At 32.9% G+C, this 72089-nt stretch overlaps 4 protein-coding genes, 1 long non-coding RNA gene and 1 other non-coding gene across 8 annotated transcripts in view; 2 read left to right on the top strand and 4 right to left on the bottom strand.

Annotated features, from left to right (window-relative positions):
- The window catches only part of LOC110663696 (uncharacterized), an 8404-nt gene extending 5580 nt beyond the window's left edge, over positions 1 to 2824 (bottom strand). The window contains exons 1-8 of one of the 3 annotated variants that reach the window (XM_021823090.2): positions 2567 to 2824; positions 2121 to 2310; positions 1930 to 2004; positions 1178 to 1281; positions 1019 to 1079; positions 593 to 652; positions 425 to 499; positions 1 to 142 (exon numbers count right to left, since the gene is read on the bottom strand). The exon at positions 1 to 142 is cut by the window's left edge and continues 11 nt beyond it. In XM_021823090.2, coding sequence (XP_021678782.2) covers positions 1 to 142; positions 425 to 499; positions 593 to 652; positions 1019 to 1079; positions 1178 to 1281; positions 1930 to 2004; positions 2121 to 2310; positions 2567 to 2598 — 739 coding nt within the window. In that variant the 5' untranslated portion in view covers positions 2599 to 2824. Of the gene's footprint in view, positions 143 to 424; positions 500 to 592; positions 653 to 1018; positions 1080 to 1177; positions 1282 to 1929; positions 2005 to 2120; positions 2311 to 2456 lie in introns of all 3 variants that reach the window. The other 2 variants (XM_021823089.2, XM_021823092.2) reach the window with 2 other exon arrangements.
- A 7154-nt stretch (positions 2825 to 9978) lies between these two features.
- Positions 9979 to 10085, top strand: LOC131178020 (small nucleolar RNA R71). Its single transcript, XR_009147151.1, has one exon. It is a non-coding gene; the product is annotated as a small nucleolar RNA R71 (small nucleolar RNA).
- A 12009-nt stretch (positions 10086 to 22094) lies between these two features.
- On the bottom strand, positions 22095 to 22749 carry LOC110663697 (uncharacterized). Its single transcript, XM_021823095.2, has one exon. The coding sequence runs from the start codon at positions 22642 to 22644 to the stop codon at positions 22303 to 22305; it is 342 nt and encodes a 113-aa protein (XP_021678787.2). The 5' UTR covers positions 22645 to 22749; the 3' UTR covers positions 22095 to 22302.
- Positions 22750 to 31660: 8911 nt separating this feature from the next.
- Positions 31661 to 32167, top strand: LOC131170514 (uncharacterized). Its single transcript, XR_009141271.1, has 2 exons — positions 31661 to 31849; positions 31967 to 32167. It is a non-coding gene; the product is annotated as an uncharacterized LOC131170514 (long non-coding RNA).
- Positions 32168 to 33192: 1025 nt separating this feature from the next.
- On the bottom strand, positions 33193 to 35046 carry LOC110663698 (protein PHLOEM PROTEIN 2-LIKE A10). The gene has a single exon (XM_021823096.2). The coding sequence runs from the start codon at positions 34719 to 34721 to the stop codon at positions 33459 to 33461; it is 1263 nt and encodes a 420-aa protein (XP_021678788.2). The 5' UTR covers positions 34722 to 35046; the 3' UTR covers positions 33193 to 33458.
- An 18643-nt stretch (positions 35047 to 53689) lies between these two features.
- On the bottom strand, positions 53690 to 55498 carry LOC110662205 (uncharacterized). The gene is made up of 2 exons (XM_058143059.1): positions 55261 to 55498; positions 53690 to 55146 (listed from the first exon to the last, which is right to left on the bottom strand). The coding sequence occupies exons 1-2, from the start codon at positions 55496 to 55498 to the stop codon at positions 53690 to 53692; spliced, it is 1695 nt and encodes a 564-aa protein (XP_057999042.1).
- Between the last annotated feature and the right edge of the window lie 16591 nt (positions 55499 to 72089).

The raw sequence follows: 72089 nt of genomic DNA, 5'->3' as shown, positions 1-72089 counted from the left end.
TCATCTTCCCAGAATTAGTATCAACTTCTAGAGGGGAATTAGTACTGGAAGTGTTATCAGGTGACTCATTTTCACTAGGAAATGCCGCACCATCATGTGCATTGAGAAGTACACAATAGCAATGATCTGTTTCTGTCAAGACCTGCATGGCAGATGAAATAGAGTGAGTTGGGTTGTATCGCAAAAAGTAAGAAACACAGAAAAGGGAAAGAGAGAAAATTTTAGGCACATTATTTTCTATATTCAATTATGGTATTATAGTTTAACAAAGAAAAGTAGCAAAAAATAGTTTGGACAAATAAGCAATTAATGCCATTCTCTAACAGCAGTGAAATTATAGCTAGCTACTTTAGAATACTTACGTACATGGTAGAACCTGGAAGGTTAAATATTAAAAGACAACCGTGAACAAGTTAGCACATACCACTGCATCAAAAGTTGAGTCAAAATCATCCACTGCAAAACAGATGTCTGGATAGGCAGGAGTTGTCTCCACTTCCTAGATATATATTAGCAACAATGTCAGCTAATTGTTGAAGATAAAGAACCAATGAAAAAGACAACGTTTTTTTTTCACAATGAATAAGCCTACCTTTTTTGAGTCCAAATGAAAATCTACACGACTTGGTGATGCATAAACAGTCTTTACTACCTGAAAAGAGACTACATACCACATTAATATTACCAGACCATATTAACATTACCATCCTTGGAAAGATATAACCAAAAAGTTGCAACTTTTCAAGAGACTCTGCTAGACCCTTAACTCAATTTATTTTTTCAGATGCAAGGTTTAGCTGTGGCAGTGTCATGATTTTCATTGGAAGAATCATAAAATCATAGGAGATGTAAACCAAACACCATACCTAGCTTCACCTGAGACCCCAACCAGCACAGAATAAATTATAAAAGGAAAAACATGCACTGCACTTTTACAAGATAAGGCATAAAAGAGATACGTAACTTCATTTAAAGTATCCCCAGTGAAATAACTGTACTAATCCAAAGCTGCAGGTACCTTGTATATGGGAGATAATGGTGTATCTTGCCCAGCTTGATGATTGCGAAGGACGTGATGACTGGAAAAAGAAAAAAATATGCATTCAAGTTGAAAGCAAGGAATTTTATGAATTTTGAAGAATAAAGACATGATGCTAAAAAGGGAGAAATTTTTTACCTGCAAATTGCTACTGTTACTGTGAACGAAGTGTGTGCAATTAAATTCAAGTAAAATGAGCGCCTCCAATCTACCTCTGAATTTTCACTGACCAAATTATCCAACTGGTAGGCAGAAGTAAAGATCTTATGTAAGCACCATAGCAATTTATTTTTCCAACTAAAAATAAGTTACAGCTTGCACATGTTTAAGCAAAAAAGAAAGTAACAAACAATTTTATTGCTGATAAATCAAAAACAAGTATAAACAAGCAATATTTTCTTATCATATTCTTACACCACCATTTTCAGTGCCTTACAAAATACTAGAACTATTCCAGAACTTTGTCACAAAGTACAAACCTCCATGTGAATTCACTATATTTTAAAAGGCAACAAAGAAAATCTCCTGATGGTAAGCATTCGTTCCAACATATTACAAAGGCTCCTCTAGACCAAAATGTTTCAATTTCAATTTAAGGGGTGAAAAAAATTCCAATAAATGGGATGCTCAGGACATTGGTATTTGAATGAGCACTGTAAAGACATTTTAATTTTAAGGAAACTGTTATTTGCACAAAGCTAACATGATGATAGTTAAGCAGCATATTGTTGGGACAAGCATTAAATACTGTATGCTTTTACCAAGTCAAATTTATAGAACTACAGAAAATGGAGCAAGTAAATATTACAAAATAAAGCGAAGAAAATATTCAACCCGATTTGGGCACAAATTGATCAAGCTAAATAAGCTTGATATCATACTACTTTTACCTTAGCTGCCCACCTGCGCACAAAGTAAGGAGGGAGGCCCTGCACATTATCATTGAAACCATATCCTTCTGTGCCCTACAACAATATGACAAATTTAGCACATATCCAATATCAAAATGAAAACCAGTTAATACAAAAAATTAATGAAATAAAAAATATCACTTATTCATTTATGTAAAAGAATGCCACACCATTTTTCTGACGAAAAATACGAGATCATCATCCTGCCGTCCTCTTGACTCCTTGCCACGGATAAAGTACAAATCTAACATATCATACCAAAATCGGCCATCCATTTCAACATCTGAAGGATCTCGTTCATGGACGGTACCTTTACCCAGCAAGGTGGAGTGCTTCTTCACCATACTCAACAATTCATGCCTACCAAAATAAAACAAGCATTCGTACTCAAAATAATGAAATTTAACATCCATAACACATCAACCAAACTTAAATAGATACATGCATCTCTAGAAGAATGTTGTAGTTATAAATTCAAACTCAGTTCAATTGCTACTAAACTTCACCTTTGCCTCTCCAAGAAAATGCAAATTCCAATTCAAATTCAAACAGTCGAGAGGACAAATGCATTGAAGAGACGATTTATCAAAACCTAATTAGGGGCCAGGATCTGTACCTGGAAGGGATCTCTTCTTTATGACCTAGCATTTCGGTTTGCCAAATTTGAACGAGAAAACACTCAACCAAAGCTTCTGATAATCTTGATGTCAGTTCGAGGTTAATGCGTCGACAAATAACACAAGGAAATTAAGTTTCTCAATATATATATATATAACGTTTCGATGAAAAAACCGGCGCGAGCGTTTGTTGATCTGATTCTTTGCTTTGAGGTCCCTGACACAGGACAAGGAGTACGCCAAATCAACGAATCGTAGTTAGAGGAATTATCGGGTGGTTTGAGCCGCATGAGAAAAATTGTGAACTTGCCTTTAGATGGAGGACGGAAATAGATGTAAGGGCGTTTTGGTCATTCAGAAAGGAAAGTTCACGGGCTTTCCTAATGGGTGAGCTTGACTTATTTGTAGTTCAATAGCAGAGTCAATTTCTCACTTTAGCCACGTGGATTTCAGAGTGCCTTGGGAAGGACAGGTGGAATTATAGGCCACGTGGCTTTAAAAAGCATCTTCACAGAGGGTTTGGGTGAATGACTCGGCGTAGAGTCACTGACTTTAATCCAATGGGCGCCTCGTATGAAAAACAAAAATGTGTATTCTTCCTGGCCACCGTTTTTATCAAGACGATGGACCGTTTAGCTATAGCAAATTGTATTGGTACCCTTAAAAAAATGTTCTTAAGTTTTAATTTCATCGATCTTCTTTCAATTTTGAAGATTATTTTATTATTATTTCTAAATTTTAATTTGTATTATAAAAATATTTAAATTTTAATTTAATATCACTTAAAATCTCTCTAACTAGATTATATGGTTAAATTTTATCTATCATTCTTCGTTTTTTTAGAATATTTTAATCTTATTTCTCAATTTAAATTTGTATTATAAAAATTATTTAACTTTAATTTTATATCACCTAAGTTATTTTGATTGGATTCTATTGAGAACTTTGGCACTTGGACATGCCATGTTGACTTTAACATAATAATTTTTTTTCTTACTTGTGGCTTTAACACTCTTTCTTCGTCTCCTATAATCTCCTTCATCTCTCTCTCTCTCTCTCTCTCTCTCTCTCTCTATGTCCTTTTTATGTCCTGCCCTCCTCTCTTCTCTCTCTGTCTCTCTTGCACAACTTACCATTCATTGATGCAACACCCCAAAACCAATTCCCTTTAACCATAGATCCGCAAGCCCAATACTACAAACCTTTGTCCACTTTCCTCTACCACAAACCCACAATCCAATGCATTAAGAGATAGATAAAACTTCCTCCCTTCCTCTGCTTTCTCTAGTTGTTCTATCTCATAACCCAACACCATTTGAGTTTGCAAGAACAAAGATCCAGTAAAAATCCAATGCCATTTACTCCTTAATTTTTAGAAATGGATGGAGCAACAAAGGCACCAGAGGATGATTCTTTAACAACAACATGAGGAAGTTGAGGAGATGCAGCATGGTCCTTTCCTTGTTTAGAAGCTCCAGGAGATCAAAATCTCAAAAAGATTTTAGCTTTCAATCCATTGTCAGCCACCTCGCCTTTCGTTTATTTTATCATATTGATTATATGGACAATTTGAGATGTATGGTGTAATGGGTCCTTTACATTTTTCTATATTTTACTTAAAAAGGTTTTTGTAAAACTAGTTTTAATTATCTTTTTTCACACTTCGTTGGGAATTGAAATGGGTTCATTACCTTCAATTCTCGAAAATAGATACCTATATTTCTATAGTTGAATGGGGTTTCAAATCTTTCTTTAATTTTAGCTAAAGAGTTCATTTTTTTAATTGATTGGTTTAGAAATATCCCACTGTTAATTGAAGCAGCTCCTTCTTACTGCTCTCTCCAAATAGATTATCAATTCATACAATTCATAATATTTTTTAGATGTGGGTTTCACGACCTTTTCCAATGATGTGCAAGTGGGCTCTTTCAATCTTTAAGTTTCTTTTTTTATTTTTATTTTTTATGAATCTTGGTATTACGAATGAATCTGGGTTCTCTCTTTCTCTCATGCAATCATCTAGGTATTGTGATGAATCTGGGTTTGATTAAAATACAAACATTATTGTTATTGTATCTGTAATAGTCATGCTTCTACCACTAGAGGAATTATCCGCTTTGGCTGTAAGCCTCACTGTTTTGTCCCATATGTGGAGTGGAGAACTTCCCAGGAGGTCACCCATCCTATGATTTCTCTTAAGCGAGCACGCTTAACCCTGGAATTCTTTCAACTCTCCAAGCCATTTCACCAAAAAGCACCTCTAGTAATTAGTTCCCCCATTTTATATTGATTGTTGCTGATTCCATAAAAAATAAACTGAAATTATCAGTAATAAAATATTTTCTGAATGAATGCAATAAGTGTTAATCCAGGTCGAACCCTAGAGAATGAGTTACTAAATTTCGTGCGCGTGTGTAACAGAAAAAAAAAAAGGGAGAAAAAATGGGGAGGGGGGGGGGGGAGGAGTTGTAACACTAAATCAGAAGAAATCAAGTTCAGAAATTAAAGAACTAAATTTAGGTATAAAATTCTCAATTTAAACAAACTTCAGTCTAAAGTAATTCGCATTCCAATGCATGACTCAATCATAGACAAAACAAATATAATTATCTCTTATTGAATACTTAACGTAGATTTACCAAACAGTGAGGTAAAACCCCTAACTTCCCTATACTCGTCAATTCGAGCTCAACACTCTTATTGACTCTAATTATTAACTGAATTGGTATTAAGCAGTCATCATCAATTTAATGACTGCTTTAAGAACAGGAAATAGTTAAGCTTGAACAACAATTTATAAAGTATAAATTATTTAATTCACCCTATTATTTCCTTAGGTTATTATCGAAAACTTGGATCATAATCAATAATACCTAATGGCTACTCACATTCAATCTTACACAACAATTACGGGTTACGAAGATGAACTAGCAATTAATCACATCAAACAATTAACTAACAGGCCTTTTTAGCAAATCATTTAATAGATAAAAAAAACAATGAAATCGAGAAACAATAGATATTCAAAAAGGCATAATTTAAATTAAGAACCTGGTCTTACAAATCATGCATAAGAACTAGAATCCCTTGAATTGAATTTAGAAACTTAGCCGCTAATGTTCATGGCTTACAAAAAAAAAAAGTAAAATAATGAAGAAATCTAAAACTATGAACGTGAATGGAGAATGTCGGTCTTGAAGGTGTGTCTCTCCGCTGCTTCCAAAGATGATCTTTATACTCAAAAACCTAATCCAAAGATAAGAAGTAAACTTGGAAAATTTTTGAAATTCAAAAAGAGAGATTCTCTACTTTGCAATCACGTTAATTTTTCAGCCACTTTCTTTTCGATTCTGTCTCTGACTTCTTCAGAAAAGTTGTAGCCCTACTTCTTACCTTTCCAACGAGTTTTTATTTGCCCAAATCGAAGGTCTACAGCCAGAGTTATGGGCTAAAAACCGAAACTGGTTTTGACAAACGATCCAGCCCATAAATTTGACTTCATTGCCGTTTTTAACCACCAAAACGACGTAGTCTTGTCTTCAGCCATTTATAGAAATTGTAGAGGTGGTTCTTAAGGTTCAATTGGGTTTGGCTTTGCTTCATTTGGACATTTGGTGCTCCATATATAAAATAAATATCAAAACTGGTCATGACACATCAAGTGTGGGCTTTTATAATAGATTCATAGCTAATTTTGACAACCTTGGAGAGTGATTTGGGCTTTGGTCACTCTTTGTCATTTGTAGTGTTCTGACTTAGCTTTTCAATAAATTAAACAATATTAAATTTGGAGACCCACAACTTTAGAAATACCTAAAAAATACAGCAAATGTCAAATTAATGCAAATACTGAAAATTTCTCAATTTAACACAATTATTCCAATAACTCTCTAAAAATATGCCTAATTAATAATTATACTTTAATTAACTGAATTAGGCATAAAAATACACTAGAAGCACTAAATATGATGGGAGTAAAAATATTAACTATGCACTTATCAAAATTCCCCCACACTTAGATTTTTACACGTCCTCGAGCAATACCAAGCTGAACCAATCTAAAAATTCCAATGAAACACAGAATTTATACACTATAAAACAAATGATAAGAAATCAAAAAGCATAACATATCATGAATCGAAAGTATCTTAACAAACTCAAGCTGAAATTAACAAAAATTTATCTTTCAAAAAGTGGCTCACTAAAAATGGTGGACACTCACATGGCACTCAAATCACTCAAGTGTTTAAGAGGGTTTAAAACATGCACTCAAATTCAATTCATAGAATGAAACTACCATATGCTTGCTTATTCATCCAATCTCCATCACTTATTTTATATGCATAACATAAATCAAAAGGTCTTTAAATATGGTTGTAATGGGGCTAAGGTAAAGGTATGGAAATAAGGATAAATGAAGCTAAAGAAAGAACTAATAGAATATTTAAATAATCTTTATTTCTTCTATTCTTTCCCTTCACATATATGTCAATAAAGTCCAAAGAATCCCAAAACTTTTTTTTTTAACCATGTAGCATTAGCACCTATGCCAATTATTTCTTTTCAACTTCTTCTTCTTCTTCTTCTTCTTCTTCTTCTTCTTCTTCTTCTTTAGCAAAAAAAAAAAAAATCAACAACAACTCACATATTACACCCCATACAATATTGTTAAAACCCAATTTATTACATTTCAAATACTCTATTAGTTCTCAGGTAATAAAGAAGATAGAAAGAATAAGGTTTAGGTTCATATTCCAAGTTTTAACAAAGAAAAAGTATAATTTAAGCTCAAAGGGGCTAACTAATACATAAGGTTGGTTTTTTAACGTAAAAATGGTTAAATCCTAAATTGCCTTTATCATTTGTAAATGTGCATATAATCATGTGACCTCAATTGGATTAAAAGCAAGTTCTAGAGTAATAAATCATGAATGAATAACACTCACAAAAAAATTAAGATTGACATATAAGAAGTCAATTTAAATCAAGGCTCAAAAAACTCACACAAGAAATATTTAATCGTCCACCAATTTTAGCTTATCAACTAATCAAAATCAAAACTCAAGTTAATTACAAGCCTGAATATGCAAGTTCATTGATTCAGTCATGTTATGCATCTCTCAAACTTCATCAATTTTATTTATAGCATAAGAACTCTGTAAACCATTGAAAATATGAAAACCTTTCCCCCACACTTAAAACTTACATAATCCCCAATGTAAAGCCCAAATGCAAAAAAAAAATATAAATAAATAAAAATAAAAATAAAAATAAAAAAAAAATCCTAGAAAATAAAATAAGATAAGGGAAAGAAAATAAATCTGATTGTGGCTAACAAGCCACCCATGGGTTGCCTCCCAAGTAGCATCTTTGTTTAACGTCGTTAGCTCGACATGGCAAAGCTCCTTAATCCAAATAAATTGAGTTACTCAATTTTAGCTCCTCCAATGAATGCTCCTGAGACTCCTCATAAAATGGCTTGAGTTTATGACCGTTGACTTTGAACACCTTGTTAGTTCCTAAACTTTGAATTTCAACTGTACTATAAGGAAACACATTAGTAACAATAAAGGGGCCAATCCAATGAGAACGCAACTTTTCAGGCATCAGCTTCAATCTGGAATTATATAACAAAACTTTTTGCCAATCACAAACTACTTCTTTAGAATTAGTTTATCATGGAATGCCTTAGTCTTTTCTTTATAGATCCTAGAATTCTCATAAGCCTCAAGTCGAATTTCCTCTAATTCTCATAAGCCTCAAGTCGAATTTCCTCTAATTCATGCAATTGTAATTTTCTTTCTAACTCATCCTCCATGCTTAACTGAAAACATCCTACACAAATGTATCAACAACATCAATAGAAAAGACAGAATGATCATCAGTAGGATACTTCATGGCATCAAAGATATTAAATTTGACAGTCTTTTCATCAAACTCCATAGTTAAGGTACCATCATCCACATCAATTTTTGTCTTGGTAGTTTTTAGGAAAGGTCTTTCGAATAAAATCAAAGCTGAGTTTGATGAGGGAGCACTATCCTCCATATCCAAAATGTAGAAATCTGTAGGAAAAATCAACTCTCCAACCTGCACCAAAACATCATCAACTACTCCCAATGGGTAAGTATTAGAATGATCAGCTAACTGAATAATGACACTGGTTTCTTTCAATGGACCCAAATTTAAAGTTTGAAAAACTGAATATGACATAACATTGATAGATGCTCCTAAATTTGCCATTGCACGTTCAAATCTAGAATCACTTATTTTGTAGGGAATAGAAAATGAACCTGAATCCTTATACTTAGGGGGTAATTTCCGCTAAATTAATGCCGACACATTTTTCCCAACACTGATCTTCTCATCATTCCTCAACTTGCGGCTTGTAATGCATAATTCCTTAAGGAATTTAGCGTACTTGGGGACTTATTTCATCGTATCAAGTAAAGGTATATTAACCTCTACCTTTCTGAAAGTCTCTAAAATCTCTTTCTCTTATTCTTCTCTCTTAGTCTTGGCCAACCTGCTAGGGAATGGAGGGAGAACAGAATTATTAGCCTTATTCAGTTCAAGTTCAATATTTACCTCAACTTCAGACTCTTTTGCTCCGTGCTTCTTCTTTTTCATTAACTCATGTGGAGTCTGATTATCAACTTCTTTCCCACTACGCAATACTATAGCACTTGTATTTTCTCTGGGATTCATAACTGTTTGTGATGGAAGCTTTCCAGAACCTTGAGCTTCAAGCTTACTCCCAGATGAAGCTAACTGACCAATCTGCTTCTCTATGTTTTGAATGCTATTTCTGGTCTCCTATTGAAGCTGTTGTGTATTGCTAGCCAAAGCCTTAACAATTTCATCGAGTGACATACCTTGATTTGAGGGAGACGGAGGTGGTTGATTCACTTGTGGTCTTTGCTGCTGATATGGGTTTTGTACTGGTTGATTCCCATAACTCAAAGTGGGATGATCTCGCCATCCCAAATTATAAGTATTAGAAAAGGGGTCATACCTGCATTGTGGTTGTCCATAATTTCTTACTACATTAGGATGTTGCATTGATTCATCCTCTTGTAATGTAGAACACATGTCAGTAGCAAGACCCGAACCCGAATAAATTTCACATACCTTAACTGTTTGTATGTTCCCTACAGCCAATTGCCTCACCCAAGAAGTTAAATCAGAAATATGTTTTTCAAGGTTAGATGTACTTACCTCATTAACCTTCTTAGGTGTGTGATCCATTCTCATTCCAAACTGCTGAGAGTTTGCTGCCATGTTAGCAATCAGTCTCCTTGCATCTTCTGGTGTCTTGTCAACCAAAGCTCCTTCACTAGCAGCATTTATCATACTACGGTCCATTAGTAGAAGTCCCTCATAGAAATATTGAATCAAAAGCTATTCACTTATTTGATGATGGGGACAACTTGCACACAGCTTCTTAAATCGCTCCCAATACTCATACAAACTCTCTCCATTGTACTGCTGGATGCCATAAATTTCTTTTCTTATATTAGCAGCATGGGAAGCAGGAAAATACTTCTCCAAAAATATCTGCTTCATTTCATTCCATGAATCGACAGATATAGAAGGAAGGTAATACAACCAATCCTTAGCTGTGCCTTCCAGTGAGAAAAGGAAAGCTCAAAGCTTAATCTAGTGCTCTGAAACGCCTTGAGGTTTCATGCTGGAACACACAACATGAAATTCCTTTAAATGCTTATGTGGATCCTCACCTGAAAGACCATGAAACTTAGGCAACAAATGGATTAGTCCAGACTTTAACTCAAAATTAACATTTAAAGTAGGGAATTGAATACACAAAAGCTGTTGATTTAAATTAGGAGCATCAAACTCTTTCAAAGTCCTAACAGTCATGGCTTCATTTTCGAAATCTGAATCCAAATCCGAACTTAATTCTCTTGGAGATTGGACTCCTTCAGATGTACTCGGGATTTGCTTAGCTTGCTTAGCCAATTTTCTCAACTGTTTACCTATTGTTTCTACTTTTGGATCAAAGAACAACTCAGCAGATTAAGAAGTTCTTATTATAAACAAAAAAAATCAAACTAAAAGACAGAAAAATACCTCAAAACCCTAGAAAACGATGAAATTTGGCTTCAAAAGGGTGGGGCCAATAAATCCTATGGATCAAATTGGTTATTTTCAGAATGTCGTTTCCTTCAAAAGAAGTATAGAACCCCCTCCTAATTCAACCAAAATTCTGCCAATGAATATTAACACCGTAATTTTTGCAAAAAACCTAAAAATAGCAACACTTCACAAACAGAGGTAATAACAAAATATCCTAACACTAAAAATACGAAATCCAATAAACTTTTAGTCCTCGGCAACGGCACAAAAATTTTGATGGTTGTCGATTCCACAAAAAATTAACTAAGATTACCAGTAATAAAATATTTTCTGAATGAATGCAATAAGTGGTAATCCAGGTCGAACCCTAAAGATTGAGTTACTAAATTTCGTGCACGTGTGTAACAAAAAAAAAAAAAAAAAAAAGAAGAAAAGGTAGGGGGGAGTTGTAACACTAAATCAGAAGAAATCAAATTTAGAAATTAAAGAACTAAATTTAGGTATAAAATTCTCAATTTAAACAAACTTCACTCTAAGGTAATTCGCATTCCAATGCATGACTCAATCATAGACAAAAGAAATATAATAATCTCTTATTGAATACTTAACGTAGATTTACCAAACAGTGAGGTAAAACCCCTAACTTCCCTATACTCGTTAATTCAATCCCAGCACTCTTGTTGACTCTAATTATTAACTGAATTGGTATTAAGCAATCCTCATTAATTTATAACTGCTTTAAGAACAAGAAGTAATTAAGCTTGAACAATGATTTATAAAGCATAAATCATTTAATTCACTCTATTGTTTCCTTAGGTTATTATTGAAAACTTGGATCATAATCAATAATACCTAATGGCTACTCACATTCAATCTTACACAACAATTATGGGTTATGAAGATGAACTAGCAATTAATCACATTAAACAATTAATTAACAGGCCTTTTTAGCAAATCATTCAATAGATCAAAAACAATGAAATTGAGAAATAATAGATATTCAAAAAGGCATAATTTAAATTAAGAACCTGATATTACAAATCATGCATAAGAACTAGAATCCCTTAAACTGAATTTAGAAACTTAGCCACTCATGTTCATGGCTTACAAAAAAAGTAAAATAATGAAGAAATCTAAAACTATGAACATGAATGGAGAATGTCGGTCTTGAAGTTGTGTCTCTCCACTGCTGCCAAAAATGATCTTTATACTAAAAAATCTAATCCAAAGATAAGAACCAAACTTGAAAAATTTTTGAAATTCAAAAAGAGAGATTTTGCGCTCTGCAATCACGGCCAATTTTCAGCCACTTTCCTTTCGATTCTGTCTCTGACTTCTTCAGAAAAGTTGTAGCTCTACTTCTTAGCTTTCCAACAAGTCCTCATTTGCCCAAATCGGAGGTCTACAGCCTAAGTTATGGGCTAAAAACTGAAATTGGTTCTGACAGACGATCCAACCCATAAATTTGACTTCATTGCCATTTTTAAATGCCAAAACGACGTAGTCTTGTCTTCAGCCCTTCATAGAAATTGTAGAGGTGGTTCTTAAGGTTCAATTGGGCCTGGTTTTGCTTCATTTGGACATCTAGAGCTCCAGATATAAAATAAATATCAAAACTGGTCGTGAAACATCAAGTGTGGGCTTTTGTAATAGAATTATAGTTGATTTGGGTAACCTTGGAGACTGATTTGGGCTTTGGTTCCTCTTTGTAATTTGTAGTGTTCTAACTTAGCTTTTCATTGAATTAAACAGCATTGGATTTAGAGACTCACAACCTTAGAAACACCTGAAAAATACAACAAATGTCAAATTAATGCAAATGCTGAAAATTTATCAATTTAACACAATTATTCTAACAACTCTCTAAAAATAAGCCTAATTGATAATTATACTTTATTCAACTGAATTAGGCATAAAAATACACTAGACGCACTAAATGTGATGGGAGTAAAAATATTAATTATGCACTTATCATATATATCATTACTTTCCACTTGCATTCTGATGTGGGACGTGTTTCCCATCTTTCAGGGAGCTTTTTGCTGCGTCCAACAAAATTACTGGGGCACTGCCGTAGGGCCTTGTGGCCCACCAGCTTCCGCCACAAAGTGTCCTCACTTGTCGCACCGTACTGAGGGAGGTTTCGGCTCTGATACCAATTGTAACGGTCAGGCTCCAACCACTACAGGAATTGTCCGCTTTAACTGTAAGCCTCACGGTTTTGTCTTCTTCAGAAAAGTTGTAGCTCTACTTCTTAGCTTTCCAACAAGTCCTCATTTGCCCAAATCGGAGGTCTACAGCCTAAGTTATGGGCTAAAAACTGAAATTGGTTCTGACAGACGATCCAACCCATAAATTTGACTTCATTGCCATTTTTAAATGCCAAAACGACGTAGTCTTGTCTTCAGCCCTTCATAGAAATTGTAGAGGTGGTTCTTAAGGTTCAATTGGGCTTGGGTTTGCTTCATTTGGACATCTAGAGCTCCAGATATAAAATAAATATCAAAACTGGTCGTGAAACATCAAGTGTGGGCTTTTGTAATAGAATTATAGTTGATTTGGGCAACCTTGGAGACTGATTTGGGCTTTGGTTCCTCTTTGTAATTTGTAGTGTTCTAACTTAGCTTTTCATTGAATTAAACAGCATTGGATTTAGATACTCACAACCTTAGAAACACCTGAAAAATACAACAAATGTCAAATTAATGCAAATGCTGAAAATTTATCAATTTAACACAATTATTCTAACAACTCTCTAAAAATAAGCCTAATTGATAATTATACTTTATTCAACTGAATTAGGCATAAAAATACACTAGACGCACTAAATGTGATGGAAGTAAAAATATTAATTATGCACTTATCATATATATCATTACTTTCCACTTGCATTCTGATGTGGGACGTGTTTCCCATCTTTCAGGGAGCTTTTTGCTGCGTCCAACGAAATTACTGGGGCACTACCGTAGGGCCTTGTGGCCCACCAGCTTCCACCACAAAGTGTCCTCACTTGTCGCACCGTACTGAGGGAGGTTTCGGCTCTGATACCAATTGTAACGGTCAGGCTCCAACCACTACAGGAATTGTCCGCTTTAACTGTAAGCCTCACGGTTTTGTCCCGTAGGTGGAGTGGAGAACTTCTCAGGAGGTCACCCATCCTAGAATTTCTCTTAAGCAAGCACGCTTAACCCTGGAGTTCTTCCAACTCTCCAGGCCATTCTACCAAAAGGTGCCTTTAGTGATTAGTTCCCCCATTTTATATATCATTACTTTCCACTTCCATTCCAATGTGGGACGTGTTTCCCATCTTTCAGAGAGCTTTTCGCCGTGTCCAATGGAATCACTGGGGCACTGCTTTAGGGCCTTGTGGACTATATCTAAACTAGAGTGAGGAGTCATAAATAACCCTAATGATGACAAGAAAAATTTAGGAAAAATTTAAGTAATGAAATGCACTAAGGTTAAATGAGCCGTAGCTCCGGTGATGGGTGACCTAACGGGAAGCAACTGTAAAGATAGTTAGCAACCCTAGACCCGTGAAAAATCCTGTAAAATAATTTTTGAAACTCCAGTGAAGAGTTATTGAGCCTTAGATGACAATAGAATGCCAAGAAAATGCTAAGAAAATTTTTCCAATCGGTACAAACAATTTTAGCTCATTAACCACAACGAATGGCATTTTGGTCATTTCACCTTCAAAGATAATTTTTGACTAACTTTTCCATTTAAGTAAGTGAGGTATATGAAATAAAATATGAATAAATATTGATGAAAATTTAATTAAAAATGGATAAAAAGAAAGAAGAAAAGAAATAAAATGAAAAGAAATTAAATAAGGATTATTACATAGGCATGATGTAAATATGATGATATTAAAAACTTTTATCCAATCAAAATTTGACAAATATGACTAAGGAATATAAAAGAAAGTAAAATAGATGAAATTTTAATTACCTTCTTCTTCCTCTAGCTAGTGGCCGAACCTCTCTCAAGAAAATCCTCCATTGATACTCCTTTGATCCTTCAATTTCCCTCTAATCTCTCTATATTTTCCCTCCCTTCAAACATAAAAATTTAATCTTGGACCTTGCTAAAGTGTTTGGCAGCCAAGAAAAGCAAAGAAAGTGAAGATTTAATAAGTTATAATTGGCTCACATTAAGGTTAGTGCCAATTCTTTTCTCTCTCTTCTTATATTCTATGTTAGGAGCATGAATTAGGTGAGAAATTATAGAAATTGAAACGAATTGTGCATGCTAGGCTTACCTTAAATATTCGACAGCCATGGATGTGCTAGGGTTTTGATGATTTTAATTGAATTAAAATGGTGTAGAGATATCTTTTGATGTGTATAGGTGAATTGGAATCCTAAATTGTATGTGTAGTGCAAGATTGAAGGAATTGGGATTTAGAGTTTGAGCAAAATTAGGGTTTTATCAATTTGATGGTGAATTGAGGTTCTAATGGTCAATTAGTGACCATTTGGCATGGTTTGACTATAAAATGAAGTTTGTTGTGGCATTGGATTATGAATTGGTGTGCTGCCCTTTTATGCCAGAAATTCTGAACTTGAGTCCAGTGTGTTTGGGTAGCAATAAGTTGACTTGTGTAGCTTTAATTGGTGTAAGGCCAACTGAAGGTGAAAACCACATTTTTTATGAAGAGACCTTGCCAAGAAAATCAACTTAAAGTCACCTAAAATTTGCCTAAATCCGAGTATCCCAATTCTGGACCTGGAAAATGACTAAATGAACAGTGTTTGTTCATATGGCCATAACTTTGTGTAGAGAGGTCCAAATAACCTGATTTTTAAACCCATGGAAAGCTTAAACAATGTAGAACAACTTTCATGAAGAACAAAAATCCAAATTCTAACCATAACCTATTCAAATTGCTAGCCAAAGTTCAGACATCAAAACTGCCAGAACTAAATCTGCCTAGAAAATTTGGGAATGGACTAATCCGGCCAATTATGTTAAAAATGCTATAACTTGAGTTACAAACTCCAAATAGAGTGATTCAAAAGGGAATTAAAGAAGACACATTAAGGAACAACTTTGATGAAGAAAGTTTAGCCAAATTTCTACTGTAGATTGGTCCAATGGAATAGTAAACCTAAGTGACCAAATCTAAATTTTTGGAATTACTTCCAATAAGCTTTGAATTGAAATTGGCAACTAATGCCAATAAATGTATAATCCAAAATGTGTTATTTTGGTGGAATTAGAATTTGCATACCTATTAATTATGAAAAAGTCAACATTTTTGCATGAATAGTTAGGTGAATAGTAACCACCAAACATCAAATGCAAATAATTAAACAATTAAATTTGTTAACATACCCTAGTATGCCTAGAATGATTGGTTTGGATAGGTTGGCATGTCAATAGGGTTCTGATAGCAGTATTGCATATGGCTTCATGTCATTCCGTGATTTATGGCATATAGTGCCATTTTGGGATATTATTGGCCATTTTGATGCTCTTGATATACTTGGCCTTGTGCCCGATGATTATTAGGGCTTGTTAGTCATTCTGTTGCACACCTGGAGACACTATGTGACCGATAGTATGACAGCCCGAGTTAGTTGGTACCAATGCTAGTTTACTCGTTTATCCAGTCTAGTCAATTGGTATAGGTTAATTGGGCAACCAAAATAAGTTTTAATAATTTATTATCAAATAATGAATATAAAAAGTACTAAATTAATAATATTACTAATAATTATCAAATTTCAGTCTGCATGAAATAAAAACATTATTTCTATATATTTATTTATTTAGTTTATTTTTTATTTTATATTGGCACCACTAAGCTGTATTGTTTAGCGCATCACTTTTTGCCACGTGTAGGTACTGGAGGTATAGATAGAAAGCCCAACAGACCTCAGACTGGATGAGAGTCCAGATCTGCGTTGAGTCCGGTGTCACCTCCACTACAGTGCATTTTGGGTAGGACCCATTAGGCTTGTTAGTAGTTTTGCATTTTGTAGTTATGCATTCACATTGTTATGTAAATTATGGACTTATGTAATTACTTGTAAATTATGTAAATAAATGAAATGGAGTCTTTTATTTATGAACGTGAGTGCCATTTTAATTGTGTATTAAATGTATGAATGAAAATTTGAGTTTGAAAAATTGAGATGAAGCTTGAAATTGTAGAAAATTTATGTTATTGAAATTATTATTGAAATTTTTAACAGGTGAGAAAACGTCAAATATTATTAAATTTAAGGGAAACTCCATCAGTTTTCCCGGTTAATAAATTGATCCCAAATTAAAAAAATTAAATGTGATTATTAAAAATGAAATAAGATAAGTTATGGCGCTCCGGCACCGAGTGTGACATGCCTCGCTCGATTACACTATAGACGGATAAGGGGTGTTACAATCTCTGGGTATTGTGATGAATGATTATTTATATCTCATCTATTTTTTTTTTCTTCTAAATGTTGATTTTCATTTTGTGTGCATTGGGTTTGATTGAAACATATGTGGTTTTGTTTCGTTATTGATTTTGCTTTATCAGATGGAATGGAGAGAGAGAGAGAGAGAGAGAGAGAGAGAACTTGGAGAGAGAGAATTTTCTTTTATTGTTAAAATGAGAGTTTTTTTTTTTAATTGTGGCAAAGCTAATATGGCATGTCCAAGTTACCTTTTGGTTGGAGTTCCCAATGAAATCCAATCAAAAGGACTTTAGGTAATATAAAATTAAAGTTAAATGACTTTTTTGATATAAATTGAAGTTGAAGAATAGTATTAAAAGAACCCTCAAAATTGAGAAACAATGGGTGAACTTTAGCTAGATTCCATTGGTTATGCTGACCAGAAACTAATATGTATATTTGTAGATAGACTAGATACAATAAAAAATAATTCAAAGTTTGATTTGTCCAAAGATAAAAAAAAAAAAAAAATCAAATGAAAAAGTTATCAATAATATTTCAACCGTAATAAGAGATATTAGTTCTCTCTGTGTCTACAAGAGAAATATTTTTTATCATGTTTAATCCACGAGACATGTAGAGATAAGTTTCTAGCGGGATTACTTAACATAATTTAACTAGAGGGACTTGGAATGGTGTTGATTTGAAGTTTAAGTATTTTGTTATATAAATTGAAATTTGAGAGACGGTAATAAAACAATCTCAAAGTTGAGGAGCCCTAAATGAAATTAAGTCAAAGTCCAAAGTTCTACTCAAATAGTTAAATTAAAAATTTTACAGTAAAAGCAAAAAAGATATTTTTATGTGAAGTTAAACATGAGTAAGGCACAGGGGGAATGGAGTTTCATGCAAAGGATTTTTAGAATTTTTTTCAAGTAAATCATGTATAAGAAAAAAAAAATTGAATTGCATTCTCATGTAATCATATAACTTTTAACCTTACTTCTATTTTTTTAAATGATTTTTTCAAAGTGAATTCTTTTTTTAAGTTAAAAGAATTCTTTCACTTATTATATTTCCAAACATAAGAAATAACAAAAAAAAAAATTCAATTGAATTCTTATAGAATTTCTAATTTTGAAGCACGTTGTTAAGAAAATGAAGAGAGGGTGATCCTCTTTCACCCTATTTGTTCTTAACGTGCGTAGAAGGTTTCTTTATTTTAGTAATGAGGACAATTTAATTGAAGAATCTCATGGCATTGAAGTGTACAGAAATGATCCTGAGATCTCACACCTCTTTTTTGCTGAAGATAGTCTTCTTGTTAGCAGCTGCTGTTGCAAGGGGAAGGGCAATGGTGGATGTGTTGGCAAAATATGAAAGGGTCTCGGGTTATACTTAATTTATAACTATAAATTGCTAAGGAAATTTAAAAGAGTAAGAGATAGTATTAAAAGCTATATCACCCATTTATAATCAATATTTCATAATATTAAGTATTTTATCATGATATATTAATTAGAACCTCCAAATCACTAAAAAAAATGTACATTTAGCGATGCATTGCTAATCATATGGCTTATTGATGGATTAACAATTGATCTATTACTCGCCGCTAATATCTTTTAGGGACAAGAGTTTATGCAAGGAATTAAATCTATTGCCAATCCTTAAGAAGATGCATTAGCAACAAATTAGCAATAGATTAATAATAGATTTGTTGCTAAGTCATATTATTAGTGACGGACCGTATTCGTCATTAATGATATCATTTTTTAATAATGAATATTGATAAAGTTTTAATATCAGTTTTGCTTTGGCTCTTTGCTTCAATACAATTTAGTATGGTTCCGATTTGATAATTGAGAAAAAGGCAAAATTATATCAAACCAGTAAAACAAAAGTTTGATTCAGTGCCGTTTGATTTGAACAAAAGTTTGATTCAGTATGGTTTGATTTAATTTCTATGATCAATTTTTTTTATTATTATCATTTTCGATTCAAAAGAATTAAACATTATTATCAATTCAAAAGAATTAAAAATTATGTATACATCAAATATTGTAATATTCAACTGAAAGAACTCAAACCTAATTGAATTTATGTAAAAGTACACTTTTATTTCTATTTATTGATATTTAATTAAAAAATTTTAATAAACTTTAACGCCAACTCAATTGAAATTGTTTTATTAAATCGAGTTAAATTTAAATATTTTGATAATGTCATTAAATCAAATTTGAGTTTTGAAAAATTAACATTAATTAAATTTTAGCCAAACTTTAAATTTTAAATTCGAATTCACAGTAATTTTTAGGAGAAATTAAAAAAAAAATTATGTGGTTTCACCCATTTTTCATTTCAAGGTATGTGTTTTACTTTGTAATAAAGTGGTATTCTGATGTTCGCACCGTTAGCAAAAGATAATTTTCCATTTTCTCTTCTGTTAAAAGATGTTGATGTAGAAGAGAAATCTGTTAACGTGAAATAAAAAAAAAAGTAAAAATTACAAAAAAGTACTATTTGGTTCCATTTATTTCTACTTTAGGGTTTGTCGTTTATTTTGTGACAAAATGGTATATTGAGGTTTGCATCATTAGTAAATCAAGTGAATTATTTAACTTTTGAAAATAACCGGAATCTGAGATATTCACTTTTGAAATATCATGAAAATGTTTATATATATATTTTCTTTCAAAAGTTTAATTTTCGAGTTCTAGTATTCTATGATGCCTAAGCTTCTAGGCCAGAATAATTTAACACGGTGTTTAGAAGTGCTATGCAGTTCAAGGAGCTGCTTTAGTTATGAACTCTTCAAGGCAGTGTTGATGAAAGTTATGCCCAAAGTGAAGAAAGATATTGGTTACCTTATAAAAGGGAGAAACAAGTGGTTAGCCAATCAAAAGTATCGATTCAATCTAGTCACTTCAATGACAAAACTATTGTTACTATCCAAATTCTCAATAATATTAATCCAATAGCTCACTCGGGAGTTTGTTACAAAAATCATCATTGATAATAATTCTGAAATGTGAAGGTGCAAAATTCAGGTTCAAAAATCTATTGATAGTGATTTCGAAAGTCAGGGTTTTCATGCAAAACTCTACATCATAATACCTCAGTTACGGAATTACCATGCCTAAAGTGAATAAAATCTCTTTCTTGTATCTTAGCAGTGTGTGAATTTTTTTTATTAAAAATAATTAAAAGTACTATTATAATGCCACATCAGTGAAAATTGATAGAGCGTTAGACAAAATATTGTATTTGCTAATAAAACGTTGCCACAGGGTATCACTTTATTACAAAGTAAACCTTGAACTATGAAGTGAAAATGAGTGAAATTACAAGGTATTTTTTTTGTAATTTTCACTTTTTTTAATTTCATGCCAGCAAAATTCTTTTCCACATCAGCACCTTCTATTTCACGTTAATATCTTTTAATAGAGAATGACAGAAAGTCATCCTTTGCTAATTGAGCGAGCATTAGAGTACTATTTTATTACAAAGTAAATAACAACTTTGGAGTGAAAAATAAATAAAACTATATAATATTTTTTTATAATTTCTTCTAATTTTTATTTATACTCGAATGGATATATTCATTTAATCAATAAATATCATTTTAATTAAAATCATATAAATTAATTTCAATAATTTAAGTCAAACCTCGGCTATAATTTCAGTCTCACGATTACGAGATTCCTCGACTTGACATGGGTATGGGCATGCATCACGCCATGTGTGATGCTTGCATCAGTACATAGACATGATCATTATTGTTAGTGTTAGCGAGGACCCAGTGTTGAGCAAAACGACAACTTTCTTGTCCAATTTTGTTTCTCAAACGGTAGATTTTGATTTATTTTTTAAAACTCCCATCCAATGCCTTGTAAATGAATTCTTACTTGATAAAATAGATGCGTATAGGGATTTTATTGAAATAGTTAATTATGATAAAATTTTGTAAAATTTATTATAATTAATTATTATAATAAAATTATTATATATATTAATTTTATTATATAATTTTTTTTAGAAATATTTTATTTTTATTTATTTTAATTTTCCCATGTACATATCTTCACTATTATGCAAACTAAAAACATCAATCTTTGGATCCCTTGTAAGGTTAGAAGAAAAGAGAAAACAAAAGTAAAAGAAAGTTGGCAAAAAACAACACTATGATATAAAAAATAGGAACATCAATCAAAATTCATGGACGAAAATCTCTTTTTGAATATCTAAAGCAACTTTAATTAGTTGGGTCTTACTTTTATCTTTGTTTTTGTAAGATAAAATATGAGAATATATCATTATCATGGGCGCGTTCTCTATTTAAAAAGCAAAACAAAGCTGAAATGAAGATAATCATTAAACCCATACACTTTATATACAACAGATAAGCATTTACCTTATTAAATAAGCATTTAAGCACCTAATTTTCAGATTAGAAAACTGTTTGCCCTTTTGCTAGATCATCAATGTTGCTTATTTTAGTTGGACATATCCTCAAAGTTTAATTACAGTCCTGTATTTATTTTATTGGAAAAGTTTTATTCAATTTAATTTAAAATTTTCAATTTAAATTGAATTTAATAAAAAAATAAAAAAAATAATAAATTAAACTTCTTGATTAAATTTAAATTAAGAACTTTAACCTCAAAATTAAGAAATTTAATTTTTTGATTTTTGATTTAAATCATAAAAATAATAAATTTAGCTTACAAATTTTAATTTTTAAACTAAATTAAGGTTAAATTAAAAAATTTAAACTAATTTAAATAAAAAATTAAAAATAAATTAAATTAAACACGAATAAATACAAGGAATAAATTAAACATTTTACCTATCATGTGAAATATAGAATTAATCTTTAATCTTCAAATCCTAGCAGTCTTTAGCCTGATTGGCATTGGGCTAAAAAGCTTTTTAGATACCCATAAACCAAACTAGCTTCCAAAAGCTAAAATGTAAAGATTATAGACCTAAATTTTACCAATTCAAAAACCCAAAAGCCTGCAAATAAAGATTATAGACCTAATTTGAGTAATTTATGAAAATATTTATTAAATTGATTCAATTCATTTGATCATATGCATAAGAGATTCAAACCCATCAAACATGTAACTCCCTTTTTGTTTAATTACCACTTGCAACCTCTTCCAAAATATTAAAGACCAATTCTCACACCATCCCAAAACCCCATAATTAACTTACCAAAACAACTTTGGCTTGGCCAACCAAATTAGCTAGTACTCATCAAATGCTCCAGTGCTCTGTTTCTTGCCTTTCCCTGTCCTTCTCCTGCTGCTGGTGGTGCCACCGTCATGCCTCAAGTTTCCATCGTTCATAATCAAGGGTGCGTCGTTAGCCTCATCGCCGTCGTCTTCGGTGGCGATACGGATGCAAGAACATCTCTCTAAGGATGCAAAAAATGCACTTGCCACACCATTGATGAACCACATAGCCACCCCGTCAAGCTTTCCACACCCAGGTGAGCCATGGGTCGATGAAGGCCGGACCCTGCCTTCGTCGGAATTTGAACGGAAATTGAAAAAGCCTGTGCAACTCGTGGAGGTAGCGGCAGCCATGAACTGGAAGATCAGGTTGTAGCAGCTGCAGCAGCAGAGAGAGAGAGAGAGAGAGAGAGAGAGAGAGAGAGAGGGCTTCGGCTTTGTTTTTAAGGTGTCAAGGAAGATGCAATAGGCTTGCTAATTATTGCACCATGGAAATTATGAGATGTGCACTAGTGACTTGTGAAAAACATATACTACCCATCAGATACATATGCAATTCAATTAATGTAATTTATGTCTCTATTGGGTGATTAGGGGCAATACAGTCAATATATATAAATGCTAATTTAATAATATTTAAATTATTTTCAAAATTATAAAATTTTGAGTTAAAATTTAAATTAAATTAGAAAAAGATAAATTAATATAATATAATAATTTTCGTACACTACGTTAAAAGAGTATTTGGCATTGGAGAGCTCAATATAAGTGATATGGGTTAAAATTGCCAATCTATAGGAGAATGACACGTGTAACCATATGGTAATCTTTAAGGATACTTAAATCCTTGATTTGAGAGTATGTAAGATCAACCTGCCCCAATTGATCTAGATAAAGATTTAGAAATTGAAAGATGAATTCAAGGAGAACATATCAAAACAATGGATTCGAAACTTAGAGAATAGATGTTCGATTCCGTTCAACTTTAACAAAGTAAATGATTAGTGGAACGTTAATGGAGAATTTAACATTTAGCGTTAGAATATGACCTCAAAAAGATTATAGAATATTTTTAATATATGTATAAATAATATTTTTTCTTTTACAAAAAAATAAATTATCGTTATAATATGAAAAATAGATTTCATGTAATTATAAGATATTATACATATGCGTATCAATAATAAATGAAGTATGCCTAACGCATATAAGGAAAGACACCGTTATCTTCTTTTTGCTAAATATCCATTTTGATTCATAGAAACCCTAACTTTCTCACAAGTTACTAATATAAGTGTTAGAGATTTTCAGTAAAAATTCATCTTTGTTTACATAACCTTCATTTTTTTTATTGAAGTCTATGTATTAAGTATCTAGGATTTACGAATTTCTAACTTGTATCAATAAGATGGTAAAATTTTCTAAGGTAATATATACATTTGAAGGCAGAATATATCATTTCACATCTGAATCTTATCAAAAACATATTTGTGACACTCTAAACATTTAAAATGTCCCATTATACATCTCAACTCTAATAAATATTCCATAATACTCTTAATTAAGATATCTTTCGAATCCTAATTAGCAGACTGAAATATATCTTGATTTCACTTTCTAAGAGTTGAAGTGTATCACAGGATATTTATAGAAATTGAGATGTATTATTAGACATTTTAAAGGTTCAGAATCTCACAAAATTTTTTAAATAAAATTCAAAGGTAAACTTATATATTCTATCTATTTTTTAATATAGGTATAACTCATTTATCTTTGATCTAATTAGATCTAATTAGCGAGATGAGTGAAAATTAGTTTATAATATTATTTTATTATAATTAAAACAAAAAAAAATTATTACATGAATTCATGTATTCAAAAATTCATAACAGTCGTTAGATTAATATATTTTATCTGATGATGCAGGAATTCAGAGAGTAAGACAAATCAATCTGAAGATTAACATAAATTTGTGTAAATAAAATAATTTTAATTGAATTAGAGAAATGCACTTACCATAATGCATGAAATTGACTCATTAATAATTATATCACTTCAATATAATTAAAATTAAGAAAAAAAAAAGTTAACAACTTTAATGCCAAAACTGATTGGCATTAAAATTGAAAGGTTAAATTTTTTTTTAAATATTATTTAATTTGTGTTGAAAAAAACAGTTTAAAAAATTTATTTTAATATTTTAATACTCTTATAATTAAAATTTATCAAAATTAATTTTAAATTATTGTTAATGCTTTTTATTAATATATTTAAAAAAGTATTGGCATTAAGAATGAAGCCAACATTACAAGCTGAAACTAGTATAACCTAACCTACTGAAAGGTCTATACAATGAACTTACCAACCTTGCCTAGCTCTTCTAAACAACTTTAGGTTACCATTTCATCTCTAAAGTCTAGAGCTTACCCACATTAATATCTTTTGATCCAAAAAAAGAAAAGGTTGTATATAGCAAGTGAAGTATTCCTTGTAAGCATATATTTCTTTCTTATCATCAGCATTATTAGGATGTGATTCTCTAAGTAATTCCATTAACAAGCTAGTATTGAGTCTAGTAATTAAACCCATAAAAGTAAGTAGGTTAATTAGATAGAAAAAGCTAAATATTTTTTGTTAATTAATAATTATATCTAAACGTTTCAATTTTGAATCACATAGATCGAGGGAAATTGTAATTAAATTTTAAAAATTTATAACAACAAAATGCGGATTTTAAAGTATTAATTGTTATTTGAGTTCATTTTGTTATTCACAATAAAATATATTAATTATAAATTTTTTTACTTCTTTTATTAATAAAATTTTGATTTTGAGATTTGATTACAACTATTCCCGAGCTTAAAAATAGTAATATATAATTCAAAATTGGAATGTTTGGAGATAAATGAAATATTTAATCTTTTTTTCTAATAAGTAAAAAAAGACGCAATTCGGCAATATTAGCTATTTTAGTGTTTATTTGGCATTGATTTTCGAAGATTAAAACTATTTTTCTGAATAAAAATATCATTTTAGGTGCAGTTAAAAAAACAGTTTGAAAAAAGTTATTTTGTTATTTTAGTATTTTTATGATTAAAACTTATCAAATTTAATGTTAAATTATTTTTTAATACTCTCTAACTAGTGTATTTTTTAAAAAAGTAATTTTTTCAACAGCAGTTCCAACAATAATACCAAACAGACCAAACAGACCTTTAGTAGTTGTTAGTTATTTTAATAGTTATTACATTTTTACTAGCTGCTAGTTGTTAATAATTAGTTATTTATATAACAATTTAAAGCAGAGATGTTTGATAAAATTAACTATTAAATATAAAAATAATAATATCATCTTATTAATTCTAATCAAAATACTCTTTTAACTTCTAAAAGTTAAAGGAGTAATTTTTTATAAACTATTCATTCGATCTTTAAACATTATTATAAATACTATATTATCAACTAGTATATATAAAAGAGTATCAAAATGTTAAACGTTATCTTAAAAATTATTTCAAAATAAGACCCGAGTATCATCTAACAAATTGTAGTGATGATCCAATTAGAACAAGAAGAACGAATTTTAATTATCAAAATATTTATATGTATGTAGGAAAAACAGTAGTGGACCAAGTGGCTTGCAAACTGATCATTGATTATTACAATTTTTCGTTTTTTTTTTTTTTAAAAATGATTACATATTATGGTAACTAATTGATCTATTTTTAGTTAGGCTTCAAGAATAAGTATAGCATAGTAGCAAATAAACAAATAAAATCAATTACTACAAATACTTATATGTGGACCTTACATTATAATTATTAAATTCTGTTTATGAATAGAATACAAATGGCAAATGTACCATCCAATTAATTAATTGTGTTGTGACATGAAATTGGGGTAGCGTGGAGAGCCATAAAGTATAATTGTCCCATATCTAGGACCTAATGATTAATGAAAACATATAATAAAAAATAATAAAGATGAAATTTAAAATAATGGAAATATAGGGGAAAGAAGGAGGTATAAGACTGCAAATATAATAAAAGAAGAAAAAAAATGATACATAATGATGAGAAGAAAAAAATAATAGTAAGGAGAAAGGGCATGTGCGTACCATCATTTGTTGCCCGCTTGGCCGTTGGGTGACCCATCCTTCCCTCATCCATCTAATAAAACCTAGCTACCCTAATAATAATAATAATTTTTTAGAAAAAAAAAATCGACACCAGCAAAATGTTTCCTTTGTCAAATCAATGCATCAAAATTATGAATTTGTGCGCCTGCACCAAAAGTCATTTTATTATTATTATTATTATTATTATAAAATAAATTATAATTTAATCCAAACTTTTTTTTTTTTTTTTTACATTTTAATCCAATCCCTCAGCGGCAGAGAAAGAGGGCTGAGAGTAGCTTTTCTGTTTAACATTTTTAATAGGTACATTAAAATTTAATTTTTATTGATTAATTAATCTCTTGAATTTTTCTGTTAATTTATCTAAATATTTATATATACATTAAAAAAAAAAGAAAAGAAGAAACAGGCTCGGTGCTGGAAAGGAGGAAAAGTCTTCATAATCTTCTGAAGAGAATTGAGAAAACATTATACAAAGAGAAACAAGAGGAAGCACCAGAGGGGAAGTTCGCAAATTCTCTTCTTTTTCTTTTCTTAAAATTTTGAAAGCTAATTCATAAATTAATAAAGGTTTCCTTTTAAAAATTCTTCATGAACGCCTGCCCAGGGATCTAAATCAGGAGAGGAATCCCTTTTAGGAGTATAACTTTTACATGGAGAAAATTGTCTTTTCCTTTTTTTTTTTTTTTGTTATTCTTCCTCTAGAACCTCTTAGAAAAGAGACATCATCATCAGCACACCTATATTCTTCATCACACATGCCAAAATCAAAGACATCCCTAATACTATTATTGGATTTTTCCTACGGGCATGGATCTACAAGATAAGAGAAAATATTGAGTGGGTTAGTTTGGGCAAACTCTCCGATGCTTAAGTTAGTATGGATACTGAGTAGAGTATAAAATTAATTAGAGTAAATAGTATATCTAACTGTTAAGGCTTAAGCTTCTTATATAAGCATCAGGTAGACTTAGATTTGTATTAAGATTGTGATAAAAGATTTCTATCTTGAAAAAAGTCCAATTATAATAGGATTCAGAATCCCTAATAAGGTGGGATACTTATCCTCGGTGTATAATGTTTGTATTAAGTTATGATTTTATTATTTGAGTATTTTTGCATAGTCTTCCATCGAGTATAAATCTTTAGATTCAATGTCAAATTATGTATTAAATGACAAAGCTCTGACCATATGATAGAGCCTTTTGAGATTTTTTGGCAAACAATTGCCTTAAAATTTTAAGCAAACTATCACTTTAAATATTTATTTTTAGAAATTTAAAGTAAGCACTTGAAATGCTTAAATAGAATAATCTTGAATAAAACTGAGATCTAAAACTTTTTCAGGTGGCTAAATGAATGAGCATCATGACACAATTAATTGTAATTTACAATAATGTCATGGACTTTTCATGTAATGGCAAGATTGTGAATTTGACAAAGAGGAGAACCATTAAGAAAATGATAGCAATTTTTTAATTAAAAATAGAACCAACCAATGTAGCAAGTGGTTTGGTGGGTGGCATGTTTCATAGTAAATGCCATGCAATTTATCACAATGGCACACTTGCAGTATTCAATAAAATTAAGGCAACTCTATATATGAGGAAACAATAGTGTTATTGTAAATAACTTACAAGGCTAAGGCCAAACTTATCCAGGGCTTATTCGTTCTCAAGCTAGCCCAATTTCCATTCTAATATAGTTTTGCAGGTAGATAAGCCCAACGACCAGCACATGAACAGTAAGCACAATGAGTGTGAGTTGTGAGACTTGTTAAACATCATGACCCTCACAAGCACCTTTTTCATCTGACTAAAAGGACATGCAGGAACCATCCCGTTCACGTGATGATTATGTTCACAAATCATGAGCTGATCGAGCTTGTCAAGCATGGCCACCATTATAGGCTGTGACTCATCTAGCCAGTAGTTTACAATAACCATGAAGAGACAGCTTCATGAGTTATTTCCCATAGATTTTTCTTGTGGATATAGACCTGTAAGATAAGAGAAAATATTAGGTGGATAGCTCGTGCAACTTCTCTAATACTTAAGTCAATATGAATACTAAGTAGAATATAGAATTAAATAAAGGAAACAACAGATCTGATTGTACAGGCTTGAGCTCTCTATATAGGTATTAGGTAGACTTAGATTATCATTAAGATTGCGATGGAAGATTCCTATCTTGAAGGAAGTCTAATTAGAGTATGATTCAGAATCTCTGATAAGGTAGGATATTTATCCTCAAAGGATAGTGTTTATACTAGATTAGGATTCTATTATTCGGATAGTTTTGGAGTTGCATTGTATCATATGAAATGCCCATTTATCCTTCTTATATAGATAGGAATTCCATCTAAATGGATGCTATAGGAATATTTTCACATTTTTCTTAAATAACAGAAATCATATAAGAATGAAAAATGACAGTAGTCATTAAAGAACTTGAAGAACTTTCAAGACTTTTAAGCATTATCTTAACAATCCCATCAATCTACTTATGAGAAGCTTGAACTGGATGAGAATTATTGTGAAGTTTCGCATAATTAGTAAGCTATTCTATAGGAATTAGCTTTACTATGTCATACAATTAAGTTGGACTTGAACCTTCAATGTTGTAGTAAGATTTGGATCTTGTAAAGCCATGTTGTAGTTTGGAAAGAAGGTGAGAACCACGCTTCTAGCATGGAGAGTGATTATGCAAGTCCTAATAATAGCAAGTTCATAATGAAGAAATTTCGTGTCTAATAGGGGAAGTTTGACAGTTACTAAGAAGCTTTATCTACCATGGAGACTTAAGACTATTCGTATTGCTCTAAAATGCAGGTGAGAATACCTTTGTGTTTTTCACTGTGGAATAAAAGGGATTGAAATCTCAAGAGTCAAATACTGTTCTACTATTGTAGATCTAAAAGTGCATTGATCCAAATGAGAGTTTGGATGTATTCTTTTATTACAAATCTTCTAGAAGAGTTGAGGAAATGAATAGTCCGTGTAAACGATCCAAATCGATTGTAAATATTAATTTCAAGATGCAACTACTTTTATGTGAGTACTTGATATATTAATTTTTAGCGTACTAGGTACATTCTATAATTTACCCAAAAATTAATTTTTACGGGGGAAAACCTCGAAAATCTTGGTTTAAAAAAAATTTATACGGCCTAAGTTAAAATCAAGATTTTTTAAACATTAAAAAAAAATCCCATTACTATCTAAAGGAGGCAAAGAAGTTCTTTTGAAGTCAATAGTATCCGCCATCCCAGTATATACCATGTCATGTTTTAGATTGCCATCTTTTTGCAAGGAGATTAATTCTTTGATGGCCAACTTTAAGTGGGGTCAATAAGCAAATGAAAGCAAAATGCATTAGGTTTCTTAGTCTAAACTCTGTGATCCTAAATTATTTGGAGTATTGGGTTTTCGGAAATTAGAAGAGTTTAATAAAGCTCTTCTAGCTCGTCAAAGATGGAGGATCATAAAAAATCTAAACTTTCTTTTATCGAAAGTGTTCAAAGGGAAATATTTTCCAGCTTCATCCTTCTTGCAAGCAAAAAATGGCAATTCCTCATCTTGGTGTTGGCAAAGTGTCCTTTAGGACAGAGAATTATTATGAGCTGGAATTCGTTGGCAAGTAGGATGGGGAGAGGATATTTTTTGCAAAACAGAAAAATGATTTCAACATCCTTTCCTACAAATCCAACCTCAAAAGAGATCATGATCCTCATATTAATTTGGTATCACAGCTTATTGACCAATCTACTCATTCATGAAAGGTGCAAACAATTAATGATAATTTTGAGGAGGAGGAAGTCAAAAACATTTTGTCTATTCCACTCTCTCTTTTCAAGCTAGATGACAGGTTAGTCTGGCACTTCAATAGGCAAGGCAACTACACTGTGAAATTCGAGTATTTTTTGACAAGAATTTTATAGAGCCGAAGTCAGTATTCCCATGCAACTCCAGGTCCTAGTTTTAATGCAAATATGGAAGCCTTTTGGAGAAGAATTTGGCACATCTTCTTGCCACCCAAATTATCTATTTTCCTTTGGTCTACTTTAAATGATTGTTTGCCATCTAATGCTACAATTCAGCAAAGATTGCAGCATGTTGATCCTTCTTGTTGCTTTTGCAGTGATGTGGAGTCAATTTCTCACATTCTATTTTTATGCCCACGAGCAGCTGTAGTGTGGTTTAATTCCCCCCTTTGCTTTCGATCAATGGCATGGCAGTCCTCCAATACTAAAGATTGTTAGATTAATTTAATTGCACCTTTGAAACATCACGTCGATGGGAAAATTTTTTATTTAGCTGACTGTTTTCTTGATGTGGCAGATTTGGAGAAGCAAAAATAGTCTAGTATTTCAACATTTTCAACAAGGGATAAAAGAGATTATTTTGACAGCCATTAATTATCTAAAGGAGTTCAAGGCAATTTTGATGATCCCTTTTGCTATGCAATACCAAGAACAAACCTTCTCCCCTTCATAGACTGGCCCCACCACACCAACCAACCCCACCCAACCCGCCGCCGCCCCCCCCCAACAAACAAAACCAAACTGGATAAAGATTGATTTTGATGTAGCTTGATAGGCATCAAGTGAAGGGTATTGTTGTTGTCATTGTTAGAGATTCTGTGGGGAAGCCACTTGTTTGGAATTGCAACTTGTATAATGCTATTTCTGATCCCCTTGTGCTTGAATGTTTGGCTTGTAGGGATGCCATTCTCCTGGCTGTTAACAAGAGTTTTAATTCAGTTTTGATATTCCTTGATGGATACAAGTTTTGAATGGTCATGCTATTCCCTTAGATATTCAAGGGTTGATCAAGGATATAAAACTTCTATCTCTGAATTTTTCTGCAATCTCTTTTGTTCATGTAAAAAGGTCTGAGAACAAAGTAGCACACTATTTAGCTGCAAAATCCATGAGGAAGCCAAGCTTATTTTGTAACTCATAGCTCAATCTAGCTTTGTACTAGACTCAATGTTTGATTAATATTCAATGAAATTGCAACCTTTAGACAAAAAATAAAACAAAGGCTGAGTGGTACGATCCACTTGATACATCAGCTAAAAAAAAAAAACTTGCCATTCTTTTTCTCCACCATCAAATCAAGGAGATCAAAAGCGAACTCTTTCCCATCACCATATGAATTATTGCACTGCTTGAGCTTTTTTTTGTCGTCACTCTTGCCTGGATTGTCCACCTACCCTGACATGGGTTAAGTGTCGAAATTGACATTAACCTACATGGAGCTTCATTCTTACCCACTGGCTCTCCATTAGAGTACATTGGAGATGGAGGATGTGTTGTGTGGATGAGGGGTCGAAATGACGACTGTTGGCGGACTAAGAGGAAGAAGACGACCATCATCACTGCTTCAGAGTCATAGCACCGGTCTTTAAGGCATGACTGTAAGTCGATCCACGATAAGACTTCTCTCTTCTCGCAGGACTTTCTTACTGATCATAATCAGCCTTGTCCTCATTGCTCTCTTTCTCCATTTTCACCTTTCCCTTGTTTATTTACAGATTCAATTAAGGAAGTGCAGTTGGCTAAATAATCCTCCTCTTGCTTGTGCTAATGGTGATTACTGAACTAATGCCTTCCCCAACACAGCGAGCAATCTCTTCTATTTTATTTTGGGTTTTTTTTTCCCCTTAATATGAATCAAACATTTGATTTTTAATGTTTTCTTTTCTATTTCACAAATGGCTACATAACGTTTGGCTCTTCGTTCTTGGGCATGTTGAATTGAGATTGATGAATGCCTTCTGCCATAGCAAACCAACCAGGCCAATGATATGTAAATGAGAAACAGCATAGTCAATAAAATTTTTTCCAAATTGCCAAGATTTAGAAAACTTTTTAGGAGTCCATTCAACAAGTGCACTATTGTGAAAATACGAGGCATTTTTTACTAAGAAACTCGAGCAACAAGAGTACAAATATAAGCTTTATATTCAACAGAAGCAAAAGTGCCTTTGTGAAATTATATCAGGCCTCCTCTACATGCCATGGACAACTCTAGCTTTCTAGCAAGCATGCATGCCAATCAAACTTGGCTTCAAAAGCTCTTAAAAAAGAATGTGCAGTTATCACATGTAACTGAAGTGTCATGCATGTTTTGCTACAACATTAGACCTGGCTAATCAGACAAAAAATTCTTGAAACCTCTATAAGAATGTTCTCTACTATGAACAATAGTGCACTTCACATCATAGACTGAGTAAACAAATCAAAAGGAAAACCAGTTGTTTATCTGAGCATTTATCACCTTCCCAATTCGCAAGTGTAGTGTAATCAGCAGCAACACTTTCAAATCTCAGGATTTGTTCAGCTCTAATCCTTAAAAATGATTCCTAAGTACTCTCCCATTGATAACACAAGTTGAAGAACTGCCTTGCTTCAAATTGTGAAATGCTCTGGTGCCCTTTCCTTTTGTGTTTGTTTGTGCGCAGTGACTTGTTTAAACAACAGATCTCTACAATGACCATTCCACCAAATTCCTTAGTATGATTAATCTACATGACATTAACTTCTAACCAACCAATACGAGAGTAAAGAGAGAACTAGAACCAAGTACGCAAAACAGTTTATGTTAATTCATCATTACAAATAATAATACTGAGTATAGTCCCATCACGCAAATAATCGTGGAACAGAAAATTTAATCATTTTTTATGATCAAGAGAAAATTATTTAAAAAAAAATACATTTGTACAAAGATTTCTAACAAAATATAAGAAACAGATAATTTTCTGAAGCTAAAGCCAACCATCAAAAGGAGAATGTGAGCTAAGATTACATTGAACTTTGAACTGAGGTTACAAAGACACACACACAAAGCATCTTTTATGTGGATAACCAGAAGTGCTTCGTTGGGAAGGGACAGGGATTTGATATGTATTCTCTCGTTGTTTTCTTATTGAGCAAAATAAATCAGACACCTCATAGAGTTCAATTCCGTTCTCAACCCATGACCAATATGAGCTCGGAGTTTCTTTTGTAATTCCTGTCATTTTAAGCAGGTAAGAGAACCCTAGTGCCTCCCATAACATGTAAATACAGGGCAAGACATATGGTAACAATAACAGATGTCTTTGCCCCAAAGTATCTAATAACCTCTAGTCCCCTATCTACAACCTCTTCATGAACTACATTAAGGCTTCTCTTCAAGCAATCTGATATTTTCCACAACAAGAACTCCACAATAGACCTTATTGTTCCAAAAGTCACTTTCCCAGTCACATCGAGCACAAACTTCCTATTGCTTGGCACAGCCAAAGTAGATGACACCTTTCCGATCCATCCACCATTCTGAAACCCTTCAAGTGAGCATCCGTCTTTCAAACATACTTCTTGCTTGAGACAATCATTTCTGGTTGCACTTGGTCCTTCGCTCTGCTCAACAATCGTACACGTAGAACCAGAGTTGGCACCTGAATTCAGGTGCATATTGGAATTTGTCAACACTTGATGAGATGTTTTAACAAGCGTTTCTACAGCACTATTACAGACCGAAACCAGAATGTCTCTCACATTGCTTTGATGATTCGGATTGGTCATGCCAGAGAACAATTCATCAAAAGTGTTGACGTTCATTGTCTTGTCAAGATAAACAGCAGTTGCTGTGCTCACAAACTTCTGTATGCATTCAGCTATAAGTTCCTTGCACCGATCATTACAAACCACACTAACCCATCTAGGTATATCAGATATGCTCGAGCCACTTTGATCCACACCAGCTCCAACATTAGAATGAAACCCCAAAACCAAATTCTTGGCAAAACTACCAACAACAACGGAAACAAACCCAGTCCCAGCATTAGAGAACAACCTATCCATTGCCTTATCAGTGAAACGCGAATTCATTGAACCTGACACTAATCCATCATCATTTGCCGACTCCGATTTATAGCCTCTCAGAACCCCAATCGTCAACGCCTGAGAAAACCTAGTCAACGACTGGGATAACTCATCCGATTTAACAATCTTAGAAATTTGCTTGATGCTATTAGGAATTTCGTCCGAATCGGACTGCAGAAACTCCTTCAAGTCCCTGGAAACAATGTCAATCGTCTCAGCAGAATTGGACATCATTTCAGCAATTGAAATTAGGGTTTTAATAAGTTTGATCAATCTCCTCCTTTTCTTGACCACGGAGGGCAAATTATACACCTTGTAAAGTCCATAACCAGAGACACCAGAAACGGCCAGTAAAATCAGCCATTTCGTCTTTCTCTGGGAGAAATTGAACCCCTTCTTGGTCAATTGAAAATCCATTCCCTAGGGCTTGGAATTTGGAAATTGGGGTGGGTTCCTCCGTGTGGATGGAAGGCTAAGGGATATATAAAGAGGAGAATATATAGAGAATCGAGAAATCTAGGGCTTCGTATCTTCTCCTTTGGGTTGTTGTCGGCATGAAGCTTTGGGCGTTTATAGAGGTGGTGAGGGACGGCAGATGGTGGCAGTTAAGAGCTGTAATTAACGATCAATTAATGATAGTACTCTGGTAGATGAGATTGTGAAGAAGCTATTAATAACAGTTAATACAAAAATTAAATGCCACATGATTTTAGGTGACGAGAGCTGCAGAAGGCAGATGAGCAGGACAGGGGTAAATAATAGTAAAGGAGAGTAAGTAATTATTTGATCTCATTTAAAAGAAATGTATTAATAAAAAGTAAAGATAAGTTTTATTTATTTTTTTAATTTTAATTTTTTTTATATTTAATTTGAAGGTGAAAAGAAAAATAAAAGTTAGGAATATTTTTATTTATATATTTTTTAATTTTATTTTTTTTTTATTTTTTTTTTAAATATAAAAATTATATATTAATTCTCTTTATTTTTTTATTAATTCAGTTATTTTTAAACATTTATTATAATACCGTTACTTTTCTTCCTCTTATCTTTTCTTATCTTTCCATTACTTACACTTTTCTCACTTCATATAAATATATCCTTAAGAGTAAAAGTCCCTCATAACTGCTCGTTGTCACAAGTGGATAATTATTATATGAATCAAGGGTACTAAAAAATAATATATTTTTAAAAATAAAATATTAATTTTTTTATAAATTTTTAAAAAATTAAAATTTTTATATTTAAATAGAGAATATATGTATATCGAATATATTTAATAATCTCTCATTTTAAATTTAATTATTCTTTTAAATGTGTATTATCACATGAGAATATGTTAAATAAAAAAATATTTTACATTAAAATTAGCTCAAAATCAATTAAAATGTATGAAATAACCGTAGGAAATTAAATATAAATATTTAATTTAATTATTATTAACTTTATTTTCATATGAACTTGAATATTTTGTAGTCATACTCATTTTTTCAACTTTTTTAATGAGTGTAAATATATGCTTTTAAAGTTTATTTAATATATTTTATTTATATGAGAAATTGCGATTTGTAATTTATTAAATATAATTTACATCTCTTTAGCATAGTTTTTCATATAAATTTTTATTAAATTGTAATTCCCTATTCAAATTATATACATTAAATAAATTTTAATAAGTGCATCTTTACATCCCTTAAAAAATAGTTTTTTAAATAAACTGACATTAAATTTCATTTTTAGTCTATTTAATAAATAAATTAAATTTAAATTTACTATTTTGTTTATTTAATTTAGCAATTGAAAGTATATTATTTATATTCGAATTTTTATTTTCCTAACCTCTCTCTACTGAAAAAAAAAATCAATTTATAAATAAATTAACTATTAATTTGTATATTAATATGTTAATTTTATTTTATATATAATTATAAATAATATAATTATAAAATTAAAATATGTAATTATATAAAATATATAATTTATAGTTATTATAATTTAATTAATAGTATAATTATAATTATTAATTAACTATTATAAGCTTTAAGCATAATTTAAATGAGTTTAGATGATAATTATTTTTTTTATAATTTAAGTAACTAAATATACTGAGTCGAGTTCGAGTAACCCGTTAAAAAAATAGAAGGCTCTGATTGTATATCCAGTACCAAATCAAAAGAAAACCGGAACGCAACATTGACGTTGACTACTGACTTGTGAAAATTTCCAGAAAATGAAACTTCCTGATCCCGTCCAAGTATCAAGAAAAGGACAAATTTTCCTAAGAAGGTTTGCTTTCGGAATGTTTTCTTTTGATTTCCTTTTATAAATTTATTTTTGTTCTACGTTTCAAAGGTATATTGGATCTCATCTCCTGATTTATCAAAGCTATAATGGTCAAGTTTACACCTCTAACAACCAACTTTGTTAGTCTTTAATCTACCCAACTATACATAGCCCCTGACGTATTAATTAGAGTATCTAATTTAAAGCCAGTCTATATAATTGTAATTTATTAGAGGGGCACAGAGCCAGAAAATTTTTTAGGGGCCAATAATAAGTAAAAATAATATAAAATATTAAATTATAAAAATTATAATAAAATTGTTATAACAAATATAAATATTATAATGATATAATTTAATTTGATTGATATATAATTTCATAATATAAATTATAAACTCAAAAGTTAAAAATAAATATAAATGCTTTGCAATAGCATAAGATTAAAAAATGATAATCATCAAAATTAATAGAATCATAAAAAGTTTGAAATTAGTAAAATAATTAATCAAATATATCAATTAAAATAAATATATTTGATTTATCTAAAATTTGTATAAGAGTTAAAAGTACTAATTTTTAGGGATGACTGTGACGACCCGCTCAGGGGGCCCATCACACTGGTGCACCGTGAACTTTGGCCACGCGTACACCCAGATATCATCCTTGCCGAAGGGATTTTCTTTCGCCTCCCCCAGGATTCGAACCCACAACCAGACGGCCTTTAAACTCGGTTGGGAAGCATCCTGAGTACCAATTGAGCTACCTGAGTACCAATTGAGCTACCAGCTCAATTGGTACTCAGGATGCTTCCCAACCGAGTTTAAAGGCCGTCTGGTTGTGGGTTCGAATCCTGGGGGAGGCGAAAGAAAATCCCTTCGGCAAGGATGATATCTGGGTGTACGCGTGGCCAAAGTTCACGGTGCACCAGTGTGATGGGCCCCCTGAGCGGGTCGTCACATTAAAAATCATTACCCCAGCCATCTGTCTAAAGAAGTCGGCCATTTGTTGGAACATGGCCTGTGGAGGCTGAGCGCTCGCTTGAGTGTGAGCAGATTCTCTCATGCCCCGCCTCACCGCCGCAGTGGAGCATGACTCTCCACTTCCTCCTCGACTGCCCTCTGAGATGAAGGATCCATATCCTATTCAAAATAAGAAAGATAAACAGATCTGCGTTAGTGTCACCTCGACTCTTACAAATGCAATGCATGGTATGGACTCAATCTAGGCCCAGAAACGCCTAAACCGTGCTCTGATACCACTAAATGTGACACCCCTTACCCGACTACAGTGTAGCCGAGCAAGTTATGCCACTCAGTGTGCCGGAGCACTCTATTTTATCTTAAATACATTTTTATCGTAGTTTTGAATATAACTTGTTAAATATAATTCATTTTAAGCCATTTATCGAAATTACTATTTATTTGAGGTTCCGAAAATTTTAAAGAAAATCCGGCGGAGTACCGGCTAAAAATGGAGAAAACAGTTCTTCGGAACCTGTGAAAAACACTTCCTATATTCATTTTCCATCATCTCAACTCCATTTATCAAATTCTCAACAATGTTCAATCTCAGTTCTCATTCATCCATCTCATATGAAACCATGCATAAATCATAGATAACATTCACTTTTCCATTTACAACCACACTTTTCATTATTTACATGAATATCAAAATACATTACATAAGTTTCAAATACATATGAGAAAATAAAATCAATTACAAAATACCAAAATGACATCTGGCGTCCTACCAATGCACTGCAGACAGTGAGGTGACACAGACACTATGCAGAACTGCAGGATGGACTTACTCAATTTGTGGTCTACTGGCTCTCGATCAGTATCTTCAGTACCTACGCGTTGCAAAAGCGACGCGCTAAGCATAAAGCTTAGTGGTGCAAATAATAAAATAAAAAGAAATAATATGCAATATAAAAATCATAATTTCTTAGCCATTGTGTTCATAAAAACTGAATAATTACCAACTTAATGTTTAGTCGAGGGCTAATTACGTTTTATGATATTAACTTCTTCATGCATTCTGTTTATTTATTTTCTTCCTGATCTTGAGTTTCTTTGTATTCTATCGTAATCATTCCTGATATTTAATTTTCGTATTTTCTTTAACAATCGATTCGATTCTGATTATACTTTTCCATGCCCAAGTAACCTATCTTTGGGCGATCGATCGATAACGGTCGTTGGCACTGGACACCGCGGTGCCTCGGGCCGTCATACCATGGGACGCAGAACGTCAACCACGTATGCAGTCAGTATGGCTAAAAAGCCATGATATCACATAATCGGGCATAAAAGCCATGAATACTGGCATAAAAGCCAAGAAAGTGAAGGAATTGCTTGGGAAAATTCTGCTCAAATTAAGGTTAGTGCTAACTCTTACATTTTTCTTTTTATTCCATGTTAGGAAGTTCAAGTGAATAAAAAATTGTTAAGAAATTGAATAAAAAACTTATGTAGGAGTATGTATGAATGGTGGCAGCCAAGTTAGGGTTAGGGTTTTGATGGTTTAATTGCAATTAAGTTGATATATTAATGTCAATTAATGCATATATATGAATTGGAGTTTAATGGAGTTGAATTTTTAAGTTTGTATGAGTAATTGGTTTGGACATTAGGGTTTGGAAAGGTGAAATTGTGACTTAGCTTTGGAAATGGTTAGAGGACTTTTTAATGGTCAATTAGTGACCATTTTAGGTAGGTTGACCCTAATTAGAACTGAAAAATGGGATGGTAAAGTGAAAGTATAACCGCCTATGGATGACATAGGGACTGAAATTTCAGTCCCTTTGCACTGCCATAACTTGGGCAGTGGTAGTCCAATTGAAGTTTGGCCAATTGGACATGAAATTAGGCTTATAATGGCACATTTTTACTGAAGAAACCATGCCCAAAAGACCAAAGCAAGAGGACCAAAACTTGGCCCCAACTGAACCCACAAGCGCCTCTGCAGAATTGACCAAATGAACTGTTCATTTGGCCATAAGTCACTGTAGATTTGGTCAATTGGTCTGAAATTTTTACAGCAATAAGTTAAGACATAGGCAAACAACTTTCATGAAGGAACCTACCCCAAATTATGGCCAGAACCCATTCAACCAAATGACTCAAGTCACTGTTCATGCACTGTAGATATGGTAAAATTCTGCAGACTGCATATCCGGACAGCCTGGGTTTTTGAGCCATATCTGGAGCTACAAAACTCCAAATGGAGTGATTCAAAAAAGGAAATTCAACTAGACAAAATAAGGAACAACTTTCATGTTTTACATTTCTTCAAATTCCAACAGTAACAGTGTCCAATGGAACAGTGAAGTTAGGGCACCAAAACTGAAATTTTCTGCTAGTGTGGGTTACACTTTGAAATTGCAAAAACACTTAATGCCAACTAGTTTTAAACACCAAATGTGGTATGTTGAGAGTGCCAAAGTTGATGTACACATTTTTATGCTAAAAGTCAACATTTTTGTTGACCAATGATGAATAGTAACACCCAAAAAGTTGAAATTCACAAATTGACAAATTTAAAAGTTTCAAATGCCCTAGTATACCTAACAAGATTGGTTTGGATAGTTTGGCATGCCAATAGGGTTCGATTAGCGATCGCATATGGCAAAAATGCCATTTTGTGATTTCATGGCTTTTAGCCATTCGACTTTGTATTGAGACTTGGCTTTGTGCACGATATTATTTACACTTGTTAGTCTGCTGCACACCGGAGATGCATATGTGACCGATGGTGTGACGGCCCGAGGTACTAGGTACCCAGCGCGGTTACCCGTTATCGATCCGATCGTCTAGTGTAGGTTACTTGGGGCAACCAAATGAATAAAAGTGAACAAAGTTAATGAATTAATGAATATACCAAGATCAAACAAAGAAAGCATACACATTGTATACACATTTATTTTCTTGCTATTTTCTTCTATTATATTATTGCACCACTAAGCATTATTGCTTAGCGCGTTGCTTTTGCCACGCGTAGGTACTGGAGATCCCGATCGTGAGCCCAGTAGACCACAGACTGGGTGAGTCCAACTGACAGTTCTGCTCAGTGTCCGTGTCACCTCACTACCTGCAGTGCATCGGTAGGGCACTAGGTGTCATTTTGTCATTTTGATATTTTGTAGCAGATTTGTATTTTCTCATATGTATTTGAACTCATGTAATATATTTTGATGTTTATGTAAATAATGAAAGTTATGACTATGAATGCAAGATTTGAGCATGTATTTATTGCTTGTATATGAGAAAAGGTTGTTGAAACCTGAAACTGAAAAATTGTTGAAATCTTGATATTGAGTTTTGTGATGACATTGAAGTTGACGCCTTTTTAATGTGACGACGCTCGGGAGGCCCATCACTGCAGTGAACTTTGGCCGCGTACAGATATCATCCTTAGAAGGGATTTTCTTTCGCCTCCCGAGTTGAATTGGGAAGCATCCTGAGTACCAATTGAGCTACTATTGGTACTCAGGATGCTTCCCAACCGAGTTTAAAGGCCGTCTGGTTGTGGGTTCGAATCCTGGGGGAGGCGAAAGAAAATCCCTTCGGCAAGGATGATATCTGAAAGTTCACTGCACCAGTGATGGGCCACAATGACAATGGGTAAGGTACCCTCGAAAATCACCATATTTAAATCCGATTAATATTATCAAAATTTGAACCCATTCCAAACCCGATTAAAATTTATTTTCAACTATCCGAACCTATCTCAAACCCGATTATTATTATCCAAAAAAAATTCAAATTCGTTTAATTTTTTATATTTTAATTAATATTTTACATAAAAAAATTATTTTGATTAATAATTTATATTTTAAAAATTTAATAATTTCATAAAATATTTAAATTTTATTTTATATAAAATAAAATGCATAAAAATTTATAAATATTATTATAAAAAATATATATTTTGTATTTAATTAAATGTTTATATAAACATGTTTATAAATATTATTATAAAAAATATATATTTTGTATTTAATTAAATGTTTATATAAACATGTTCGGGTAATGGATACTCAATATGTAAAACTCGAACTCATCACTGATATTATTTTTCAAACCCGAACCCGTCTAAAACCTGATTATATAATACTCAAACCCATCATATTAAGGTTCGGTCGGTTCAAATGCCGCAATAACCCGACCATTTGTCATACCTACTAATTTTATCCACTTATACAAATATAAATAAAGGAATGAAAGCTAAATAAGAGAGATGATAAAGAAAAAAAATTATATTGTACCCATAGAATGAGGGGGCGAGCAAAAGAAATTAAAAAAATCTCATCTAATTTTAGATTATGTGATAGAAAATTGTTAGATTTGCTTGAATTTAATTTTCAAATAACCACTACCAATCAAATTTTAATTTATAAATTAAAAAGTTTAAATAATTAATTTTTAATTGAAGTTTTGTATTTATTTAATTATAACCGAGTAATTTAATGTTCCAAATTAAATTATAATATATTATAGGGATGAAAATTTTAAAATTCCAATTACAAATTGGGCATTTGGGCTCGTAAAATTTATTTAATGACTTTTAAATTAAATTAATTTCACTATATAAGGCCAGTTAAATATTGTCGTATATGTGATAAATGGCTAATTAAAGTATGTCATGTCCCTTATTAAAAAGAGAACAAGTTGATCAATAAAATAGTGACACTTGTCAAATGGTAATTGGGGCATTTTTTCCCAAATTCACTGTAAATAGAGATGCCCTGCTCTTCAAAGAGAGGATAAAAGAAGATCAAAAGATCAAGTTTCAATAGTTTGATGGCAAAGGCAACTCGACGCAACATGTAGCTCACTTTGTAGAAACTTGCAACAATGCAGTACTGAAGGGGATCTCATGGTCATGCAATTTGTCCGATAGCTAAAAGGAAATGCCTTTGATTGGTATATTGACTTGGAACCTGGCACCATTGACTATTGGGAACAATTCGAAGATGAGTTTCTCAATCGTTTCCTATAGCGCTGGCCGAATTGCTAGCATGATTGAACTCACAAGCACTCATCAATGGGCATAAGAACTTGTGATTGACTACATCCATAGGTGGAGAAACCTAAGCCTCAATTGTAAGGATCGCCTCTCAAAAGTATCTGCTTTGGATATGTGTATTCAAGGCATGAATTGGGAATTGTGATACATTCTTCAAGGTGTCAAGCCTAAATCCTTCGAAGAATTGGCTACTCGTGCTTATAACATGAAACTTAGTACTGCTGCAGGGAGTCAAGCTCTTCCAATCCAAGAACTCAAGAAAGCTAAGGAGAAATATGAGTTTCATAAAGAGAGCAAGGCTCCTACAAAAATTGAAGGGATACAATCTATGCCTATAAGTACGGCACAATTCAAGTTCTTCGCTAATGTATCTATTGGTTAGCCATCCTGTTTTCATCTCGAAAGACAAAATCATAGAATTGCATGAGAAAGGAGAGGTAGTCTTTGATGAGGAAGCTATAACATCCAATATGGTTACCATTGGAGGAATCAGTGCACATGCTAGATCACATTTCATTATGTTGAATTTTGGATCTTTAGAACCAATCCGAGTCATAAAGTAAATTATTGGTTCAAACCTCATCCTAACCTTTAAATGCTCCATTTCAAACTAACAACCAAAAGCATGCTAAGGGCATCAAGGTATTTGAGTAGTAGTACTTAGGAATAGAAATAGTTGGAGTAGTTAATTCGATTGACGGATTTGAGTAGTACATAGAATAACACATATGATGAGATTGAATTGTATTTGAATTTTATATATTGGGTATTTGTTATTTAAATTTATTTATATAAATAATTAATTAAATATAAAATATATATTTTTATAATAAAATTATTAGTTTTTAAAATATAAATTATTATAAAAAAACATTTTATTTAAATTATTAATTAAATAATATAAAATTAAATTAATTCAAATATTTTTAAATAATAATAAAAAATTTTACATCAGTATGGATAATCGCAATTGTATATCAGGTCCAAATCAAAAGAACACAATAACGAACCATTGACTTGACTAACGACTTGTGAAAATTTTCCAGGAAATGACACTTCCAAATCCGGTCCAAGTATCAAGAAACCACACAAAATTTTCCATGACGCTTTGCTTTTTGAATCTTTTCTTTTGATTTCTTTTTATGAATTTATTTTTGTATTACCTTCCAAAGATATATTAGGTCTCCTCATTTATCAAAGCCATAATGGTCAAGTTTACACTTCCAACAACCAACTTTGTTAGTCTTTAATCTAACCAACTATAGATAGACCTTTACGTATTAATTAGAGTATCTAAGCTACTCTATATAATTGTAACTTATTAGAGGGGCACGGAGCCAGAAAACTTTTTAGGGGCCAATAATAAGTAAAAATAATATAAAATATTAAATTATAAAAATTATAATAAAATTTTTATAACAAATATAAATATTATAATAATATAATTTAATTTGATTGGTATATAATTTCATAATATAAATTATAAACTTAAAAGTTAAAAATGAATATAAATGCCAAATAAGTGGGCTATACGTTGTAATAGCATAAGATTAAAAAATGATAATCATTAAACTTAATAGAATCATAAAACCTAAGAAATTAATAAAATAAATAATTAAATATATCAATTAAAATAAATATATATTTAATTTGATATATCTAAAATAAATAGTTAATGATATAAAAGTTGTCCCATGTCAAAATAATTATATCTGTTCATTAAATCACATAAAAAAACTGTTTATTATCAAGAATTATATCTGTTTTAAGAGATATCTATGAACAGATGTAATTATTCTATTTTAAAATATATAAGTGAATAGATATAATTTTTTCTAAAAGATACGAAGTAAATTGTTATATCTATTATAAAAGATGCAAGTGAACAGATGTGATTATTCTAATAGATAAAAAGTGAATTATTATATCTGTTCGAAGAAGTGTAAATGCTTTAAAAACAGCAGTAATTTGAAACAGAAATTCATTATCTCTTTCTCTTATATTTCTTCACTTCACTTCTACTTATAAGCAATGTTATTATTTTTTAATTTGTTTTTAGGAGAATTGCAGAATTCGATTTAGAATTTTGTTTTAATTTTATTATCCTAAAAGAATCTGCTCAAGCTACTGCTCAAACTACCCGACAACAACACAATGAGAGAATATAATTTTCTTAAGAAGAGTGACTACATGATCAAGCCTATGGCTATTTTTATTGTTATTTTTCTAAAAGTCCAACTATCAAGAAAAGCACATAAAATTTTCTACGAAGCTTTGCTTTTTGAATCTTTTCTTTTGATTTCTTTTTATGAATTTATTTTTGTTTTACTTTTCAAAGATATATTATGTCTCCTGATTTATCAAAGCTTTAATGGTCAAGTTTACACTTCTAACAACCAACTTTGTTAAGAGTCTTTAACCTGCCCACTAGAGATAGGCCATGAGGTATTAATCATAGTACTCTAATTTAAACCTACTATAAATAATTATAGTTTATTAGAGTGGCGTGAGTCAGAAAAATTTTGTAGGGCCAGAAAATCTTTGTAGGGGCCAATAATAAGTAAAAATAATATAAAATATTATAATAAAATTTTTATAACAAATATAAATATTATAATAATATAATTTAATTTGATTGATATATAATTTCATAATATAAATTATAGACTCAAAAGTTAAAAATAAATACAAATACCAAATAACTGGACTATGCCTTGTAATAGCATAAGATTAAAGAATGACAATCATTAAAATTAGTAGAATTGTAACACCCCAAAATTTTAAATTTTATGAGCATTTTTGATATTTTAATTTTATTTAAATTTTAGAAATTTTTTTGAGATTTTTCGGATTTTAAAAATCGGGTTCGATTTTTCGAAAATATAAACTTTGATGATTTTTAAAAATTTATTTAAAGACCACGTGGTAAAACTAAAAATATATTTGGAGTCTACGTATTTTTCTGAGTTTTCTGAAATTTTTTTCGAAATTTTTGGATCTCGTTTTCGGTCTCGAGGCAGAGTAAAAATTTAAAATTTTATATCTTGAATCGGACCGGCCGAATCGAACCGGAACGAATCGGACCGGTCGAATCGGACCGGCCTTTTCCTTTTTCTTCTTTCCTTCCCCGCGCGCGTCGACCTCTCTTTCTTCTCTCTCTCTTTTTTCTCTCCTCCTGCCCCTGCCGCCGGCCAGCCACCTCCCCTGCCACGCCAGCCGACCGGCGCCGCCTCCCAGCCTCCCCAGGCAGCCGGCCGTCGCCCCAAACGGCAGGAAAACGCGCGCGAACTCCCTCACTCGCGCGCGCGGCGTTTCGGCTTCCCCGGCCAAAATCCGGCCGATCCGGCCACCAATTGGACTGGGTCTTGTGTCTAAAATCATCTACTCGGCGAGAGCTTTCCATAGACACCAAGAACGCCGAAATCCATTGAGCGGTTTGTCCAATTTTTGCTCGGGAAGTTTTTAGCCCATTTCGACTTTTGGGCTAGATTTCTCGAAAACCGTGAATCCCACGAGAAAACCAGAGTACCAGAGCGCTCCTCACGTCGAGAGCTTCGCGGGGATATAAATTTCAAAATTTTCCTACACCATTTTTCGGTGGGTCCCACGGAACTTCGCAGTGTTTTTCCGAGCATTAAATGAGCTTAGAAAATTCTGAAAAATTTATGTACTAACCCCCGTGTTATGGGCTTCGTGTAGGTATTCTCAATTCGCGGAAATTCGACAGTTGACCGGGTCTGCAAATTTCGGGCGAATGGACCGTTACGTAAAAGTCTCCGAATTGGACCAAGGTTTTGGCTGCCCCCCCATTGTCAGACGTCCCGAGCGCGTTCCAGAAGTCGGAATCAGCAAAGGTAAACCCGAACCTTGCTTTTTCATAATTTTCTAGTGCCTAAATAGGATTAAAAATCCATAAAATATTCATGGTAGCTTAGAAAATTATGATTCTTTTTGCAATAGCCTAGTAATATTGCTAAGGACCGCGGGGCAAAGTTTCAGAATTTTTAGAGCTTATTTAGGCAGTTTTTGCAAAAATGGTTAATTATAGGGACTGAATTGAAATTTTACATGTTGTGATGGATGATTGATTTGGTAGGCCCAGGAGGGGCTGTGTGATGTGATTGAGTTGTGGACATATGGATTGTGAATATAGAAGTGTGTTTTGAGCCCTTTTGCAGGTTGGGTAGGTCCTAGGTATAGGGGAGACTCTGCTGGATTTTCAGCACGACTTAGGACGTATTTGGTCTTTTCTTGATTGTATTGAGTCATTTATATTAAAAATTTTAATGTAATTGTCAGGTGAGCCGGGACAGCCTTCTTCCTCCGTCCAACCGCCATAGTGACCGTTGTCAAGTCTGTGAGTAGAATATTAATTTTAACTGTAATTTCGATATTATTATATGTTCAAGCATGCCCATGCATCACTTATATGCATATATTTATGTAGTTAAACTCTAGGCACGATTTATGTTGCATTGATAACTGTTAAAGTGCCATGGATGTTGTTGTGGTAATTTGGAGCAGTGTGCGTGCGTTGGCGTGCGTGTGATGTGGTGTGGACTATGGATAGGACGGGTAGTCACGGCTTGAGTTCTTCGCTGGGACCCGATCCTTCGAGGGGTAGTCACGGCTTGAGTTCTTCGCTGGGACCCTCGATTTGATTTATTAAGCGAAAGTCCGGCTTGAGTTCTTCAGGCACCAAAGTTGGATTTAAGAGAGCTGTATAGGGGATCAGCTCCCATATATTATGATTGATGCTACAGGGTGCGTGAGTGCTCCAAATTACCTTTTTGCTGTTATGATGTGAAAATATTGTTGCTGTTGCATTTCACTCCACAGGTTGCATTAGTTCTAGATAGTTATAGAGATTATGGTTAAAATTGATATTTTACTCTCTGAGTCGAACGCTCACTCCTGTTCAATATTTTTCCAGGCCACAGGAGGATATTTTTGAGGTTAACCTGCTTCCTTTCCTCGCAGGTTGTTTATCAATATTTGTGTAATTTTATTTACTCCTAGAATTTCCGCATGTGTTAGAAATGTTTTTTTGATTTGGGACTGTAAACTAAATTATTATTGTGGACCTGTAAAATTATTATATGCATGTTTGATGGACTGGATGAGGGGGCTGAGCTCCCATTTATCATTATGATGATATGAGTATGTGGAGGGTGAGCTGAGCTCCCCAATGGATTGTTTATTGTGTTTACAGGTCGGGTGAGTTAAAAACTCCCCGTTGGTAGGTCCATTTTATGGCTGGACTCTGTCTGGTTGGTTTCTTGAAATTGGGCCCAAATGGGCCTTAGAGTTGGGTAAATGAATAGTTAAGGCTTACTACAGGCCTCGGGGGCTTTAGGCTGGCCCAGGTCCTAGTGCCGGTCCGGCCCATAGGTTGGGTCGTGACAAATGTGGTATCAGAGCTTAGGCTCTAGATTCTTAGGGAATGTTGTCTAAAGTGTTGGGAAGAGTCTACTAGGAGTCACATGCGGAAAAATAGGGTCCACGTTCGTCTTGCATTGTCCACTTTGCTTCTAGTTTCTGCTTCATATATTGTGTGTAAATATGAGTCTATAGAGCTATGTAATGTGCAGTTTTGAATTTTGTGGGCTAATGCTGCTGAATTTCAGGAAAATGCGTAGAAGCGGTGAGAGCGCCACTTGCACTGTAACTGGATGTGCTGACGAGGTGTCAGCATAGGTTCAGGCGCCTGCCCCGAGGAGGCGGGGTAGGAGGCCTAGAGCGCTCAAGTAGAAGAGCGGTGCCACGGCTCGAGAATAGTCTTTCATGGCACAGGGTCCCATGGACCCCATGGCAGCTACTCTAGCTGGGTTGCAGAGAACTATCGATATGATGGCACAGTATATGGTCCACCCTTCACAACAGCAGCAGTCCACCGCATCAAGAGGAGAACCTTACAAACAGATCATCAATTTTAAGAAGTTGGTGCCTGGTACTTATGATGTGTCAGACGATGCATATCGGTTTTTGGATTCTATGACGAGAGGAGCAGTCTGATTGGTGATAGAAGACTGATAGAGTGTATGCAGCATGTCATGGGACCTATGCCTAGACAATGGATGAATGACTACATATTACCTCGGATGGAGGGTTTGTCGTGGACTCAGTTTGTGGAACTGTTCATCAATCAGTTTGTGCCAGAAAGCTTCAGAGATCAAAAACAGTGGGCCTTTGAGGCCTTAAGACAGAATGGCAGGTCTGTAGATGAATATGCTACAGAATTTCTGGAATTGAGCAGATATGCCCCTACAGCAGTAGCTACAGAAACTATGAAGGTGAAGAGATTCCTAAAGGGGCTTGACAGGAGGTATGCAAACCTGGCCATGATGTCTGATCAGTCATTTGATGTGGTAGTTGATCGAGCCAGACAGATAGAGATTAGCTATGCTGTGGATGACAGCGGAAGAGCAAAGAAAAACAGAGCAGAGGGTTCTTCAGGTGTTCCCTAAATGGGTACTCCAGACAGTGGTGGCCAGAGTAATTACGGAGGAAAAAGTAGGAACAAGAAGAGTGGTTTTAGACACAAACCTCGAGGGTTCAGACCTGGATACGGATCCAGCAGTGGTCACAGTTCAGGGTATAGTAGTTCTGGGTCTGGTTCAGGATCTTCTTTGGCACCTTGTGCACAGTGTGGAAGAGGACATTCAGGACCTTGTTTGATGGGTTCAGGAGTATGCTTCAGGTGTGGCCAACCAGGTCACTTTGCTAGGGAATGCCCTGTGTTCAGTGAGCCACAGATGGGGTCACAGGGTTCTGTTGCAAATGTTCCTCGCCAGTTGTATCCGGCTACTTCCAACATGGCAGGCAGTCAGTTCAGTGGCCAACAGGGCCGAGGACAAGGGGGACGTGGATTTGGAGGCAGATCATGAGGTAGAAGTCAGTATCAGGGTTCTGCCACTCAGGGTAGGGGTCAAGCTCGGGTTTTCACCCTGACCCACCAGGATGCTCAAGCTTCAAATGCAGTTGTGGCAGGTATTCTTCTGGTCTGTTCTTATAAGGCTCGTGTTTTGATAGATCCGGGTGCTACGCACTCATTTGTCTCCCCTGTGTTTGCCATGAGGTTGGGTAGAAACCCTACAACTTTAGAGTGCCCTTTGTCAGTAGCTACCCCACTTAGCGACAACATAGATGTAGATATGATTTTTCCGGGTAGCCCAGTAGTAGTGGATGGAAAGATCCTCCCAGCAGACTTGGTTCCTTTACCAGTAATGGATTTCAATGTAATCTTGGGGATGGATTGGTTGGCAACTCATTATGCCACTTTAGACTGCAGGAACAAAAAGGTGTATTTCCACATACCTGGTGTGGAAGAGTTTAGCTTTGATGGTGACAGGAGCGTGGCTCCATATAATTTGGTGTCAGCAATTAGTGCTAGAAAAATGTTGAGGCGTGGATGCCAAGGGTATTTGGCATTGGTGAGAGATACATCTGTAGAAGGTGTCAGCATGGAAAATGTTCCTGTTGTCAGAGAATTTATGGATGTCTTCCCTGAAGAGCTTCCAGGGTTGCCACCAGAAAGGGGAATAGAGTTCTGCATTGATGTTGTTCCGGGTACAAACCCCATATCAATGCCACCTTACAGGATGGCCCCAGCAGAATTGAAAGAGTTAAAAGAGCAACTACAGGAGCTGTTGGACAAAGGTTTCATACGTCCGAGCACTTCACCCTGGGGTGCTCCTGTTCTATTTGTGAGAAAGAAAGATGGGTCATTGAGGTTGTGCATTGACTATAGACAGCTGAACAAGGTGACTGTGAAGAACAAGTATCCACTTCCTCGGATCGATGACCTGTTTGATCAGCTCCAAGGGGCTAGATTCTTTTCCAAGATAGACCTGCGATCAGGCTACCATCAGTTGAGAATCAGGAATGAGGACGTGTCCAAAACGGCTTTCAGGACAAGATATGGTCATTATGAGTTCTTGGTGATGTCTTTTGGACTCACTAATGCACCAGCAGCCTTCATGGACTTGATGAACAGGGTGTTCAAGCCATTTTTGGACCGTTTTGTCATCGTATTCATAGATGACATTTTGGTATACTCTCAGACCGAGGAAGAACACGTGTGGCACTTGAGGATGGTGTTGCAGACTTTGAGGGAGCACCAGCTATATGCCAAATTTTTGAAATGTGAATTTTGGCTAGAAAGCATCTCATTCTTGGGACACGTGGTTTCAAGAGAAGGTATTCAAGTGGATCCCAAGAAAATTGAAGCTGTAACTGATTGGCTTAGGCCTACAACAGTCACTGAGGTGCGAAGTTTTCTGGGTTTAGCTAGCTACTATAGGCGTTTTGTGCAAGATTTTTCCAGGATAGCGGCTCCCCTAACTAAGTTAACTCGGAAGAATGTTCCATTCATATGGACAGATGACTGTGAGAAGAGCTTCCAGAAGCTTAAGGAGTGTCTAACCACTGCCCCTGTGTTGACACTACCTATGAGTGGTGAAGGATACACCGTGTACTGTGACGCTTCCAGAGTTGGCCTAGGGTGTGTTTTGGTGCAGAATGGAAAAGTAGTGGCTTATGCTTCAAGGCAGCTGAAGAGGCATGAGCAGAACTACCCCACCCATGATTTGGAAATGGCGGTTGTAGTCTTTGCACTGAAAATCTGGAGACACTACCTGTATGGTGAAGTGTGCGAGATATACACCGACCATAAGAGTTTGAAGTACATCTTCCAACAGAGGGACTTGAACTTGAGACAGAGGAGATGGATGGAGCTTCTGAAAGACTATGATTGCACTATCCAGTACCACCCTGGGAAGGCCAATGTAGTGGCAAATGCTTTGAGCAGGAAGTCTTCTGGCAGTTTGGTGCACATTTCAGCAGAGAAGAGACCATTGATTCAGGAGGTACATGAGTTGATGGATGAAGGTTTAATCCTAGATCTTTCAGATGAGGGGGTATTGCTGGCTCATTTTTCAGTGAGGCCAGACTTGAGAGACAGAGTTAGAGTTTCCCAGCACCGAGACCAACAATTGATGAAGATCATAGAAAGAGTACAGCAAGGTGAAGGTGGTGACTTTGGATTTGCCAATGATGGCGCCCTAGTGCAAGGTTCAAGGATATGTGTGCCCGATGTGGACAATCTTAGAAATGAAATCATGCAAGAGGCACACTGTTGTCCCAAAATAGTCCAAGAGGGGGGTGAATTGGACTTTAACAATTTTTCGGCCCTTGCTTATAGCCTAATGAAAAATTGAGGCTTCGTTCAACTATGTGCTTCTCTATAAAAAGAAAATGATATGTGCTTCAACAATGTGTTCCTAAGTTGCAATTCAATTCTCAATCAATGTTTATGGCAATATCTAACAAAGCATTCATCAACCAATTTTCTCAAGTCACTCAATATGTTCACAAATTTATCAACTCAATCTATTTAACCAACATTCAATATCATGTATATGAGGAAAAATTTAAAATTGCACAAAAGTAAAAGGTAAAGGATAGAGAGATCAAACACAAGGATTTTATAGTGGTTCGGCTTAACTAGCCTACATCCACTCTCTCAAAGAACCTTATTTGAGTCTTCTCTCCACTATTTGCTCTTTTGAATGCAAGAGACCAAAAGCCCTTTACAATTTCTCAACACCAAGCTTTTACACCAAGGTAGCTTGAAACCTTCTCAAGTGCAATCACAAGCACTAACTCTCCCAAGCTTCAATAGGTGCTTGTACAACCTCTCTTGAATGTAATTCAATGTTTCAACACTCACTCTTACACAATACAAATCAAACTATAAAGAAGAGATGAGTTGATTTGCCAATGGTAGCTCAAAATCTTTAAAGCTCTTGAATGAAAGCAATAAATGAAAAATCAATGTTGGAGTTCAAATGTAAGCTTTCATTAAGTGTAAATGAAGTGAAGAATGTGTATTTATAGTCCCAAATCATTTTAGACCATTTGAAACCCTTTTGGAACGTTATACACACTGCCCAAGACAAAATAGCCATTATTTTGTCCTTTTGTGCGAAGTTGAGCAGCTCTGATAAATTAGCAAACTAATAAAGTTTTAGGAGCAGCCAGTAAACTGGTTAGTAAACTAAAGTTTTTAGCAAACTCATTAGCAAACTAAAAAATTTGGCAAACCAGTTAGCAAACTAAGTCAACAGCTGCATGTCTCAACTTGCAATGCAAAATGATTTAGACCTTTAAAAAATATTTCAATAGTTGTGTTCAAGGTCTTGTTGTGATAAATTAATCTTATTATAAATTTTCATTTTTGAGCTCCATATGACTAAATTCTCATCCATTCTTTTTCACAAAAAGACCTAAGACTCTAACACTATGCTTTTCATACCTTTGCTTTGAGTCTTGATTTCCATAGCCTTTTTCTCATTTTGGATTTGTCGTGAAATACCTTTGAGTATCCTTTCTCTTTAGATACAACTTCAAAGGTTCTTTATGCATAAGACAAAGAATCTACACATCACTTTAAGGTTAGGTTAGATAGATTCTCTTTGAGTTTTGTTATCATCAAAATCAATGCTCATTTTGAGCTACACGAGGTCAACAATCTCCCCCTTTTTGATGATGACAAAACTCAACTGAATCAACAGTAAAAAATAAAAGTGTGTGAGAATTTATGTGAGTATGTAAATCCAAGTATAGTATACCGAAAAAGCTCCCCCTAAATATATGCACACAATATCCAAGAAATCCATTTTCTGTACATAAGCTCCCCCTGAAATTATGCTATCAAACATATTCACACTTCACAAGTATCAATCACAAGTATAAGCATATATCCAGCAACACAAGTATCATCACATATATATATCTCACAATCATCAACACACATTCACATATCATCACACTTCACAAGTATATCAACACATTTCCATAGTCTCATGTTTATCAACACATATTCACATATCCATAACCATTCTCCCCCTTTTTGTCATCAATCAAAAAGGAAACAGGAGAAAGTACCCAAAAAGAATCATGTGAGCTAAAATGTAAATGCAGTTAGGTAGACAGTAGCAAACTAAAAACCAAAAGTAGCACACAGACTAGTAAACTAAAAATGCAATCAGTAAACTAAAAATCCAGATGAGATGCTATTTAAGTCTGTTACTCCTGCGAGTGGATTTTGAAGGCACCATTTTCTTCCTAGGCAGTTTAATAACAGGGGCCGGAGGTGCTTGGTCAGCCACTTGATCATTTTTCTCGGCCTCATCATCTTCAGAAGGGGGTTGAAGAGCAGCAGCGAGGGTCTGGTACGGATTTGACACGGTTGACTTGTACCTTTTCTTACCTTTCTTTGCTGCAGGGGCAGCAGCTGCAGATAGCTGAGTTTGAGCACTAGCTTGGTGTTCTTTGAGAGAAGGTTCCTGGTGCTGTGTAGGAACAGCAGCTGGCTCAACTGGTGGTGCAGGTGGAGGTTCAACAGCTTGTTCAGATTCTAGAACCGTTTCACTTTCCTTTGGCAACTCACTTTCAGTTGCTACAACTTTTTTACCATCAAGGTCAGGAGGTACATCAGTTGTAGGACCAATCTCAGGTTCAAGAACCTGGTCACTAGCTTGCTCATCAGGGGCATCCACTACAGGTTCAAATTCTGCTTCAGCAAGTTTACCACTTTCACATGCCATATCAGCAGGAGACTCTTCAACTTTGTTGCTTTCTCCCTTATCAGCAGAAACCTGAGTACCAACCTCAACTTTAGTTGGAACTCCAAGTTCCTTGGCCTGCTGAAGAGCCAGAATCAGCTTCTTTAACTCCTCATTTTGAGTGAGCAGGTGACTCACTTTATAGTCAACCACATCCACAAATTTTCTGAGAATGTCAAGGGACTGACTTGTTGCACTAAAATGTTCATTAACAGTAGCCTTTATCCCTTGAATTTCATTCAAAACTTCACTAGCAGAACCAGAATCAACTTTAGCAGAGGAGGAACCACCCTTTTCAAATCTTGTTTTTCTCCCATCAGTTTCGGAATGTATTTCTCTAAGCACTATCAAGTCAGCCCTAGAGATTTCCTTAGTGACATTCACCTTTAGCTCTTTAAACACAGCAGTTAACAAATGTGCATAAGGCAGTTTCCCAATCCCATAGGCTTTGCACATGTTTTTGAAGATTAAGTAAGCTAAATTCAACCTAACTTTATTCACAATGTGCCACATAATACACATGTCCAAGTGACTCAGATAGCCATAACTGCCAGATTTCGGACAGAACACATAATTCACCATACTGTGAATAATTTTGATATGCTGGAGGGCTTTGGTACTGGTGGATTTCTCATTTTTGGCAGTGTTAGCAGGGAACACCTCATTTTCAAATTCAACCAGATTAAACCCTGCTACTCTAGCAACATCCTTATGTGTGGAAATTCTATTTCCATCATTGGGCAAATTTAAAGCCGTGGCTATCAGTTCAACAGAGACACTATATGTATTTGTATTTAAAATGACTTCAAATCGATCCTCATCATCAACAGTTCGCATGGTTCTATAAAATTCTTGTACAAGCCTAGGGTAGTATTCATTTGCGCATTCACAGACACCCAACCAGCCTTGAAACTCAAAAAGCTATTTAAAGTGAAAGTTTACCTGATTAAAGTTCTCCCATTTGATGAATTTGCAATCCAACAGTGCTTTATCCACTGAACCCGAAAGCTTTGCGATACCCATTTTCTTTTTAGCATTCGTCCCTTGCTTCTGTACCGTCTTTTTCTTTTCTGGCGTCGATTTTGGGGATTCGACACCCTTGGACGAGTGAGAGGACTCACTAACTGAGTTTGATTTTGGCACGTCGTGCTTTCCTTTCATTTTCTTCTGTAATGCCGCGACAGGAACATCATTGGAGGCGGACGAGGAAGATGAAGCAGCGGCAACAACAGGGGATTTTCGTTTTGTGCGAGCCATTGAGACAAAATGAAATCGGGTAATGGTATTTCGGTGAGTGAAGAGAAGAAGAAAAAAAATGAGATTTTTGGTGAGTTAGGGTATGCTTCGCCTGAAAGAAGTATCGGGTATGGTGTTTGGGGATGTCGGAAATCGAAACAGAGAGAGAGAGAGAAAGCGTGGGAGGTTTCGTGTGGCAGAGGGTTTAAGTCCTCTTGAGTCCCGCGCTTTCCATTTTCACTGTACTGTCAACTGAACCTGTTTTTCCCTTTTCTTTCCCCCTTTTTTTTTTATTATTTTATTTTGCATTTCAAACAAGTCTACCTATACCTATATGCACAAATAACCATTTTTACATGTCTGACACATTACTGAGAGTATGATATCAAATGTGGAAAGATAAATGCATTGGTGAACACGTAGAAAACTTCAAGAACAATCACCTTTTGGTTTGAAATTTGAACAGTTCATGATATAGCAAACTAATTTTAGTCACGCAATATTAGTATACAACTTAGTAAACTAATTTCATGAGTACACAAACAAGTTAGCTAATATTCTCTAAAGGTTTCTTAGCAAACCTATATCGCAGCAGATCACTCACATATTTAACAACATGAAATTATTATGAATTGAATTTCAAACAACTAGTTCACACATACCAATTTCCCTTCTAATTCTACAAAATGTTTCTTCATTAAGAGGTTTTGTAAAAATGTCAGCAAGTTGATTTTCAGAGGTAACAAACTCAATTTTGATATTCCATTTTGAACATGATCTCTAATAAAATGATGTCTGATCTCAATGTGTTTAGTTCTTGAATGTTGGACTGGATTTTTGACCAAGTTTATGGCACTTGTGTTGTCACACCTAATTGGAACAAGATTATATTTTAAATCAAAATCTTCCAATTGTTGTTTCATCCATAAGATTTGTGCAACACAACTACCAGCAGCTATATATTCTGCCTCAGCTGTAGATAAAGCTATTGAAGTTTGTTTCTTACTGTGCCAAGAAACTAGTGCAAGACCAAGGAATTGACAAGTACCTGAAGTACTCTTTCTATCCAGTCTACTTCCAGCAAAATCAGAGTCACTATAGCCAACAAGATTAAATGATTCACATTTTGGATACCATAAACCAATTGATTGTGAACCTATGAGATATCTAAAAATCCTTTTGACTGCACTTAGATGGGATTCTTTTGGACATGATTGAAATCTTGCGCACAAGCAAACACTAAAGTGTATATCTGGCCTAGATGCAGTAAGATACAAAAGAGAGCCAATCATACCTCTATAAAGCTTGGTATCTACTTCTTTACCTTTTTGATCACTGTCCATTTTAATTGTTGAACTCATAGGAGTGCCCAAGCTCTTCAAATTTTCCATCTTAAATTTCTTTAACATATCCTTGATGTACTTTGATTGATTTATGAAGATGTCATCTTTCATTTGTTTAATTTGAAGTCCAAGGAAGAATGTGAGCTCACCCATCATACTCATTTCAAATTCATTCCGCATAATCTTAGAAAATTTCTTGCAAAGAGATTCATTAGTAGCACCAAAAATTATATCATCAACATAAATTTGCACAATGAGCATATCATTATGATGCTTCTTAACAAACAGTGTTGTATCCACTTTGCCTCTTTGAAAATCATTTTGTAAAAGGAATTTACTAAGCCTTTCATACCATGCTCTAGGAGCTTGCTTTAAACCATATAAGGCTTTAGTAAGTTTATAAACATGATTTGGATGCTCATGATTTTCAAAGCCTGGAGGTTGTGCAACATACACTTCCTCATCAATATAACCATTTAAAAATGCACTCTTAACATCCATTTGATAAAGCATAAAATCCTTATAACATGCAAAGGCACACAACATTCTAATAGCTTCAACTCTAGCAACCGGAGCAAAGGTTTCATCAAAATCAATCCCTTCCTCTTGGTTGTAGCCTTGAGCCACTAGTCTAGCTTTGTTCCTAACAACATTGCCTTTTTCATCCATTTTGTTTCTAAAAACCCATTTAGTACCAATAATTGAATGATCTTTTGGTTTAGGCACTAAATTCCAAACTTTATTTCTCTCAAATTGATTTAGTTCTTCTTGCATAGCAAGAATCCAACTTTCATCATTTTGAGCATCTTCAAAACATTTAGGTTCAATTTGTGAAACAAAAGCAACATTACCAAAATATCTTCTCAATTGAGCTCTAGTCATCATCCTCTGAGATGGATCATCAATAATGTCTTCTTGAGGATGATTTCTATGGAATCTCCATTCTTTAGGTAAATCTTCATGTTAGGGCTCATTTACTTGTAATTCTTCCAAATTTGGTATTTCTTCATTAATTTGATCTTCATTGGCATCATGGACATCTATTGTAGTTTCTCCTTGAGTTTCCTCATCTTTGTCATCAACTTGTTCCATTTCTTGACTTGATGTTGAATTTTCTTTTCCAAAAATCTGCTCATTATTATCATCACAAGCATTTTTCCTTCTAATAGAAGGGTTAGTCTCATCAAACAAAACATGAATAGTTTCCTCAATAACCAAAGTTCTTCTATTGAACACTCTATAGGCTTTACTCTTTGTTGAATACCCAAGAAAGATTCCTTCATCGGATTTAGCATCAAATTTCTTTAAGTTATCCTTCTTGTTATTTAAAATATAGCATTTACAACCAAATGCTTTGAAATATGAGATATTTGGTTTCCTTCCTTTCCATAGCTCATAAGGGGTCTTTTTCAAAATTGGTCTGATCAAAACTCTATTCAACACATAGCAAGATGTATTAACAGCTTCAGCCCAAAAGTATTTTGGCAAATTATTTTCACTCAACATAGTTCTAGTCATTTCTTGCAAAGTCCTATTTTTCCTTTCCACTACCCCATTTTGTTGTGGTGTTCTAGGAGCTGAAAAATTATGATTAATTCCATGTTTATCACAATATTTCTCAAACAAATGATTTTCAAATTCAGTTCCATGGTCACTTCTTATAGATGAGATGCAAAAGCCTTTTTCATTTTGAACCATTTTACTAAAAGAGGTGAATTTTTCAAAAGTTTCATCTTTATGAGCAAGGAAAAATGTCCATGTATATCTTGAATAGTCATCAACAATAACTAAAGCATATGACTTTCCACCAAGACTAGTAGGAGTTACGGGTCCAAATAAATCAAGATGAAGCAATTCTAATGGCCTAGTGGTAGACACAATATTTTTAGATTTAAAAGATGCTCTAGTATGCTTTCCTAGTGCACAAGCTCTACATTGAAATTCATTTTCATACTTAATCTTAGGAAGACCATTAACAAGTTCTTTCTTAGACAATTTTGAGAGTATATGCATGCTTGCATGACCTAGTCTTCTATGCCACAAATAACTAGAGTTATCAAGAGATACTAGACATGTACCATGATTAGTTTCAAAATTATTCATGTCAAGCAAGTAAACATTATTGGATCTATTGGCAATGAACAATGTATCATTATCTAAGCTATTGATTGTACACAGAGAAGAAGTAAACTTTACCTCAAAACCTTTATCACAGAGTTGGCTTACACTTAGCAAGTTGTATTTCAAACCTTTAACCAGTGATACATCTTTAATACAAGGTTTGGTTCCAATTGTGCCATTTCCAATTATTTTTCCTTTCCCTTTATCTCCAAATTTTACATATCCTCCATCTTTCATTGTGATTTTTGAGAACTTGTCCTTTTCACCAGTCATGTGCTTTGAACAACCACTATCTATATACCATTTATCACTTTCCTTCATCCCTTTGCAACAAACCTGAAATTTAATCATTTAGCTTTAGGTACCCAAGCAACTTTGGGTCCTTGGGGGTTAGTGACCTTAGGTAAGGTTCCCTTTGGTACCCATACCTTCTTTACCTTAAGATGACCTTTCCTAAATGCACAAGAGCTAATCATATGACCTCTTTTATTGCAATAATAACATGTAACATTAGGCAAGGAAGATGTAGATGCTTTAATGAAATGATTCTTGTACTTGTCATAGTTCATGAAACCATCAAAACCAATTCCATATTTCTCATTTGAAGTTCTTTGGTTTCTAAGAAGTACATCTAGAGTTTCTTTTCCTTTTGTAAATTTTGCCAAATCATTTGTCAAAGACTCTACTTTAGTTTCAAGAACTTTATTTTTCTCAATGAGCATTTCACAAGTATCTTTTGAGATTTTCAATTCTAAATCTAGTTCTTTAAACATGGCAATTTGTCCTTTATAAAATTCATTTTCTTTATACACATTGGACATGGCAATATTTTGTGATCTCAATGATTCAATTTCTAACTTCATTTTAGTGCACTTTCTTTTGTAATTTCTATACTCATCATATACTCTAGCAAATGCAAGTTCAAGTTCTTCTACATTAGGAGATTCATAAGAGTTTACCTCATTGTCACTTTCTTCTTCCTTTTGTGAACTTTCGACTTTCTCTTCAAGTGCTATCATACAAAGGAGAGCAGCCTCTTTGTCACTTGATTCATCATTTGAAGATTCTTCACTGTTGCTCCATACTACTTTCATTGCTTTCTTGCTCCTATCTTCTTTTTCTTTCTTCTTCTTGAGTAGTGGACATTTGGGCTTGATATGTCTAGGTTTGTGACACTCATAACATACAATTTCTTCTTTTGAATCTTTGAAATGTTTATCCTTGGGAGTATACTTCTTCAAGAATTTCTTGTATTTGCTTCCACCCTTCTTGAAAGCTCTTTTAAATTTTCTTGCAAGCACAGCCATTTCATCTTCATCATCACTTGAACTACTTGAGTTGTCACTTGAGTCAACTTTAAATGCAACACCTTTCTTCTTATCTTCATCCTTGTTTGACTTGAGAGCAATGCTTTTCTTCTTCTTTTGCTCATTTTCAACTTCACCCTTTTTGTATACCATCTCATGTGCAATAAGAGAGCCAATGAGTTCATCATAGGTGAAAGTCTTAAAATCCTTGGTATCTTGGATAACTGTAGTCTTTACTTCCCAAGATTTTGGAAGTGATCTAAGAATTTTCTTCACAAGTTCAGCTTCCTCAAATCTTTTACCAAGCGCTTTGAGAAGATTCACAAGATCAGTAAACCTTGTACTCATATCCGCAATTGATTCTCTTGGCCTCATTTCAAACAGCTCATAATCTCGAATAAGAAGGTTTGCTTTGGACTCTTTAACAACATCAGTTCCTTCATAAGTCACTTCAAGCTTATCCCAAATTTCCTTAGCAGATTGACATCCTGAAACACGATTGTATTCATTAAGGTCAAGTGAACAATGCAAAATATTAATAGCTTTAGCATTTATAGAGATTTTCTTCCAATCATTGTCATCATATTCATCTTCATGTTTTGGAACTTTTGTAGTTCCAGTACCATTCTTTTGAGGAACATGTGGACCATTTTTAATAATTCTCCATGCATCAATATCCACAGATTGTATGAAATTTCTCATTCTTACTTTCCAAAATGAATAATTAGTGCCATTGAAAAGTGGCGGTCTAGTGATTGAGTAGCCTTCAACTAAAGGTGCAGGTATACCGGCAGTATTACTAGATGAACTAGCCATTATGGATCACTCTAAGGTTGTAATACCCTAAGCAAGAGAGTCAGGCTCTGATACCAATTTGTTGTCCCAAAATAGTCCAAGAGGGGGGTGAATTGGACTTTAACAATTTTTCGGCCCTTGCTTATAGCCTAATGAAAAATTGAGGCTTCGTTCAACTATGTGCTTCTCTATAAAAAGAAAATGATATGTGCTTCAACAATGTGTTCCTAAGTTGCAATTCAATTCTCAATCAATGTTTATGGCAATATCTAACAAAGCATTCATCAACCAATTTTCTCAAGTCACTCAATATGTTCACAAATTTATCAACTCAATCTATTTAACCAACATTCAATATCATGTATATGAGGAAAAATTTAAAATTGCACAAAAGTAAAAGGTAAAGGATAGAGAGATCAAACACAAGGATTTTATAGTGGTTCGGCTTAACTAGCCTACATCCACTCTCTCAAAGAACCTTCTTTGAGTCTTCTCTCCACTATTTGCTCTTTTGAAGGCAAGAGACCAAAAGCCCTTTACAATTTCTCAACACCAAGCTTTTACACCAAGGTAGCTTGAAACCTTCTCAAGTGCAATCACAAGCACTAACTCTCCCAAGCTTCAATAGGTGCTTGTACAACCTCTCTTGAATGTAATTCAATGTTTCAACACTCACTCTTACACAATACAAATCAAACTATAAAGAAGAGATGAGTTGATTTGCCAATGGTAGCTCAAAATCTTTAAAGCTCTTGAATGAAAGCAATAAATGAAAAATCAATGTTGGAGTTCAAATGTAAGCTTTCATTAAGTGTAAATGAAGTGAAGAATGTGTATTTATAGTCCCAAATCATTTTAGACCGTTTGAAACCCTTTTGGAACGTTATACACACTGCCCAAGACAAAATAGCCGTTATTTTGTCCTTTTGTGCGAAGTTGAGCAGCTCTGATAAATTAGCAAACTAATAAAGTTTTAGGAGCAGTCAGTAAACTGGTTAGTAAACTAACGTTTTTAGCAAACTCATTAGCAAACTAAAAAATTTGGCAAACCAGTTAGCAAACTAAGTCAACAGCTGCATGTCTCAACTTGCAATGCAAAATGATTTAGACCTTTAAAAAATGTTTCAATAGTTGTGTTCAAGGTCATGATGAGAAAAAGTAATCAGAAAATAAATTTTCATTTTTGAGCTCCATATGACTAAATTCTCATCCATTCTTTTTCACAAAAAGACCTAAGACTCTAACACTATGCTTTTCATACCTTTGCTTTGAGTCTTGATTTCCATAGCCTTTTTCTCATTTTGGATTTGTCGTGAAATACCTTTGAGTATCCTTTCTCTTTAGATACAACTTCAAAGGTTCTTTATGCATAAGACAAAGAATCTACACATCACTTTAAGGTTAGGTTAGATAGATTCTCTTTGAGTTTTGTTATCATCAAAATCAATGCTCATTTTGAGCTACACGGGGTCAACACACACTATACACTGTACAGTGTCCACCCAGGTTCCACCAAGATGTACCATGATGTGAAAGATAGCTACTGGTGGAATGGCATGAAGAGAGACATAGCAGACTTTGTGTCCAAGTGCTTGACTTGTCAGAAGGTGAAGTTTGAATACCAGAGACCGTCAGGGAAGCTACAAGAGCTCCCTATCCCAGAATGGAAGTGGGAAATGATCACTATGGATTTTGTGACTGGGTTGCCTCGTACCACGCGAGGATATGACTCAATATGGGTAATTGTAGACCGTCTAACCAAATCAGCTCACTTCTTGCCTGTAAAGACTACATACTCTGTGGCACAGTATGCCCGGCTCTACATTCGAGAAATAGTCAGATTGCATGGAGTTCCGGCTTCCATAATATCTGACAGAGGGCCCTAGTTCACTTCTCGGTTTTGGAGAAAGTTGCAGGAGGCACTTGGCACACAGTTGAACTTCAGTACGGCTTTCCACCCTCAGACAGACGGACAGTCCGAAAGGACGATCCAAACACTGGAAGACATGCTTCGCATGAGTGTTTTGAATTTTGGAGGTCAATGGGATGAGCAGCTAGCTTTGGTGGAATTTGCTTACAACAACAGTTACCATTCCAGCATAGGGATGGCACCCTATGAGGCACTTTATGGAAGGAAGTGTAGGTCTCCTCTGTGTTGGACGGAAATGGGAGAAGCGAAGGTGCATGATGTAGACCTAGTGCAGTACACTTCAGAGGTAGTTCCTTTAATCAGGGAACGACTGAGAACAGCTTTCAGTAGGTAGAAGAGTTATGCAGACCGTAGACGGAGGGATGTGGAGTTTGCAGTGGGCGACCATGTATTCCTGAAGGTTTCTCCAATGAAGGGAGTCATGAGATTTGGAAAGAAGGGCAAGTTGGCGCCTCGGAATATCGAACCTTTTGAGGTTACTGATAGAGTTGGAGCAGTTGCCTACCAGTTGGAGCTACCACCCAACCTTTCTCACGTTCATCCCATGTTTCACATCTCCATGCTCAGGAAATACATTCCAGATCCTTCTCATGTACTACAGCCGGATGTGATAGAGCTAAGAGAGAACTTGACATTTGAGGAGTAGCCTGTAGCCATAGTGGACTACCAAGTGAGACAGCTGAGATCCAAACAGATCCCTATGGTTAAGGTTTTGTGGAGGAGTCAGTCAGTGGAAGAGTGCACCTGGGAGTCAGAACGGGACATGCGTAGCAAGTACCCTTATTTGTTCAATGTATAATCATGTGCTTTATTCTGCCTTGTGTAAAAATTCGAGGACGAATTTTCTGTAAGGGGGGAAGAATGTAACACCCCAAAATTTTAAATTTTATGAGCATTTTTGGTATTTTAATTTTATTTAAATTTTAGGAATTTTTTTGAGATTTTTCGGATTTTAAAAATCGGGTTCGATTTTTCGAAAATATAAACTTTGATGATTTTTAAAAATTTATTTAAAGACCACGTGGCAAAACTAAAAATATATTTGGAGTCTACGTATTTTTCTGAGTTTTCTGAAATTTTTTTCGGAATTTTTGGACCTCGTGTTCGGTCCCGAGGCAGAGTAAAAATTCAAAATTTTGTATCTTGAATCGGACCTACGAATCGAATCGGACGGATCGGACCGGCCGAATCGGACCGCCTTTTCCTTTTTCTTCTTTCCTTCCCACGCGTCGACCTCTCTTCCTTCTCTCTCTTTTTCTCTCCTCCCGCCTCGCCGCCACCACTCGCCACTCCCACCGATCGGCCGCGCCTCCCAGCCTCCCCAGCCAGCCGGCCGCCGCCCCAAACGGCCGGAAAACATGCGCGAACTCCCTCCCTCGCGCGCGCGGCGTTTCGGCTTCCCCGGCCAAAATCCGGCCGATCCGGCCACCAATTGAACTGGGTCTTGTGTCTAAAATAATCTACTCGGTGAGAGCTTTCCATAGACACCAAGAACGCCGAAATCCATTGAGCGGTTTGTCCAATTTTTGCTCGGGAAGTTTTTAGCCCATTTCGACTTTTGAGCTAGATTTCTCGAAAACTGTGAATCCCACGAGAAAACCGAGAGTACCAGAGCGCTCCTCACGTCGAGAGCTTCGCGGGGATATAAATTTCAAAATTTTCCCACACCGTTTTTCGATGGGTCCCACGGAACTTTGCAGTGTTTTTCCGAGCAGTAAATGAGCTTAGAAAATTCTGAAAAATTTATGTACTAACCCCCGTGTTATGGGCTTCGTGTAGGTATCCTCAATTCGCGGAAATTCGACAGTTGACCAAGTCTGCAAATTTCGGGCCAGATAGACCCGTTACCGGAAAAGTCTCCGAATTGGACCAAGGTTTTGGCTACCCTCCCATTGTCAGACGTCCCGAGCGCGTTCCCGAAGTCGGAATCGGCAAAGGTAAACCCGAACCTTGCTTTTTCGTAATTTTCTAGTGCCTAAATAGGATTAAAAATCCATAAAATATTCATGGTAGCTTAGAAAATTATGATTCTTTTTGCAATAGCCTAGTAATATTGCTAAGGACCGCGGGGCAAAGTTTTAGAATTTTTAGAGCTTATTTGTGCAGTTTTTGCAAAAATGGTCAATTATAGGGACTGAATTGAAATTTTACATGTTGTGATGGATAATTGATTTGGTGGGCCCAGGAGGGGCTGTGTGATGTGATTGAGTTGTGGACATATGGATTGTGAATATAGAAGTGTGTTTTGAGCCCTTTTGCAGGTTGGGTAGGTCCTAGGTATAGGGGAGACTCTGCCGGATTTTCGGCACGACTTAGGACGTATTTGGTCTTTTCTTGATTGTATTGAGTCATTTATATTAAAAATTTTAATGTAATTGTCAGGTGAGCCGGGACAGCCTTCTTCCTCCACCCAGCCGCCACAGTGACCGTTGTCAAGTCTGTGAGTTGAATATTAATTTTAACTGTAATTTCGATATTATTATATGTTCAAACATGCCCATGCATCACTTATATGCATATATTTATGTAGTTAAACTCTAGGCACGATTTATGTTGCATTGATAACTGTTAAAGTGCCATTGATGTTGTTGTGGTAATTTGGAGCAGTGTGCGTGCGTTGGCGTGCGTGTGATGTGGTGTGGACTATGGATAGGACGGGTAGTCACGGCTTGAGTTCTTCGCTGGGACCCGATCCTTCGAGGGGTAATCACGGCTTGAGTTCTTTGCTGGGACCCTCGATTTGGTTTATTAAGCGAAAGTCCGGCTTGAGTTCTTCGCTGGCACCAGGTTGGATTTAAGAGAGTTGTATAGGGGATCAGCTCCCATATATTATGATTGATGCTACAGGGTGCGTGAGTGCTCCAAATTACCTTTTTGCTGTTATGATGTGAAAATATTATTGCTGTTGCATTTCACTCCACAGGTTGCATTAGTTCTAGATAGTTATAGAGATTATGGTTAAAATTGATATTTTACTCTTTGAGTCAAACGCTCACTCCTGTTCAATATTTTTCCAGGCCACAGGAGGATATTTTTGAGGTTAACCTGCTTCCTTTCCTCGCAGGTTGTTTATCAATATTTGTGTAATTTTATTTACTCCTAGAATTTCCGCATGTGTTAGAAATGTTTATTTGATTTGGGACTGTAAACTAAATTATTATTGTGGACCTGTAAAATTATTATATGCATGTTTGATGGACTGGATGAGGGGGCTGAGCTCCCATTTATCATTATGATGATATGAGTATGTGGAGGGTGAGCTGAGCTCCCCAATGGATTGTTTATTGTGTTTACAGGTCGGGTGAGTTAAAAACTCCCCGTTTGTAGGTCCATTTTATGGCCGGACTCTGTCCGGTTGGTTTCTTGAAATTGGGCCTAAATGGGCCTTAGAGTTGGGTAAATGAATAGTTAAGGCTTACTACGGGCCTCGGGGGCTTTAGGCTGGCCCAGGTCCTAGTGCCGGTCCAGCTCATAGGTTGGGTCGTGAAAAGAATCATAAAAAAATAAAAATTAGTAAAATAATTAATTAAATATATCAATTAAAATTGATATATATTTAATTTAATCTATCTAAAATTTGTATAAAAATTAAAACTACTAATTTTATCCACTTGTACAATATAAATAAAGGAATGAAAGCTTAATGAGAGAGAAGGTAAAGAAAAAAAAAATATATTGTACCCATAGAATGAGAAAGAGAGATAAAAGAAACTCATCTAATTTTAAAATATGTGATAGAAAATTATTAAATTTGTTTAAATTTAATTTTTAAATAATCATTAACAATTAAATTTTAACTTATAATTTTAAAATTTTGAATAATTAATTTTTAATTAAAATTTATATTTATTTAATGACAATCAAGTAATTTTAATGTTTCAATTAAATTACAATATATAAATTATAAGTTATTAAGAGTCAATAACAAAGAAAAATTTACTATACTTATTTAATATTTCTATAAATATTTAGGGAGATAAATGAAAAATTTAATAGAATAATTAATAAAAAAATAATTTAGTGTACTTATTAAAAAACTTTAAAAATATTTACTGGGTAAAAACTAAAATAAACTAAAATTTTTCCTAACAATAATATGAGAGTTGGGGCAATTAGACCAAGTTAGCTTAATAAAAGAGCAGTTAGTTGGAGGGTACAAGCATAACGGCAGAGTTGACCATAATATCCGGAGAGTTAAATAAAATTAAAAATAATTTATTAATTATTTATATTTATTTATAATTAAAAGATATTTTATATTTATACATACTTGGAAAATATATTATTTAAAATTATTCTATTTTAAGCTATTATAATTGTAAAAAAAAAAATAATTCTTCTGAGTTATTAATTCAATTTATTTTATTAATTAATTTACTAATAAAATTTAATAAAAGATATTTCAGAATAAAGTAAAAGTAAATAAAATTAAATATTTTTATTTTAAATTGAGAATGATTGATGAATAAAAAAATATTTATTAACTAAATGAATATATGATAATAAAAAATATTTAATTGTGATTTATATTTACTAATTAGATTTATAATTTTTAATCAATAAAATTTTATATATTATATAAATATTAAAAATAATTTTAAAAATTTTTAAATAAAAAATTAGAGGGGTGGAAGATATATAGGGCCACGGCGGTGCTTCCAGTCCCCGGAAGTTTCGCCCCAGCACACGCAGGATTAAACATGAAAAGATCAAAATTTAAATAATCATATAATTATTATAATAAAAAATTACAAATTACATTTTCATTAAAGAATAATCATCTGTTTTTTTTTTTATAAATCTTATATATTATTATTTTTAAATAATCATGAATAACTTAATAATAATAAAGCTCTATAAATTATAATTAATATTTACTGTAATATTTTTTTAGAGAACGATTAGAATATTAATTTTTAAAGAATTTGAGAGTTAAATAGTTAAAAAAGAAAAATTAAATTTAAGTTTAAGGAGTTTAAATAAATATATATATATATATATATAGATATTTTTAAATTAATTAATAAATTAAAATAATAATATATAATTATTATAATAAATAGTAACAAAAATGTAGACTTTATAGGGATAAAATAAATGGAGATAAATTAGTATACCACAAAAAATTAGATTTTTTTGCTTTAATATTTCATAATTGGTGATAAAATTAATTTTAAATATTAAATTATAGATAAAATGATTATTTCAAAACTAGTGGAATATTTGTGCTATGCACGATAATTAATATATATATATATATTAATTTTTTAATTGAAAAGATTTTAATATTGTTATTTAAAATATTAAAATTCTAAAATGTTAGTTATTAATTTTAATCAAATAAGTTAACAATTACTCTTAAATTAATAAATTTAATAGGCATAAGTTTTTTATTAATCACCATAAATTATTTTTCATATATAATAATAATAATAATAAAATATTTTAAAATAATAAAAATAAAATAAAATTAAAGTAAATTAAAATATATTAAATGTATAAAAGGAAGCGAAAAAACTTTTAAATATTAATTTTTCTTCAAAGTAAATATGAGTTTTGATTTTAATTTTTTAAATTAAAAATTATGAACATAATAACATGTGATAATTATATTTAGTAATTATATTACATCTATTTAAAAAATACAGAAAATACTTAATATTGACTTTTCTCTTTTAAAAAATTAAAAATTAATGGATAGCAATTACCTTTAATAATTTCGACATGTTTAAAAAAAATTTAATTATTAATTTCTTACAAAAATTCAAAAATGCTTTATTCTAATTTAGAGCAGATATTTTAAAAGAAATTAAACTTTAGTTGTAGTAATAATTGGATAATCATTATAATATTAGTTAAATTTTAAAATTAAATATCTTGAGTTGTCAAATTATTAGTAATTAAATACTAAATTTAATTACAGTAAATATATTCAAAAGTATTTAATTTTCCTTTAAATAACTGTCATTGACTTTTTAAATTAAAATGTAAGAAACTTATAATGAATGACAATTATATTTAGTAATGAATACTTTTTCTATTATTTAAACTTAGAAGATCAAAATAATTAAGAATCGTATTTAAAAATAAAATTATATAATAATTATATATTACAACTGTTTAAGAAACATAGAAAAATTGTTATCAATAAATTTAATTAAAAATTACTACTTGCTATAAATATGACAAATTTAAAATCCTATTTCTTCTTGAATTTGCTTTATAAAATCTGAACAACATCTTCATCAAAAAGCGAACATTAAATATATATAAATTAGCATATGTGTGTTCATTGAGTATAATTAATAAATTAATATGATTAACTTTTAATTTTTCCTATCTCTAATTAAATTAAGTTTTTCTAGATAATAATAATAATAATAATAATAATAATAATAATAATAATAATAATAATAATAATAATAATAATAATAATAGCTACTTATTATAATACTAAAATGTAATAATTATATAATTTATAACTTACATATACATAATTAGGGAATTAATAACTTAATCATAATTTATAGAAATTGCATCATTAATTAATTTTTCTAAATAATAATAAAATAATATAACATAACATGATTAATATTAACTAAATTAATAATATTAATTATTTATTAATATACTATAAAAAATATTAAAAAAATAATAAAATTTGAATATTAATAAAAATTTATTGTTTACTGTATAACTATGAAAATAAATTTTTATTTCATTTCATTTTTTAATAATTCATTTTATATAGCATTCAATATATAATTAAAAATATGTCCTTATTAAATAAATACTAAAATAAGATAAATAAAAATAAAATAATATTAAAGTAAATTAAAAATTATTAAATATATAAAAAAGAGAGAGAAAGAAAGCAAAATATTTAATTTTATGTGTTCAAAGCATAATTTTAAATTATTTTATTAATTTTAAAATATATATAATTATTAAATTTTTATAATTAAATGATCTAATTAAAATTTTAAAAATCATTAAATAAGAAATTTATAAAATAATAATATTTTTTCTAATAATAATAAAATAATATAATATGATTAATATTAATATTAGTTATTTATTAATTATACTATAAAGAATATAAACAAATAATGAAAATTTAATATTAACATAAATTTTTTATTTTTCATTACTATGAAAATAAAATTTCATTTCATTTTATCAAATAATTTATTTTATATATATGTAATTAAAAATATATTTTTATTAAATATGTGTTAAAACAAAATAAAATCGAGGTAAATTAAAATTTATTAAATATATAAAAATGAGAGGGAAGGTAAATTATTTAACTCAATATGATAAGAGGACAAAATATTTAACTCTATATGATAATTTTTATAGTATAATTCTAAATTATTTTATTAATTTTAAAATATATAATTCTTAAACTTTTATAATTAAATAAAATAATAAAAAATTTAAGAATCCTTAAATGAAAAATTTATAAATTTTTGAAATATATCTTCTATTTTTAATTAGTTAGTCATAAAAATCATGATAATAATAGTAATTGTAAAGATACTTAAAAGGAAATTAGAATTAAATAAAAAAATAGAATTAAATACTTAATATAAAAAATAATAATTACTTACATTAATTATTATAATTATAAAATATAATAATTTTTATATAGTAAATGTCACTTGCCAACACTAAAATTTAGAATGCCACATAGTAATAGTAAGATAAAACCTCATTACTTTATATATATATATAGATATAAATATATAGTAATATAATTGTTATATGTGGCAATGCAATAAATTCAATTTAATATTGTCATTTGGCATAAATGTATTAATTTTAGAATCTTATGTGATAATTCAGAAAAAAAACTTGACTGCTTTAAATGTTGTCACGTGGCATAAATATGAAGATTTTTAAATCCTACATGACAGCACCAGAGGAAAACATGTTTATATATATATATATATATATATATATATATATATATATATATATATATATATATAACATTCAATATATAATTAAAAATATGCTTTTATTAAATATGTGTTAAAATAAAATAAAATTAAGGTAAATTAAAATTTATTAAATATATAAAAATGAGAGAAATAATAAATTATTTAAGTCTATGTGATAAGATGATAAAATATTTAACTCAATGTGATAATTTTTATAGTATAATTCTAAATTATTTTATTAATTTTAAGATGTATAATTCTTAAATTTTTATAATTAAATGAAATAATAAAAAATTTAAGAATCCTTAAATGAAAAATTTATAAATTTTTGAAATATATCTGCTATTTTTAATTAGTTAGCCATAAAAATAATGATAATAATAATAATAATAGTAGTAAATATATTTAAAAGGAAATTAGAATTAAATAAAAAATGAAATTAAATACTTAATTTAAAAAATAATAATTACTTACATTAATTATTATAATGGTAAAATATAATAATTTTTATATAGTAAATGCCACGTGCTAACACTAAAATTTAAAATTTCACATGGTAATAATAAGAGAAAATCTCCTTACTTTATATATATTGAGAGATATAAATATATAGTAATATAATTAAAATATGTGGTAATGTAATAAATTCAATTTAATATTGTCATTTGGCATAAATGTATTGGCTGTAGAGTCTTATGTGATAGTTAAGGAAAAAACTTGACTGCTTTATAAATATATATATATATATATATAGAATAATTTTTAAAGACATTATTAAAATTAAAATTATAATAATTTAAATAAATGTAAAAAATGGTTAAAACTTTATATTTAATATTTATTTAAAAAAAATAAAAAAGAGAAGAATTAAAAAAAAAAGGGGCCCATCATGTGAGTCGGCCGTGTTAGTTAGTTACTTTGTTTAGTTAGTCCATTATCCTACTAGCTAACGGCCGTGCAAAGGGCTAACAATTAAATATATCGAAAATATTAAAAAATAATATTTTAATTTTTATAATAAAGTAAATTTTTTTTAATATAAAAAGTAAATTTCTCATAATTATAAAAAATTATACATATGTATATCTAATAATTTCTCCTTACAAAGATAAAGATAAATTATATCTTACAAAGATGAAGACAATTATACATCAGTATTTAGTAAAAGAT

Source organism: Hevea brasiliensis, chromosome 2 (genome assembly GCF_030052815.1).
Source record: "Hevea brasiliensis isolate MT/VB/25A 57/8 chromosome 2, ASM3005281v1, whole genome shotgun sequence".
Taxonomy (NCBI): domain Eukaryota; kingdom Viridiplantae; phylum Streptophyta; class Magnoliopsida; order Malpighiales; family Euphorbiaceae; genus Hevea; species Hevea brasiliensis.
This window is presented reverse-complemented; position numbering and strand designations above follow the sequence as displayed.

Coding starts and splice junctions, on each gene's coding strand:
- LOC110662205 (XM_058143059.1), bottom strand. CDS start 55,498: ATGGCTCGCACAAAACGAAAATCCCCTGTTGTTGCCGCTGCTTCATCT. Junction 55,147..55,260: donor GAATGCTAAAAAGAAAATGG/GTATCGCAAAGC, acceptor TTGAGTTTCAAG/GCTGGTTGGGTGTCTGTGAA.
- LOC110663698 (XM_021823096.2), bottom strand. CDS start 34,721: ATGGATTTTCAATTGACCAAGAAGGGGTTCAATTTCTCCCAGAGAAAG.
- LOC110663697 (XM_021823095.2), bottom strand. CDS start 22,644: ATGGCTGCCGCTACCTCCACGAGTTGCACAGGCTTTTTCAATTTCCGT.